Source organism: Eschscholzia californica, unplaced genomic scaffold, assembly GCF_041429995.1.
Source record: "Eschscholzia californica isolate CP2 unplaced genomic scaffold, dmEscCali1.0.p SCAF_3, whole genome shotgun sequence".
Classification (NCBI taxonomy): domain Eukaryota; kingdom Viridiplantae; phylum Streptophyta; class Magnoliopsida; order Ranunculales; family Papaveraceae; genus Eschscholzia; species Eschscholzia californica.
Genome location: NW_028238420.1, coordinates 20,107,377 through 20,179,465, shown reverse-complemented (window position 1 = coordinate 20,179,465; position 72,089 = coordinate 20,107,377). Strand labels below are relative to the sequence as shown.

General features: G+C 36.6%; 3 protein-coding genes, 1 long non-coding RNA gene and 1 pseudogene across 5 annotated transcripts; 4 read left to right on the top strand and 1 right to left on the bottom strand.

The window, feature by feature from the left end:
• The first annotated feature begins 11,237 nt into the window (after window positions 1–11,237).
• LOC147548936 (uncharacterized) lies at window positions 11,238–12,149 on the top strand. Its single transcript, XR_015236731.1, has 3 exons — window positions 11,238–11,310; window positions 11,390–11,458; window positions 12,069–12,149. It is a non-coding gene; the product is annotated as an uncharacterized LOC147548936 (long non-coding RNA).
• Window positions 12,150–22,287: 10,138 nt separating this feature from the next.
• Window positions 22,288–24,351, top strand: LOC147548935 (ras-related protein RABA1f). Its single transcript, XM_086670741.1, has 3 exons — window positions 22,288–22,679; window positions 23,602–24,043; window positions 24,079–24,351. The coding sequence occupies exons 1-2, from the start codon at window positions 22,459–22,461 to the stop codon at window positions 24,032–24,034; spliced, it is 654 nt and encodes a 217-aa protein (XP_086526867.1). The 5' UTR covers window positions 22,288–22,458; the 3' UTR covers window positions 24,035–24,043; window positions 24,079–24,351.
• Window positions 24,352–45,396: 21,045 nt separating this feature from the next.
• Window positions 45,397–47,956, top strand: LOC147548934 (anthocyanidin 3-O-glucoside 2''-O-glucosyltransferase-like). Of its 2 annotated transcripts, XM_086671180.1 has the most exons (3): window positions 45,403–46,051; window positions 46,781–47,000; window positions 47,454–47,956. In XM_086671180.1, the coding sequence occupies exons 1-3, from the start codon at window positions 45,590–45,592 to the stop codon at window positions 47,708–47,710; spliced, it is 939 nt and encodes a 312-aa protein (XP_086527306.1). In that variant the 5' UTR covers window positions 45,403–45,589; the 3' UTR covers window positions 47,711–47,956. The 2 variants fall into 2 exon arrangements, with proteins under 2 accessions (XP_086527305.1, XP_086527306.1); XM_086671179.1 differs by having other exon boundaries at window positions 45,397–46,051; window positions 46,781–47,956.
• Window positions 47,957–55,379: 7,423 nt separating this feature from the next.
• LOC147548933 (uncharacterized) lies at window positions 55,380–56,174 on the bottom strand. Its single transcript, XM_086668160.1, has one exon. The coding sequence runs from the start codon at window positions 56,172–56,174 to the stop codon at window positions 55,380–55,382; it is 795 nt and encodes a 264-aa protein (XP_086524286.1).
• A 6,763-nt stretch (window positions 56,175–62,937) lies between these two features.
• On the top strand, window positions 62,938–64,290 carry LOC147548932 (26S proteasome regulatory subunit 6B homolog pseudogene; annotated as a pseudogene).
• The last annotated feature ends 7,799 nt before the right edge of the window (window positions 64,291–72,089 follow it).

The following is a 72,089-nucleotide window of genomic DNA, read 5'->3' as shown; positions in this document are numbered from 1 at the left end:
GTTAGTTCCTTAACTTTTCTCAATTCTAGTATGTCTCACATACAGGACGTAAAATTGTCTTGTTTTGTTCCCACTTACCCTCTTGTTTTAACAAGAGTCTAACTATTCTTATCAGAAAATCAACCCTTGCGTTTCTTTACGAATGTTAGATACCAACTCTTACTTTTGTTCCTTTTTGGCTCTTAGCCAATTTTCAGAGTCCGGTTCTGCTATAGTTTTTGTGGGTCTTCTGAAGGCTCACTGGGGATTTGAACAATATCGTAGAACCTTCTTAACTATTTTAAGAAGTTACTTGGCGAGTTTTTTGTACTCCCATTCCGTGTTCTTTTGTTGCTCGCGCGGTTCGAATCTGATTCGAATATTTCTCCCACTTGTCTTCTTGCATTTCTCCTTTCAAGGAAGACACCATCGAGAACACCAATCTAATTTTGTTTCGATGTTGCTGGAAAAACCCCATTTTTCTTCTCTTGGAGAAGAAACTACGTCTGAAGTTTTCAGACTTAAATAAAAGATTTTTTAGAACTTCTTCTAAAAAATCCATACACGTATGGAATTCTTTTATTTTCTATAACAGTTTAAGGTTTAGTGAATATGCAGCTTGTATTAGACACTTATTATTTCGGAAGACTTGTTATGACTAAGACTATTGATCCCATCAAGATCTTCAAACATTTTGATTCACTACTTGATTCTGTTCAAGTTTCTAAAACTTTTCTAAATTTGAGTACTTAGTTGATTCTAGTCACATTAACCATAATCTTATGTCTAATATAAGTATTAGTGATTAATTGACCTCTGTTTTGTCATAAGAGATCTTGTCAGACCAGATAGTTTGAACCATGTTTATTCTTTCGAATCTCATGTTCATCCTAGTCGTCTGACTAGATTAGAATAACTAATTGAATCGATAGGTATTAATGTTTGTAAGTTGAAATAGGCACCTTTCTAAGAACATTATAAAATACTAAAACTAAATACTTTATTTTTCATAAATCCAATTCTAGAGAAGATGTTCAAAGAAATACTAAAATCTAATAAAAGTAATGCCTATAGGAGACTAAAAATCCTTCTTGAGCCTTTTCAGCAACCATTGCTTCTTCTGCTCTTTGACAGGTTCGTCTCCTATCAGTTAAATACTCAGCTCCCACATGCTCCTGTCATTCATAATGAAACGAGCATTAGGTATCCAATACCTTTTAAGGGATTTGTATTTAATTGAATCAACTTTTAACATTTTCACCTTTTGCGGAAACTAACGTTCCGTTTTTCTTGTGTTCCAGGAATTTGAGACAGTTTCTCTTCCAATGACCTATGCCATCACAGTAGAAACACTTGGAGTCAGAAGAAGAGTTTTTGATTTTGACAACTTGTTTGCCCTTTGCTTTGCCAAATTTCTTTTTGTTCTTCTATTTCCCTTCCCTTTTAAATCCTTTGTCCTTCTGAACAATAAGAACTTTTTTCTTTGGTTCAGCTACTACGATGTTCTCCTTCGCTGTATGGAGCATTGCGTGTAGTTCCTCCAAAGATTTATCCCATGCATTCATATTGTAGTGCATTCTGAATTGATTGAACCCATTATGAAGTGAATGCAGGATGATATCAGTGGCGAAATCTCGATCATGATCGACTCCAAGTCGTGCTAGTTTCTCAAAAAGACTGATCATTTTGAAAACATGTGGCCCTACATGCTTACCCTTTTCAAGGCGACAATCTAATATTGTCTTTGACGTCTCGTACTTCTCCATTCTGGACTTCTTTTTGAACAATTCCCTAAGTTGTCCTATCATGGTGTAAGCATCGATGTGTATGAACTTATCCTGAAGATTGGGTTCCATGGTTGCTAACATTAAGAACGTTACGGGCTCCGATTTTCTCCGAAGTATTTTTTTCTTGCTCCTTTTCCTTATTAGTGGATTCTTCAGTGATTATCGAAATAGGAATGTCTAAAACAGCTGCATTGTTTTCGGATCTGAGGACGAGCCCCAAATTCCGTTCCCATACTTTAAAGTTATCCCCGTTCAGCTGTTCTTTCTCAATAAGCCAACGGATCTTGAGAGTTTCTTTGTTTGTCATAATTAAACTACATATAAAGGATGCAAAATGATTTAAACTTTTTATCCTAGCAAAATCATAATTTTGCCATATGATTCAATAACCTTTTTCCCTTATTTGAATAATACGATTCCAGAATCCCAATTCTTCGAAGTTAAGCGTACTAGGGCACTGCCCTTAACTCCGTCGTTCCGGATGAGTAACATCTTTACTGATCATACTCCTATGACTCTTGGTTAATTAGTTTCACACTTGAGTGTCAATACTACACTACGCATTCACATATATATACATACAAAATATATGACATTCATAAAATAAAGTATGTATCCTAGATTCGTTTCTAGGTTTCGCTATGTTCCGTATAGCTAGCTAATCGTGAGATATTTTGACATTCCTATGTCTAATGGGCTTTCTAAGTCTATTTTCGTAAAATTCAGACTAATGACCCATTTAGTTTCTTCCATAATGATTTCTAAAATCAATTTTTGGAAAAACTCCATTTTGGGCATCTCGGATGGCCCAGGTCAATGTCAGAAAAAGTATGTTTTAGAATCGTAAGAAAATATCCCACTCGAGTCAAGGCACAATGGGCCCAAGTCAAACACGAAAAGACTCAAGTCAAACTTGGTCAAAAGTCCTTTCATTAGTCTCGGTCAAAGCTAGTCAATGGTCCGGACTTATAGGGACGGATCCTAGATTATCTCGGTTGGAACATACTGGACGCGTCCTAGACGCGTTTTAGCATAACACTTGGCCGTCTCGGACTCCAAGTCTGAGATGCCATGGACGCGTCCGAGACGAGTCCAGTGCTGTGGACGGTAAGCCGTCTCGAACTCCAAGCCTGAGACGTGCTTGGAAGTACCAAACGCATCCTAGGCGCGTCTGGACGTTCCCGTCGCACTCTAGGTGCGTCTGGAAGCTTCTACACGCATCCTAGATGCATCTGGTCGCTCCAGACACATGTGGACGTGCCTCTCTGGTCTCGGTCCTATACCAAGACCAATTGGGAATCCTAGACGCGTACGTCTCGAACCGTCCTAGTCTGAGATTCAATAATCTCGGAATCCCAGTCCGGTTGTGACTAGGAATTCTGGTCCTACTCGGACTGGGACTTCCAGTCCCGTGTTTCTCGGTCTCGGGACGCTGTCCCGAGACTAGCTGGCTGGTCCGGCCATTAAGTTTTTTGATTTTTCAAAAAACTTTCCAACCGATTGACTTCTTCCTACTGTTTTAATGAAAAAACTATTGTTTTCCATTGTTTTGCACCAAAACTTCATGATTTTGAAACCCGTTTTCAAAATTTATAATCCGTTTTCGAAAACTCTTTTTAATAACATCAAAATGTAATAATTCTATGCATTGAAACTCTTTCAAATTCATGTTTGATTATGTTTAAATCTAATTCAAAGTAAATAAAGTTTTGTCCGAATCTCTATTCAAACAATTCTATCAAGTTTGAATCTACTTCGTTCTAGCCAAAGATAGTTTCATGCAAATGGCTCGTGATGCCACTGTTGGAAATTACATGTATCTAATACATATCCTAATCATGTACTGGTGTTGTAAACGGAATCTCAATCATCATATGATTAACACTATGTTGTTCTGGATCATATACGTGAACTAATCAATGAACTAGAATAAAGAAGAATACCTGGATTCGCTTTCCCACGAACTAAATCCCGACCAGTATTCAGAAGATATAGAACTCATGCTAGTCTATTTAAGTCCTTGTTGTCCAATCAATGACCTGGACTAGGGATAGTATAATGGTGTGCTTCCATGTTCACTTAGTAGGGTCTCTTTCATTAGATCGCATATCTAATAAACCTACCTATTATTTTGGTCTGTCGTCTAAATTCTAAACCAAATTTTAGATGACGAAATAAACTAAGTTTAGTTACATTTTCACTTCGCTTATTATTATCGTGCTTAAGAACGTCTTCCTAAGCTATGATAATATCATCAGTACTTCCTAAGTTTTATTTTCTTATCTAGTAGAGTTAGCCACGATTCCCAGCATGAATACTCCTTTTCATCTGTTTGTCCTCCCTAAAAGATTCTTATCTTTATTTTCGGAAGATTGCTTTTTATGACTTTCTTCAATCTATGATTTCAGAGGCTTAATACTGGATGCTCTCATCATCCTCGGCTGTTCTCTGATATGATCTATGGGTGACGACATCTTTTATACTCCAAGTATTTCTCAGATGTACAGGTAAACTTCAATCATCTTCATGATCGTCCTTATGTTTTTATTCATAAGTATTTCTCTCATGTTTGCGTTCGCTCGTCAGAATTTCCAAATTCTGAATTTTGCTTGGCAGTTTATCATGCGAGGTGGGTAGAATCTCTCTCTAAGATTTCTTCTATTCAGATCTCTTCAAAACTACTTTCGAACGAGTCTTATCATGTCTCTGATCTATCAATATAGATTTCAATGCCCAAATTAATTTACCCTCGTCTATTGTCCTAATGAGTCAGTTCTCTAACTGTTTCGACAAATCTTATTGTCTTCTCAACCCCAGTATGTTTCCTACATACAGGACTTGAAACGAACTTGTTTCACTCCCACTTACCTTTTTGTCGAACAAGACTTAACCATTCTTACTCTTATCTCTTTGGACTCCCAGTCCAATTTCAGAGTGGTTCTTCTATAGTCTGTTTGGATTTTCTTAAAACTCATCTGGGGGTTTTGAGCAAATTTCGAGAAATCTCCTTAACTCCTTAAGGAATTTCACGACGAGTAATTCCTTACTCGCGAGTAACTTCTTTGCTCCTATTTGTTGCTCTTATTCGAAACCATTCGAATAATTATTTCCTACCACTTGTCTTCTTTGAAAGACCCCTTTCTTTCAAGTAAGACACCATCGAAAGCAACAATCCAATTGTGTTTCGATGATTTGTGAGAAAACCCCGTTATTCTTCTTTAGAAGAACCTATGTTTAAAATGTTGTAGACTTTGAATAAAAGACTGATTTTTGAACTCTTTCTAAAATCCATACTTGTATGGAATCATTTATTCACTATAGCTATTCTAGGTTGTGGTGGGTTGGCAGATTTGTATTAGACTTTTATGTGTTGGAAGATTTATGACTTATAGACATGTGATCTCATCATTTTCTTTAGTCAAATTGATCCTTTACTTGATTTAGGTTGAGTTTCCTGAACTTTTCCTATAATCTAGTTCTTACTCTATTCTAGTCACATTAATCATAGTTTCATGTCTACCATGATTTTCTATGTTTAATTGACATTTGTTTTGTCATAAGAGAACTTGTCAAATTTGTTTGTCTAGAACATGATTTACTATCGTTGAGAGATACGTGATCAAACAACTTTAGCTTCATCCATGTTGTTCCAAGTTTATTTGACTAGATTAGAATAACTAAGTTGAATCGTTAGGTGTAATTATTTAAAAGTTAAATAGGCTCTTTTAGGAACATCATAAAATACTAAATACTTTATTTACTCCCATAGTCCCATTACAGAGTCGATGTTCGAAAAAGAAAAGGAAAACTAAAACTGATTAATGTAATGCCTATGGAGTCTATGATCCTTCTTGAGATTTTCTAGCAACTTTTGCTTCCTTAGGTTTTGATAGGTTCATCTCCTCTTCAATAAATACTCAGCTCCCACTTGCTCCTGTCATTCATAATGAAATGAGCTTTTTAGGTATCCTATACCTCAAAAGGAAATAGGATTTAATTGAATCAACTTTTAATAATTTTTACCTTGAGCGAAAACCATGGTTCCGTTCTTTTTGTCTTCCAGGAATTTGGGACAGTTTCTCTTCCAATGGCCTGTACCATCGCAATAGAAACATTTGGAATCAGATTGGGCACTTTTGGTCTTGGCAACTTGTTTGCCTTTCCGTTTGCCCATTTTCTTCTTCTTTCTTAGGTTCAACTACTGTGATATTTTCTTCGGCTGTCTAGAGCATAGCATGTAGTTCCTCTAGAGATTTATCCCATCCATTCATATTGTAGTGTATTCTAAATTGATTGAACCCATTATGAAGTGAATGCAGGATAATATCAGTGGCGAAATCCCGGCCATTGTCGACTCCAAGTCTATTTAGTTTCTCAAAAAGACTAATCATTTTGAAAACGTGTGGCCCTACAGGCTTTCCCTTTTCAAGGCGCATATCCAATATTGCCCTTGAAGTCTGATACCTCTCCATTCTTGACTTCTTTTGGCACAAATTCCTAAGTTGTCGTATCAAGGTATAAGCATCCATTTCAATGAACCTATCCTGAAGGTTAGGTTCCATGGTTGCCAACATGAGGCATATTACCGGTTCAGACATCTTCCGGATATTTCTCTCCTGCTCCTTCTCTTGATCAGTCGATTCTTCAGTGATAATCGGAATAAGTGTGTCTAAGACGTTTGCCTTGTGTTCGGATCTGAGGACGAGTCCCAGATTCCATTCCCAAACAAAGAAGTTGTCTCCATTTAACTTTTCTTTCTCTAGAAGCCACCGTATGTTGGTGGAGTATTTTGACGTCATAATTAAACTACATGTAAAAATGCGAAAGTCACTTAAACTTGTTATCCTGGCATAATTCTTAATTTGCCTATATTATATATTTATTGTCCCCTAAGAATAATATAATTCCAAGATCCCATTCATTCGAGATTAAGCGTACTTTGGCACTGCCCTTAACTCGTTGTCATGGGTGAGTAACATTTTACTGATCAAACTCTTATGATTTTTGGTTGACAAATTTCACACTTGAGTATCAAATTGTCCTTAGCCCCGAAATCCAAAATCCTTTTGCTGACCCGTTGAGAATAACCATTTAGACATGTAGACCTCTTCATAGATCTACCCGTATTGTCCTAAGGTAAAAGATGGCACCCTACTTTGGCAGATCCACCATCGATGAACAAGGGCTCAACAGGTGTCTTAATCTGGTTAGGCTCTACTCAAAATTATTTTTGAGACTTATTACGTAATTTATCAAGTTGTGTTACTGTGAACTCTAGCATAACTAATATGATTTATTACGTAAAAGTTTATGTGGGTTTGCGTAATGATTTATTCAATCTTTGTATAGCCCCTAAAATTCTCATCTTTTAGGTTATTTCTTGTTCGCCTATGGTTCGTTTGGATTCATATCTTTGAACCTCCATTGACTACTCCTACTTGAACCATGATCTCATCGTTCGGTTCGTCAATAGATTCTAAGACCCTATACTCTAAGTATTATTCGGGCACATTCTCTTGTGCTTAGAAACAAGAAACAATTACTTATCTAAAGGTATACTGTTCTACGTAATCACACATTCATACATACAATAATATGACATTCATAATTAAAACAAAGTATGTATCCTAGATACGTTTCTAGGTTTGCTACGTTTCATATAGCTAATCGTGGGAAATAGTGACGTCTCTATGTTTAATGGGCTCTAAAGTTTATTTTCATAACATTCGGACTAAAAGCACATTATGTTTCTTCCTTAATGATTTCCAAAATCAATTCGAGGAAAAACTCTGTTTGGGCCCCCGATGACCCGGGTCAATATAGGAAAAAATATGTTCGGAACCGGGAGAAAAAGGTTTAAAAAAGTCCCACTTAGGTCAAGGCCCAAAAGCCCTTGAGTCAAACTTGAATAGACCTAAGTCAACCCTAGTCAAAGTCTCTTGACTGGTCTCAGATCAATCCTAGACTTTGTCTCGGATCAGCCTAGTCATAGGCCCGCCAGACTAAGAGACAACACGTTCCTGTCGTGCTGTGTCCCTCGGCCAGACGCGTTCTTACCCGGTCAGATGCGTCCTAGACGCGTCCAGACCATCGGGTCTATGGTATACCCTCTCGGATGCTAAGTCCGAGAGATGTTGGAACAGTGAGACGCGTCTCGGGTCGGGACAGTACACAGGCAATCTCGGATGCAAGGTCCGAGATGCCTTATTGTACCACAGTCGCGTCCTAGACGCTTCTGTGCATGGACGGCACGGGCATTCTGCATGGGATGTCTTCTGGACGCGTCCAGATGCGTCCTAGACGCTTCTGGTTGCTCCAGACACGTCCTAGACAGATCTGGATGCTCCAATCGCATCCTAGGTCCGTTTGGAAGCTTCCAGTCGCATCCTAGATGCGTCCAGGGTTTCCGTCCTAGACCGAGACCAACTAGGATTCCCTAGAGCTTGCCCTAGACACGTGAGGGACGTCCGAGACACGTCCTGGACGCGCTGGGATGTCCGAGACCTATGAGTCTCGGACTCCTAGTACGTGTTGGACTGGGATATCCCAGACGCGTCTTTCACGCGCTGAGAGGCCCGAGACCTATGACTCTCGGACTCCTAGTCCAGTCTAGACTAGAAATCCCGGTCCTTCACGGATTGGGATTTCCAGTCCGTGTCCTATCCGGTCTCGGACTCCCAGTCTGAGATGTGCTGGTCCGGCCTGGACGCGTCCTGGTCGGTCCGGCCAGCTGGGTTTTGTTCCAACTGCTTCTTTCATGTTTTCTTACTGTTCCAGGTGCTGTTTGGTCATGTTTTTGATGGATTCATCACCAAATTTTCTAGATTTTAATGATTTTTTATCAAAAACTCTTAACCCTAAAACTAGTTTATGAAAACCCTTTCCAAAAACTAATATTTTTAGTGTTTTAGGTCATCGAATCATATCCAAAAACCTTAATTGAACTGATCAAAACATGATTAAATCTCCATTCAAACACAATTAACACCATTATCTAGTTGTTCAAGTTTGAATCTAATTCGTCTAGTCAAAGATAGTTCATGCAAACGGCTCGTGATGCCACTGTTGGATTTTGAAAGTATCCAATACCACTAATTAACTAGTGTTCTAAGCGGAATCTCAAACATCTATATGTTTAACACTAGATTACCAGGATCTATACATGAACATATCAATGAACCAGAATAGAAAGAAGATTACCTTTAATCGCTTTCTCACGAACTAAATGCCGACCAGTATTCGGAAGATTAGAGCCCCAATTGTTGCCCCTCTCCTTGAGACACCGAGTGTATAACTTGAAATCCCTCCTTCGACTCAGCTAGGACCTTCTTGAAGGTTGAGATGAAGAACTCTTTCTTCTTGACTAGATAATTGAGAAAATTCCTTTCTCTCTTTCAGGCAGCTCTCTCTCTCTCTCTCTCTCTGAGAAGTAGACACTTACCTGTTATGTTAGGTCTTAACTTGTGTGTCTCTTTAGGTTGTCTAATTAGTCCTTATATAGAAATCCCTTGAGTAGGTGTTTGACCCAACCTAGGATTCATAAAGACCTAATTACACTACAAAAACAGGGACTTTTGGCGACGGTATTTAACGACGGTTTTCTAAAAAATTGTCGGTAAAAGTTACTAATTACTGCGGGCACTCGTTTTACTAAGGTGGGTCGTCTTTCCCGTTTGCCCTAGTTTCTCCTCGTCTGCCTAGTTCGAGAGAAGAGAGAGAGAGAAATCTCAGAGATTACGAGGAAAGAGAAATACGCAGAGGGAGGGAGGGAGAGAGAGAGAGATGAAGCTACTGAAGTGTAAACCCTAGAAAAGTCTAACGAAGCTGCTCATGCCGAGGTTTATTGTTTCTCACTCTAGATCATTTGTTCCTCTTTGTATTACTATGAAGTAAGATTAAACCGAAAGAAAAATTTGATGGAATTCATAGAAACTTGTTCATAAAAAGTGAAATCGATTTGATTGTGTCTGAACAAATTAGTTCTCCCTAATCAGACCAAACCTAGGTTTTCTTAGAACAGAAAGAATCCCTCTTCTGCTCAAACAAGAGAGGAATTTTAGGGATTAAAACCCTAAAAATAGGAGAGCAACAAGAGAGGAATTTTGAAATTTCAACTTCAAAATCAATGAAGGTGAGTGATATTTTAGTTTTTTGTTAACTTGAATCATCTTGTTTATTTGAAATCATCTTGTTTCTTAATTTTTTTACTTTTGAAATAATTGAAGTTCAATTAAATACAAATAAAACATACAATTTATGTACTTATATCTTTCTTTCTTAGAAGATGATAAAATTCTATATATGAATCCAAAGTCACTCAAATCTCATCTAGATTCCAATGCTTTCTCGATGTCTTTCTCGATTGTTAATGGGTTAGCTGTTGGCCGTATCGGCTAATAACATGACCCTGTTTATCAAGTGGATACTTAGTGGAGTTCCATTTGATGGTGGCTCCCATTCATCCTGGTTTACTTGATTCCAGAAACCTGTAAATGGGTTGACCACTTGGACAATGTTGCCAAATGATAAGAAAGGGTTTGTGATGTTCATGAAAGTATCTTCTATATTTAGTTCTTTTGATGTTCAATAATACAAAGTTTGAAACCCTAAATGTCAAAGTTTGATACCCTAAATTGTTGTTTAGGCACATTGATCATCATCTGTCTTAATTTATTTGATTTTGGTTTACTAATACAAAGTGCTTCGAATGAAACTTTTATTCGTATTAGTCTGAACTCTAAACTACATCTGGGCTTTGGTTATAATCTTCTCTGTGTTCCAATTTTCGCGGGGGCTCTTTTCCCAACCACTAGTTTCCGTTTACCACAATTGGTAGCTAAAGGAGAAAGGTAGATTCTTCTGTCAATGTTGTACTTGGTTCAGTCTTGTTGAAACTATAAGAGACCAAACAACTTGAAAACACTTGAGATAAGTGGGATTGAGGTTGTGTGAGAGTTTAATGAAAGATTGCTCTTTTTATGTGCATATAGATAGATTAGTTATTAGTTAATAAGAAGCTATTTGTAAAGAATAGCTTGATTTTTGTTAATGTAAAATATAGATATCGTGAAAAACGATATAGAGTTGCATATCTTCCTTTTCATTAGAAATTTCTAATGATTGTGATTTTTCACAAAGATGATTTTTATGGAAGGCTTTTGCTTTAATGAATCAGAATGGATGTTTCCTAGCTCTTCGTCGAAAGGAACTTGAGTTGACCAGGGTATATTCTGGAAGGGTTTCAGTACCAAGTAATTCGGGACTTTTTCGTGTATCTACTTGTGTGTGAACTTTAAATGATTTATGGCTCAAATTTATATGCAAATGATGAAATGAAGTCAGTATATCTGCTTGTGTGACTTTTAACAAAAAAAAAAGTATATCTGCTTGTGTGTGTGTTCATTTTAGTTTGTGAATTAGGACAGAATTCTACAGTATAAAGTGAAGAATCAACTCAAAACAACAAAATGATTTATTGAAGATGCTAGCTGAGAAGTTCGCACACATAGAAAATGACTGTTTTGTCGGCGAAAATGCTTTAAAGGTATGGATTTTTTACATCAAAATTACTAGTAACAACTACTTCGCTAATTTTACATTTTAACTATTGAATATCTTTGTAGGACTCTCGAGATTCATCACAAGCACCAACTTCACTCAACTGAAATGGAACAACAAATTGTCGGTTACAGGTAAACTCATTTCTCTTTCTCTCTCTCTCTCTCTCTCTCTCTCTCCACTTTCTTACTTGCCTTCTCAAACTGAAATGAAACAACAAAGGAACTATTTTTCATATTTAATGCCATTACCAGCATGTATATCTTTTAGAGTAGATAAATTAATAAATGGGCATCAACTATTGACAACCAGCATGTATAATATGAGCTACCTCTTTTCAGATTATGTTTATGGATATGGATGATTATCTCACTGAATTCTTTAAGCTACATATTATTATAGGACAATACTTGTTCATACTTGTTTATGGATACAAATCTATCACTTATATCAGCTTATGCCTGTTAGTCTCACTACGAAAAGAAAAACAAAAGAGTCAATAAGATCAAATTCATTTGTCTAATGGTTTAGATTCCTCCCTTTGTCCTTAATTTTTAAGAACATAAGGAGGTAACTTCATTTTAGCTTTGCTATCCTAGTTTTCTTAAGTTGTTTAGGCTTAATCCTTGACCTTCTTGTTTTTCCTCATCCGTAAACCTCCTGTTCCTATTTATTCAATTTCGTATAACAGTTCATATTCCAGTTATAGAGTGATAACTGGATTGTTTTTGTCTTATTTTCCAGTTATAGAGTGATAACTGCATTGCTTTCATGATGACATTCTTCATCGGGTTTGACGTACCCATCTTTTGGCCAATACTGCACATGATCAAATACAAACATGTTCCTTTTTCACTAGGCAAACAGGTAAGATCTTTGTCTTTCTAATATGATTAAAAATTGCTACAAGATTGTGCCTCTGTCGTTCAGATTGTAATCTTGTCTGCAGTGGTTCATTTAAACTCTATCTGATTTTGTGATTGAATCTGATACTCCATGCCTCGACCTATTACTCAATGCTGAGAACTATAATTATATTATTTCTCATAGTTAATAATGTTGTTGTGGCGAGTCATTTCATTACAGTTATTATATATCGTTAAATGTCAGAATCATAATAGGTTGTTACTGCTCACTCTTTTGTAATTGATTTTATTGTTCGAATACTGCAACTCCTTGCTGTTTCTACCTGTATAGGAACTAGAATTCTATGGATGATTCTAATGTTTATCTTGTTTTATCACATCTTAGGTATAAGCTTGACAACAGAACAATGTTCTTCCGGTAAAGATAAAGAAGATGGAGACAAGGTAAAGATAAAGATAAAGATATTGGACGTTGGTGGAATTCTATTATGATAAACCTTTTGTATCAATCTTAGGACTTCTTTCGTGTTTGTTTTCGCAATCGAAACTAGAAGAAATGTTGTAATGTTTTGTGGCTGATATTATAGTATTTTGACAGATTTGTAAATGTTTTAGATTCCAAATAGGAGGGTCAATTTATTGTTTCGAAATACAATTTTTTTTTTAGAAAATCAAAACTTATCACCGACGGTTTTCTGCCGTCGCAACTTTGTAGAAGCGACGGTTTTTCGGTAAACAAACCGTCGCTAATAATCACGTTTAGCGGCGGATTTACAAACCGTCGCTACCAACTGTCGCCAAAAGTATCCCCGACGGAGGCTTCCACGACGGTTTGTGTTTCGTCACTAAAGAGTTTCGGCGACGGTTTTCTTACATTACTGACGGTTTTAAGCCGTCGCTAAAAGTCTCCATTTTTGTAGTGTTAGAAGTATTTTCCCAAAATACCCTTTTAGGGGTCCCTCAGTGTGGCCGGCCAACATAGCCCCTTTATGGGCTTCCTTGGTCGGCCCACTTAGGGCCTAACCGGCCATAAGATGGCCGGCCCCTTGCTTAGGTCGACCATCACATGGCCGGCCCACCTAAAGCCTTCCCGGGTCTTCCTTTAAGACCCGGAAATTTGTATCTTTGTTCGGACTCCTCCGAACTTATTGGACTTACTAATAATGGATCCAATCCACTTATATGCCAGTCTATTACTAGTCAATTCTCTCCGTTCAAACCATCACTCTTATGTGTAACCCTTGTAGGATCCGGTCTATGTTACCCGCGGATTACCGAAGTTATCCGACGATCGTAGTTGGCTTCTAGCTAAGCGTTACGCCCCTAATTGGACCGGACTAATGATCTTCCGAGTAAGGTCATCATGATCCTATTCGCCAAATCGTACGCATTGACATCTTGGTCGAAGGACATTCCTTCGGAAGGATACCATTCCTTCAAACCGAGAGAATATATCCTTCAATTCCGAGTTCAGACGGGAAAGTTATAAAAGAAAGAAGTCCGATGGTATTTGAGTCCTTTGTGAGAATTTGAAGATGTAGAGACAAGGATGGAGGCACCCTCTTGGTCTCTAAATCAAAGCCCAAAACAAAGTCCGAGCCCAAGAGCCCAAAGAAGAATGACAAGGAAAGATTTTATGAGCACCCTCTCTTTATGGATCCAAGTCAACAAAGTCTAAAGAAATTGACTAAGTCTTGACCTAGGGTTTTAGTAGTAAAGGATCTACTATTCATCATCTTCTCCACGAAGATACCAAGGGAGAGAGAGAAAAGGAGGCTAGAGTTTCTCCATAAAAAATCTAGGGTTTAAGTTACTTGAGGGTTTGCCATAGAGAAGAAAGAGAGGGGAAGGAGACCGGCCAAAGCTTGGCAGGCCAAGCTAGGCAGGCCAAAGCTTTGGCCGGACACAAGAGTTCGGGAAGGGCGGCCGGGAGCAAGTCGCGACCACAAGAGCTCCGGCAGCAGCAACATAGAGCACGGAAGGAAGCTTCCACGAGAGCCGCAACAGCAACCCTGCAGCCCGGAACAGAGCTTCTGCAGCTCGGACGGCCAGCTGCTGCAATAGCAGCTCGGGCTGTGTTGCTCGTTCTCGAGCTCGGACTACGGCAGGCACATGGGACAGGAAGGATGCCTTCACGGGACGCATCTGCAGTTCGGATCAGCAAGGGACAGGATGCGCCGGATTTTCAAGCATTTTTGGCCGGAAACTTGGCCGAATTTTGTTGCTTTCCATACAACCTTCTTGGTCCGAAATCTTAGGGTTTTTACTCCCCATCATCTTGGCTTGCTTCCCAAGTGGTTTGATTTGATTTTGGTTGAACATTGCTACAGAGAGAAAGCTAGGGTTTAGCTTTAATGGAGGTTGAGTTCTAAATGGAGAAGATGATGACGGTCACTATGGGGAACCCATAAATTTTCTAAGAGGAGATCAGATGCACCTTAACTACTCATATTTTCCGACGATCTTAGCTTCTAACCACATCGAAAAAGGGGGATTCTCTTATCATCTTCTTGTCATTTGTTATTCATTCACCATGTTTAGCTAACTTTAGTGTGTCGATTATATGGGATGAAATGTGATAAATGTTATTATTATGTTTTATATGATTTGATGTTTTGATTATAAATTGATGTTCATTTGATTCGATTATCGTTTCGATCGTATTTTCATGTGTCTTGTCAAGCACTTCACATAGTTAATAGATGAAACGAAGTATTCGATATTGATCGTAGTCTAAGTCATAATTTAATGTGTCTTGTCATGCACTTCACATAGTTAGGCGACTAGATAACACTTTTGATGTCTCAGGATTAACCGATTAAGACATTTGTATGACTAAGTATGATCCTCGGATATACGTAGTACTTAGAGACATCTACTTTTAGGAGCCAATCATTGATAATACTTTGGAACATTAGATCGGACTACACATAGTCGTAGGTTTATCATATCGGATTCCCGAATCGGCACCTCTCTCACTTATTTGCCTCCCGACTCTTCTCTCGAATCTCTCTCGCCTTTTACTTAAATTATTTAGCTAGTTTTATTGGTTTTCTTTATTTCTTTTAAACCAATCAAAAACCCAAATTGACACCTTTTCTTTTTAATCTAAGATAGTGAGTGACTCGTAGACCAATGGGCTAGACTCTCCCGGTACCCGGACTACCACCTATCCTTGGATCGACTCCGGTTTTCCCAGTCACTACTTGATACCTCCGCTTGGGTGTGCAACTTTTTCGGGTGCATCAGGTATCAATTGATGGATTAATATCATTTGAATATCAACACAATCATAGGCAAACAAACATTAGTAGAGAATGCCAATGTGTTCGGGGAATCACTCAAAACAAACGTGTTAATAGGCATGGGTTAAGAACGACGTAGTACTACAACGTGATGACAATTCATGAGATGAACGTAATAACTTACCCCCATCGAGACAACTGAAGGAGTTGAAGGAGATGTCCTTCGACCAAGGTGACAATGCGAACAATTTTTTGGCTAGGAAAATTGATGAAGAAGATTAGCAAGTCCGGTTGATTTAGGGGTCGTGGAGTTTAAGCTAGAAACCAACCACGATCGTCGAATTACGAAGTAATTCGCGGCTAACTTCGACCGGATCCTACAACGGGTACACATAAGAGTGTCAATTTGATCTAGGATATGACTAGTGGGAGTGAGATATAATAATGGGAATGTCCCATAAATATATCTCATAGGCCTAAAGAGAAATTAGGCAAAGATAGTACAAAAAGCTCAAAAATGGGGTTTTGGGCCTAAACCGATGCGGGCTCTTTTAGGGCTCGGATTGGGCTGATTTTTGGAGGGACGTTTCCTGACAATTTTAGGGCTCGGATTGGGTTTTGGGCCTAAAGCTCAAAAATGGGGTTTTTGGGCCTAAATCTGACAATTTTTGCTGGGTTTGGACGTCATCTCCTCAGGGAATTGAGAAAATATCAACTAGTTGCTATTTTCGATAATTTCCCTAAATCTTATTCTAAAGGGTATTTTAGGAAACCTAAAAGGAGGTGGATTCTTATTAGGGTTCTATATAAACACTCTTAGGGTAGAAAATAAGGTGTGGAATTTCTCTCTAAGCTTTCTTACTCTACCACATCAAGTAGAGAGGAGAAAGTGAGCATTCCCATTACTATCTATCTATCTAGTCAAAGAAGAAAGGTGTTATTCTCCCAACCACCATTGTTGTGCTACCTAACAGAAGGTGGGAGATCAAGTCTATTGCTCGAGTCCCAAGTAGAGGAGCTACGTTTGAAGCTCTTGGTCTTCTCAAAAGCAATTGGAAAGGTTCGAGGGAAAAACTAGCTTATAAGGTATTCATCTTCTAGTTTTGCTTAGTATAATTATGGGCTTATGCATGTGATCCTGGGAATACTAATTTAGACATTAGATGTCTTATTTCCACCATTGACATTAGTATAAGGGTGTAAAACCCTACAACAACAACATATGTGATGAATGTAGAGTAAAAGCAGAGATACCATTATTCAAAGGATAATTATTTATTGAAGACTTTTTCAATTTGATTCGTGAAGTTGTGCGACAAAAGGAGATGATGTCACAAGTTCCAGATGAGAAGCTGGTTATAATCATCGCATGCATGCAGACTTAAGGGAAGTGCATCGTTTTGGTGAGATCACTTACAAAGAATAGGATACACCGATGAAAAAAGTTGTTCACCAAGGGATTTATCCAACCACACATGAGTCCATATGTAGTACTCACTTTACTAACACGAAGGAAAGAGGGTACATGGAGGATGTGCATTGATTGCGAAGCTATCGAGTAGATATCTGTTAAGTACAAATTTCTTGTACACTGTCTGGGCGACATGCTAGATAAGTTGGAGGAATCTAAGGTCTTTTTCGAAATTGACGTAAGAAATGGTTATCATTAGGGGTCTGTTTGATACGTGAGAAAAGTGGGTATACAAAAATCAGTTATCCACTGTTTGATTAGTACTCTGAGTAGGAAACTCGACTTCTTGTAAGAAAAAAAAGTGTGAAAAAAGGTCAAAAATTTTACCACCTTTGAGATGGGAAAATTGATTTCTTACTCACTCTCTAAAACTTGCGCTCTCTCTCTTCACATTAGGGCATTTACGTAATTGTCTCTCATCATCTATCTTCAATGTTGGATTGCTCGACTGCTTGGAGAAATTCCTACTCTTCAGTTCGATCAATCTTTTGATCTCATCATGTAAATAGTTTGATTCCTTTTGAATCTTTCGATCTCATCATGTAACAGCTTTAACGATTAAGATCCCATCATGTAAAATCTTCCGATAATCCAAACTTCAATGGTTCCTCAACATCAATAAGCTCCCAAAGTTTAATATCTTTTCATGATTCAGATCTATACCCTTCTTTAAGATTATGTTCTATCATCGACGTCGAATGTGATATGTTCGCCCGCCATTGATTAATGTAGAAAACACAAGAAAAAAAATCAATAATTTTAGATCAAGGTTAGGGTTCTTGTTGTTAACAATGGTTTCTGAAATCCTAACTACCAAATACCAACCCTTTACTCTTTATCTCCTTCACAATAATGCAACTTAAACCTCTAACTAGATCCATTTGATGAAGGGAGACCCTTTTAGATTTGGGAAATTTTTGTTTGAGTTGAGTTCTAATAATTCATCTATTTGTTTGAGATGAGTTATGAGATTTGGGCTTTTTAGCTCTAAGATGGTAATTTTAGAGAGAGGATCAGGAAGATGTGAATATTAGGAAGAGATAGTAGATGAATTTTAGAGATAAAACAAGGAAGATGATGGCTATTATAGAGAGAATCAGGAAGATGATGAATTTAAGAGATAGAGTCGGGAAGATGATGAATATTAGAGATAAAAATGGGAAGTTGATGAATTATTTAGAAATAGAACCAGGAAGAAGGACCAAGAAAATTTTAAAGGCACCACAGAAAATAATTGTATATAACTTTCTAAAGGCACCCCACGATTTCCTGCTCCCGTACCAAATTCTTAAAAAGTCAATTCACATATGAAAATAATTGTTTTCTTTCCCATCACGTATCAAACTGACGCAGCGGAAAATTCCAGAAAGAATTAGAACTTCGTCTAAAACTTTAAAACCTAGAAAAGAGTCTTAGAACTTCGTCTAAAGACTATAGAACCAAAATAAAGAACAAGTAATACTAAAATACTGAAGTTTTATTGATTTTTTTGAATGACAAACAACTCTTAGATCCCCCTTTATATAAACTTAGGGTTTCCTTAACCTAATCAAACTCAAATAATAATTTCTAATAAATAAAATACTACTTTCCTAAACCAAATCAAATTCTAATAACAATATCTAAATAAATAAAATACTAGAATCTAAAAGCTAAAAGGTTTCCTAAAAATATAAAACTGTTAAAAATAATAATTCTCTACGAACAAAAATATTATACTACTAAAATAACAAGATTTTAAGATATCCAATATACTTGGAATATCTCATGAAAATCTCCCTGCATCAGTCTCCTCCACTTCAAAGAAACTCGCCTCGAGTTTACTGATTGATTGGAAGGTTGTCTTGAATGGTACACCCATGAGAAAACTTTGTCGTGAATTGTGCATGGGAATCACCAAACTATCAGATTGGACGGGAGACTTTATTAAGTCACAAAAAATTTTCTGACTATAATTGTGATGTGATTCATACTCCCTTTTCACTCCAAATATAAACTTGTATAGATCATGAGTATAGTGATTGAAAATTACGAACTTCGATGAAGACTTTCTAATAAAATTACTTATCAATCCATGTGAAACAATTTGAGATTCGCAAAATTCTAAGAACGGATCTTCGTATAAAGGAACTTCAATTGGACTAATGTCTGACTTCCGAAGTTTTTCACCTTCCTTTGATTCAACTTCTTGAACAACATCCTTTGTCTCAATTTCCTGAACAACGCCCGTTGTCTCAATTTCCTGAACAACTTCCTTTGAATCAATTGGTTGAACCACTTCCTTTAACTCAATTTCTTGAATAATTTCTTTAGAAATAAATTCCTTACCGTGTAAATTAGTATCAGGAGACTTATTTGTGAACACAATAATGTTAGATTTTGATTTGTGAGTAATATTACTTGAATTTTCTATGCTCACAATTTGTGGTGGTTCAACATTCTCTAAGGGAGCTGTTTTTACCTTTTTAATGTTTAAGTGAGGTTGTTCTTCCCTCCGAAATCCAAACTTCCTATATTCCCGTTCCTGAGCTTCAATTTTTAGGGCTAAGTTGTACGCCTCCTGAATTGTCCATATTGTAGCTATCCCCACTTTTTCTCGCAAACTAAATTTTAATCCGCTTAAAAATCGATTTGCTACAACATCTTCATATTCTATAATGTTCTCCATATTGTTTCTTTGAGCCAATTTTGAAAACTCCTCATAGTACTCACTCACTGAACGCAACCCTTGTCTACAGTTTTGGTATATCCTTAACAAGTGTTGTTGATAATCAGGAGGTAAGAACCACTCCTTCAAGTTCTCTTTCATAGACGGCCAACTCTGAATTGGAATCCTTCCTTGTCTCTTCCTTAGAAGTTGTAATTGATCCCACCAATCTGCAGCACTCCCTCTAAGTCTATAAACAATGATTTTAACTATCTGCTCATTGAGAATAGTAGCACACTTATTAATGACATGTCGTTCGACCTTATCTAGCCAACCGAAAAACTCTTCAATAGTTGAATACCCATCGAAAATTGGTATTTCTTCGTTGATCTTATACTCATTATACTCTCTACGTGGGTACACTTGAACTGAAAAACTGTTACCATGATAGTAATTCTCCATATTGAGTGATTGATAACAAACTAGAAAATACTAATAATAATCTGATTCTTCTTTCTTTCTTTTTTTATTTTTTTTATTTTTTTTTATTTTAAACCAACTTTAGATGCATCTTTGGCAAATCCATCGATGTGTTCTAAAGTGATCTTCGCGTAGATGATATCGAACCAGGCAAATCCTCGCTCTTGATGCCAACTGACGCAGCGGAAAATTCCAGAAAGAATTAGAACTTCGTCTAAAACTTTAAAACCTAGAAAAGAGTCTTAGAACTTCGTCTAAAGACTATAGAACCAAAATAAAGAACAAGTAATACTAAAATACTGAAGTTTTATTGATTTTTTTGAATGACAAACAACTCTTAGATCCCCCTTTATATAGACTTAGGGTTTCCTTAACCTAATCAAACTCAAATAATAATTTCTAATAAATAAAATACTACTTTCCTAAACCAAATCAAATTCTAATAACAATATCTAAATAAATAAAATACTAGAATCTAAAAGCTAAAAGGTTTCCTAAAAATATAAAACTGTTAAAAATAATAATTCTCTACGAACAAAAATATTATACTACTAAAATAACAAGATTTTAAGATATCCAATATACTTGGAATATCTCATGAAAATCTCCCTGCATCACAAACGGACCCTATAACCACATCAAGCCGGGAGACGAGTGAAAGACCTTCAAAACTGAAGATGGACTATACAGATAATTGGGCACAACATTTGAACTTAGTAATGCACTCAACAATTTCATGCGAGTGTACTTGAATCATGTATTACTAAAAAATATATTATTGTTTACTGATGACATTTTTTCTTGCAATAAAACATAGAAAAAATATATGGTAGACCTCAGAGAAATATTAGTAATCCTGAAATAGAATGAGTTGCACACACAATTTTATATTTTTGGGCTTCTTATAAGTTCAGAAGAAATTCATGTGGATGGTGAGAAGGTGCGTTTAATTATGGTATGACTTACTCATAAGATAATAACTAAAATTTAGAGTTTTCATAGATTAACAACTTTTTAATTGACCAATCATTTGTGGTTTTAGTACTATAATGACCCCAATTACAAAATGCATGAAGAAGAAAAATTTAGTTGAGGATCACGAGTTAAAGAAGGGTTCGCATTTTGGTAGTGGGCGCATAATAAAAGACAATGATGCTGGTGAATGAGAGAGAAAGAAACTGCCTAGAAACATAGGTTTTGTCAACCATTCATCTTTTTCTATTTCTTATGCTTTTTATTTGTTGGCAAAAAGGTTCCAACTATAAACCAGTATTGCAAAATGTGGGAAGAGGAGGAGATTGAAACAAGTAGTCACTTATTTGGGATCTGTTCCAAGTTTAAGAATCTATTAGCTTGTTCAAATGAACAAGATTTGTCAAATCTAACTACAGATCCGACATCAAACTTAAAAGAATTACTACAGAAAGGTGAAGAATCAAAAGAAACTTGGTTCAAATATACTTATTTCCTTTGGACTTGGTGGAAATATCGGAACGAAGTTCACTTCTGATCGGTTAACGTGGATCTTCATCGAATTTGGCAGATGACTAAGATCGAATCAGGAAAAAATTCATATATGTTGGAAGGATAAAGATTAACGTGGATGGAGCATTTACATCGAACAGAGCAGCAACAACAGCAGCGGCGGCTAGAGATTGGAGGGAAGAGATCATCGACTCAGTTACTTCGACATTCCATCCGGTTTCGGCGATACATAATGAAATAAAGGGATTCGAGTTAGGATTTCTTCTGGGAGATAAGACGAATTTATATAGTTTTGACCTAGAGGGAGATTCTAAAACGATTATTACCCTACTATTGGACGGACATGCTGAAGCCCCGTGGAGAATTACCCCATGATCTGGAGTGGTTAGGCTTCTTCTTTAGGAGGCGGCACCGCCCACGAAATGCTAATTTGGTCACCCACGATTTAGTAGTTCACTCTTTAAACCTTTTAAGTTTGGTTTAAGTCCTTTATAAAGTCTGTTGTACACTTTTGATCCAATGTTGTTAGGTAGGTTATGTTTTATGAAGCTTTTCTCAAAAAAAGAAAAAGACTACTAGCCATGTGCGTCGGGTTCCAAAGCTTCTGAGTTTGGGTAGTGGGCCCAATAAAAATGTTGTGGGCCATAACAATTTCCAAATGGCAAAGGAGAGCTTAAAAGCACCCCCTATGATTTTTAAAGGCGCCTCCCTCAAGTCTAATTTATGGGAGACACGTTTTAGATGTGGATCCAATCTCTCTCTCTCTCTCTCTCTCTCTCTTTAGAATGACGAAGAACGAATGAGTATAATTCTGGTAAAGAAAAACCGCGTATTTCGAGCTGCGGAAAACTTCGACATTTGTTTTGATCTAGAGAGAGGAGAGAGAGAGAGAGAGAGAGAGAGAGAGAGAGAGAGGAGAATTTCATTTCAATCTTATTAAATGGGGGCATACAGAGGCGACGACGATTATGATTATCTATTCAAAGTAGTTCTAATCGGTGATTCAGGTGTTGGAAAATCTAATTTACTTTCAAGATTCACAAGAAATGAATTCAGTCTTGAATCAAAATCTACTATTGGTGTTGAATTCGCTACAAGGAGCATTCACGTTGATGATAAGGTTGTCAAAGCTCAAATTTGGGATACCGCTGGCCAAGAGAGGTTAGTTTTCTTTTCTCCATTTGTTGGCATTTCAATCCTAATCTGTCTTGATTGCCACAGATAATGATGGTTCTAGGGTTTGATGGAATTGAAAATTCTCCTCTGTAATTACATGAATTGAGGATACAACTCGTGGTTTTTGTGTGGGTTGTGGTGGATAATATGCTTGAGAGATGATCAATCTTTGGCCTCGAACAATAGAGTTGTTTTGAATGTCGAAAAATATAATAGGAAACAAGAAAAATCAGGTAGCCTTGTAATGCTAGATTACAAGAAAAACTAGACCAACTCCTGGCAGGTGGATTGCTGTCATTCGTGTTTTCGATGGTTCTGATGGTTCTGATGAACTAAACAACGAATCATGGCAAGAGACAGAGGATTTCTTCCCAGAGTCTGCCGAGTATTTCTTGGTCTCTAGCATTACTGATGAATGTCAATCTCTATGCCTTCGACTGCAATCTAAGCTCTTGAGAAATAGTGAGAGAGAGTGTTGTTACCATTATCTCATTATGTCCATTGGTCTGCCACAATTCCTTTACTTGACTTTATAAAAATTGCTAGAGTTGTAAGCTGTTGGATTTCTCATGTTTCCTTTTCAACATATATATGCACCCATTAATGTAACAGCTAGCATGGTCGATACCTTTTACCATGATGAAAACATAACTTCTTATCATTCTCATTAGTGAAGTTGGAAGATACATTGTTTTGTTTTTCAACCTTCAATTGTGTGTAATCAAACAATGATATTGAGAGTTTAACAAAGTTGATTGAATGTGTTCTCTATGCTGATGGAGCAGAGATTCATTTTTCACACAGGTTATCTAAACCTTCAATATATAGCTATAACTAGTTAATGTTTTTGTTCCCGTTTGGTTAAATGGTGAGCAAAGTCTAATTTCATATCCTTTTGTGCAAAAAGGTACCGAGCAATCACAAGTGCATACTATCGAGGAGCTGTTGGTGCATTGCTAGTCTATGATGTTACGCGTCACGTTACATTTGAAAATGTTGAGAGATGGTTAAAAGAACTCCGAGATCACACCGATGCCAATATTGTAATAATGCTGGTGGGAAATAAAGCAGATCTTCGTCATTTACGGGCAGTTTCTGTGGAAGATGCAAAAGCTTTTGCAGAAAGAGAGAACAACTTCTTCATGGAGACATCTGCATTGGAATCAATGAATGTCGAAAATGCTTTCACAGAAGTCCTTAGCCAGATTTATCGTGTCGTTAGCAGAAAAGCTCTTGATATTGGAGATGATCCAGCAGCATTACCCAAAGGACAGACTATTAATGTGGGATCAAGGGATGATGTGTCGGCCGTTAAGAAGGCTGGATGTTGCTCTTCTTGATCTAACGAGGTGACTATTTTTTTTTTGAAAGCAATATTAACGAGGTGACTATTGAACCCCAACTGATACTCTGTTTCTACATAATTGTTGATTCTCGGCTAGACTTAATTGTTCATTCTTAAAAATCCATTGAGAACACAATGAACTAAATTGTAGAGGGTTCTTATGTTACCTTACCTATTCCTGGTCAAGCTGTTTATTCGATCAATCAAATATTGATTAGGTAAGTCTTGTTTCTATACAGGGTACTGTTGTATTTGTTTGGATCATATTTGAATGTGTTGAATTGAATTATAAAGTTTCTCTTTGATTACCAATGCGGGAAAATGTATTCTGTCCTCAGTGCCTACTCAACATGTTAATGCCATGTCTGATTTAAACTCCACCTTCAACAAAAAATTCTCTTCAAAAATATAAATGTTGGTTGATGGTATTCAAATATATCTTCGAGTTCTGATCATTGACCAAAAATATTGGAACTTTCAACTCCATAAGCCATGCTCACTTTTCTTATACTGGATCTCAATGTTTATGTCACTCCTCCAATTAACTATACTAGTATATATCCCGTGCCCTAAGGCACGGACACTTGTATCAATCAAATGTTACGAAATTTATTGTTATACTTTATTGAAAGAGAGAGAGGGAGATTTTTATTAGTTATTATTTTTTTTTTGTTTCTTTTCTCTTAAATTAGTTATTATTTTATTGAAATAAAGAGAGAGATTTTAATTTATTTTTTTAGCCCTTGAAATTTATTTTTTTCCTTTTTTTTTCTTAAATTAATTATTTTATTTCTAAGAAGGAAACAATTATTGTTTTTTAGATAGGTAACTTTATTTCTACGAAAGACTATATTTTAAATTTTGAGAAGGACTTCTAGACAATATCATTTGTTAAAAAAAGATGTTTGTCCCAGTCATCGTTTTCCCTTTTGTTTTGTTATATAGATAATAGTCTGATGGGGATTTGTACAATGACCGTAATGAATCTGCCGGCTTCTTTTGGTGGGGGCTTTGGGGTGAAGACTTTGTCAACTAACATTGACTAAGGGGTGTATATTTGGATTTTCGTCCCAATATTGACTTGATTGAAATGCCCCCTAATCTTCATCTTCTCCCTCTCTCCCGTTTTCTATTACACCCTCTTCTTCTCTCTATTTCTTTCTCTCGGTCTTTGGTAAAGGGACCCGTATCTAGTGTATTGGGACACATTAGTAAAGGAACATTAGTCCGTTTAGTAAAGAGACATTTTTCTCAAAAAAACTAAATAAATCGTCATTATACACTTTAATATGACAATATTGAAAATAATTTAACATTTAAAATTAACCACAAATAAAAAAAAATATTTTAATAATTAAGATTTCTTTCTCTGCCTAAAAATATGGAACAAATGACGAAGTAAAATTTGACAGAAAAATTTCGGACAAAGTAATCGAAATATGCCCAAAATTTCGACCATATTGGTCGAAATATGCGTAAAATTTCGACCATTATGGTCGGAATATGACTATTGGTCGAAATATTCAACATATTTCGACATTAGTTGTTGAAATATGTCCAAAATTTCAACCACAGTGGTTGAAATTCTAGCGACAAAAAAAATAAAGCAACCATGGTAACCGAAATATTTACATTTCGAGAGAAATCTTCACCAACATTTTACACTTATAGGATTAAATAATAAATGTGTTACATAAGAAAGAAAGAGATGAGACCAACTTAGTAAATAAGAATGTACTAGTGTTTATAGGTGATGGTTGTTTTATAAAATAGGTTAAAAATTGGATTTTGTGCTAGGATCTGTGGATCTAAAGAAGGACATGAAAATAAAAGAAAACTTCCATACTTGTATTATTTTAATCTAAGTTTTTATCCAAATAAAAATTAATTTATTCGACTTAAATCGTAAAGGGTCTTCAAATATAAAAATAGGATATTTTGATCATGTCCCTATAGTATTTATCCAGGTCCCTATACTAAACACCCTTTATCTCCCTCTCACACTGTCTCTCTCTCTAATTCTTTGTTTCACCCTCGTTCCTTCTTTAGATACATATATATAATCTTTCTCTCTCTCTCTCTATCGCGTTCTCCATCTTTGTCACTATCTCTCTAGCACTCTCTCGTGATCTCTCTCCCTCTCTTACTGAATCTCTTTCCTCTTCTCCCTCTTTCTTTCACAAGCACAGTTTCGGCGAAAGGACACGCCCCTTTTGCAGGAACCAGACCTTGAGGAAAGTTTCTAGCGAAACCCTCCTTGAGTGTTTTCTAGCGAAACACTCGAGTGTTTTCTAGCGAAACCCTCCTTGAGTATTTTGTAGCGAAACACTTAAGGAGGGTTTCGCGGGTCAACCTGGCCACAAAACAATTCGTGGTCGACCGAGAAATTTGAAACCATTGGGAAGGGTTTTGGAACCCTGCTCAAGGTTGATGGTGCATAAAATGGTCACCCGTTGACTGTCGTCAGTAAGTCACGAAAATACCAGAAGTCCAACGAATCAACCCATCTCAAGGCAACAAGACCGCTGAGCCCGAAGAGGGGTTCCACCTACGCCCATGGGAGGTCGGCAAGAGATATCTAAAGAGGTTTAACCCTGTCCTGCCTCAAACACAACCAGGTCTGCACTGGGATTCGTAAGGAGAGCTGGGGGTCCGCGTAAATAAGACCGATGTCTTAAACCCTGAACATGGGAAGGCATAAGCACGCCGCATGTTTACCGATTTAATCTTAAATCTTCCTAAGATCTCTGTCGGTTACGATCTTAAGTGTTTGATTAACTTAGGCTTCAAGAGTCTCAAAGGAGGAAACATCTCCTAGAAGATCTATCATCTCTGCAGGATATCTACGAAGGATCCTTGAACATAGGAAATTCTAATTAACCTAAAGACAAGATGAACTCAAAAGGGAAACCCTAACTACAAAATAGTGATTTTAGTTCAACACGGTGGATCCAAACTGTCAGAATCTCACCGTCTATCATAGTCGGTCCAAAGAAGCCTATACAAGGGCATCACTTCACCCAGTGACGTGGCCGAGTATTTGGGGTCCCGATGCAAAATTTTAATTATGGGCCCTTCAACTATAATAGAGAAATGAAAAAAATCTCAACAAAACAACAAGAGTTATTACATCTAATGAGATTAAAATCATATAAAATAAATATTTTAACACAAAATTACCATATTAGAAAAAATTATTATTTAACTATCTAATAAGACAATAAAACATATATATATATATATATATAATATTATAGGTATTCCTTGATAGAATTATACAGGTGAGTTGTAGAGAGAAACAAACTACACCCATGACATATATCACATGACTGAACATTAACACATTACAATAAGACCAATTAATGTCACATATTAAAAATGCTTTAAGGATTGAGCCAAGTTAAAGAACGTTGGAGTGTAAGAGTCTTGAAGAGAATAAGAGAGAGGAAGTACAACAATACTTATTACATTAAAGAGAGAAAAGAAAAGTAGAGAGAGAATAGAAGCAGAGAGAACAAAAATTAGAGAGAGAACAATACTATGACGGTATTATATATTCGCTTCTTGTTACTCTGTAAATCTTTTGCAGTTATAACTATTCTCCAGTAGATAATATTTGAGGTCTGGTTAAAATGGGGGCCCGGTGCCACCGCACTGGACACACCGACCCCTGATTCCACCCATTGTCACTAGTTAGGAATTCAATGTGACCATGGAAACAATGTAATCACTTTTAGTCTGTCTACGTATTGTGTTTCTGGTAAATTAGTTCCTGAAATTGGTAGGCTTAGATTCATCCAACTTATTGATCTTAGCTCTAAGAATCTCTCTAGAGAGATTTCACAAAAGTTGGGAAACTGTACTGATCTTCAATACTTGGATTTCATTGAAAATAGGTTTATAGGTAACTTACCAGATAATTAAAATCCTAGAGAAGTGGTATAACTTATCAATTTTCATTAATTTATTGTGTGGAGAAATACCCAATTCTTTATTTGAGATGCCAAACTTGAAAATTATGTATCTACATGTGAATCAGTTAAATAGGTCAATCCCATCTAGCATAGGAAACATGACATTGAAAAGTCCTTTATTGCATTTGGACTTCACTAACAATAGTTTTTCTGGTGAAAACCCACTAAATCTTTGCTTTAGAAAGCGATTAAGTGTTCTAACTTTGGGTCTGAATCAATTTAATGGTACTATTCCTTCTGATATTGGTAAATGTTCGACATTGAAAATATTGATTCTTAAACTGAACAAACTCACTTCCCTTCCTAACTTCGTAGAAAAAACCGAACTTTTCGTTCATGGATTTCACTGGAAATAATTTGAGTGGAATGATTCATTCAAGCTTGGGAAACTGTCTAAATATTTCTACAATTCTCTTGTTTCAAAATAAACTTTCAGGATCTATACCTAAAGAGATAGGAAACCTTATTCAGTTGAGAACATTAAACCTATCCAGTAACCATTTGGAAGGTCCCTTTCCTCATGAAATGTCAAGCTGTAACAGATTAGATTCGGTCGATCTAGGATTCAACTCACGTCAAGTCTAGGGGATCTTGACATATTTAACTGTCTTAATACTGAAGGAAAATCAGTTCAGTGGGCCAATTCCTGATTTCTTTTTGGAGTATTCGCTGCAACCGGAGTTACAATTTGGGGTAAATTCAGTTGGAGGTTCTATAACGTCATCATTGCTGAAGTTGCAGAGCCTGGCTACTACATTGAATCTGAGAGGTAATGGATTTCAGTTGAAATACCCTCAAATTTCGATCAGTTGAAATAACTATTTTAACATAAAATTACCATATGAAAAAAGTAATTTTAACTATCTAATAAGATAATAAAACATATGTATATATATATATATATTATTATTATAGGTATTCATTAATAGAATTGTACAGGTCAATTAGAGAGAAAAACAAACTACATACAAGACATATAACACATTAACACATGACACATAACATATTACAATTAGGCCAATTAATATCAAATATTTAAAATTCTTCTAGTATTGAACCAAGTTAAAGAACGTTGGAGTGTAAGAGTCTTGGAGAAAAAAAGAAAGGAAGTACAACAATACCTATTGCATTAAAGAGAGACAGTAGAAAAGTAGAGAGAACTAAAAGTTAGAGAGAGAAAGCACCAGTCTCCACTTCTCCGAAACCACCAGTCTCCACTTCCTTGAAACCACCAGTCTCCACTTTTTTTAAATTTGAACAACAATGGCCACCAAACTCCATTCGAAAGCTTTCAAATCAATTATTGCCGCACTCATTATGCAATGGCTTTATTTTCATTGGCGTAGCTTATACCATACTAGGTCAACACAACTTAGCCAACGAAGCTAAATGCGATGTTGGGCTAGAGACTGTCAGTATTTTGTTCTTTTATGAAGTCGTTTCTTTCTCTCTAATTTTATTTTCTATTCTGGTAGCGAAAAGTATGATTCATATTATTAAACTTCAAAATGACAAAGAAGTGAAGGAATGAGCTCGAGCTCGCATCAAATATCAACATATTACATACAGGATGTATTTATCGGCCGCGGTACCGGCGATAGGATGCTTCTTCGTAATTCTATCATTAGTTTATCTCATAGAGCTTAAGGTAGGCACCTTAGGGTGTGAGAATACCACTTTACATAATAAAGTGTTTTTTATGCTTATGATGTTAATAAACCCAGGTCTTCTTATGTATTATGCTTCACTTATTTATGGTTTTAGCCAGTGAGATAGTAATTTGATTAAGTAAGATATTTCGTGGTCCATTTAATGGGCATAATGTAAGTGTTCATTCGTGAAACTCTTACCACTACAACCGTGTTAGCGTCTTAGTAACAAGTTATAAATTTGTCTCCTGAAAGCATTTCATTAATAAGAATTTAAATTAATTAAAAAAAGTACCATATAAAAAAGTAAGTTACCCAATGCGCTTTATACCAATGTCCCTCATGTATGAGTTGTGTTTGGATTGAGGTAACGGTTTAGTTAACGGATCAGCTACGTTGTCATCCGTATGGACTTTGCAAATGACCACATCTTTTCTTTCTGTGATTTCCCGGATCACGTGGCACTTCCTTTGAATATGTTTGGATTTCTGACGTGCTCTGGGTTACTTGACTTGGGCGATTGCTCCATTGTTGTCACAATAGAGAGTTATTCCTTCCTCTATGCTAGGTACGACACCAAGTTCCATTATAAACTTCTTGATCCAAATTCCTTCCTTTGATGCTTTCGAACTGTTACGTATTTTGCTTCAGTGGTAGAGTCTGCAACAGTACTCTGTTTGGAACTCTTCCAGCTTACGCTCCTCCATTCAGACAGGAGATGTAACCAGACTGTGATATGAAATCGTCTCTATCCGTCTAAAAACTTACATCCATATGGCCTACAACCTTGAGTGTCTCATCCCCACCATACACCAAGAAGTGATCCTTAGTCCTTTCAAGTACTTTAGAATATTCTTGGTGGCGGTCCAGTGTGCTTTGCTTGGATTCGATTGGTAATGACTATACATGCTCAAGGCATACGAGACGTCTGGGCGAGTGAAGATCATGGCGTACATGGTTGATCCTATTGCTGACGCGTAAGGAACATCGTTCATGTATAGCTCATCAAGATTCTTACGACACCGACTCTTGCTTAGCGTGATGCCATGTGACATGGGAAGAAATCCTCTTTTAGAGTCTTCTATTTTGAACCTGTACAGAATCTTATCTATATAAGTTACTTGGCTGAGTCCAATCATCCTCTTTAATTTATCTCTATAGATCTTGATGCCCAACATGTATTCTGCATCCCATGATCCTTTATTGAGAAACATTTCTGAAGCCAGTCCTTGACTGATTCTAACATCTGAATGTCGTTTCCAATGATTAATATGTCATCGACATAAAGGACCAAGAAAACTAGGTCGCTCCCACTAACCTTCTTGTAAACACAAGTTTCTTCTGCATTCTTAAGAAAACCAATCTCTTTAATTGCCTCATCGAATCGAAGATTCTAACTCCTGCTTGTTTGGTTTAGTCCATAAATGAATCTCTTAAGCTTGCAACCTTTTCCAGCATTACTGGAATCTTCAAAACCTTCAGGTTGTGTCATGTACACATCCATCTGCCAAATCTCATATTCATAATGAGCTGCAATTGCTAGAATGATCTGAATGGATTTAAGCATCGCGACAGAGGAAAATGTTTCGTCATAGTCAATACCATGAGTCTGCTTGTAACCTTTTCTCACAAGTCTATCCTTGAAAACGCTAACGTTTCCATCCTTGACAATTTTCATCTTGAAAACCCATTTGCATCTGATCGGTTTCGCTCCATCGGGTAAATAGATCAAGTCCCATACTGATTTTCTGATATGGAATCCATTTCCGATCTCATGGCCTTCAGCCATTTTTCAGAGTCGGGGCTCGTCATAGCTTGATTGTAGGTACTCGGCTCATTATCTTCTAACAGTAGGACGTTTGTTTTCTGAGATAACTCCTTGAGCCTTTGAGACCTACGAGGGCTTGAGCAACTTTTGGAGTGTTTTCAATTGCTTGAGATTTCTCATGCGAATTTAATTCGGCTTGTGCGGGAGGTTCCTCGAGTTCCTCTAACTCTACCTCATTATCCTCATCCATTTGTTGTGGATAGATAGGAGCCTCTAAACTTCTTTATATCTCCATATCATTGTTTATTTGTTGCTCATATCGAATTTCATCGATATCTACATTTCCCCCACTTGTCTTCTTGGAAATAAATTATTTTTCAAGGAAGACACCTTTACGAGCAACAAACACTTTGTTTTCTGATTCGTTGTAGAAGTAGTAACCCCTTGTCTCTTTTGGATAACCCACAAAGAGACATTTGTCTGACTTGGGTGCAAGTTTATCTCCTTATAAACGCTTTACATAAACTTCACATCCTTAGACTTTGGAAAAAGACAACTTTAGAACCTTTCCATACCATAACAAATATGGTGTATTTTCTACAGCTTTTGACGGAGATCGGTTAAGTGTGAAAGCAGTCGTTTCCAGGTCATATCCTCAGAACGTGTTTGGAAGGTTGGCTAAACTCATCATAGATCGTACCATGTCTAACAAGGTGCGATTTATCCTTTCGAAACTCCATGCATCTGGGGTGTTCCACGTGGAGTGAGTTGGGATATTATTCCACAACTCTTAAGATGATCATCAAATTCTTGACTCAAATATTTACCACCGCGATCGGATCAGATGGCTTTTATTTTCTTGCCAAGTTGATTCTCTACTTCGTTCTGAAATTGTTTGAACATTTCAAATGATTCGGACTCATGCCTCATCAAGTATATGTAACCATATCGAGTGAAGTCATCCGTGAAGATTATGAAGTAGCTATAGTTACCTCTTACTGGTGTACTCATTGGTACGCATACATCCGTATGTATGATTTCCAATGGTTCTTTGGCATGTTCTCCCTTTCTCTTAAAGGAAGACCTTGTCATTTTACCCATTCAACATGATTCGCACGTGTCGAACGATTCTAAGCCATGCTCCATTTGCATAAAGCTTCTCCATGTGTTTTAGGTTAATGTGACCCAAACAACAATGCCAGAGATAACTTGGTTTCGAATCATCTGATCGTAACCTCTTGGTTTCTATGTTAAAGACCTCGTTCTCTATACTTGTCATATAGAGATCATTGTATAACTTAGCACTGGTATAAAACATTTCACCTTTATATAAAGAACAACAATGGTTTTTAATTATAAGGTGATATCCCTCTTTGTCTAACACTGAGATGGAGATAATGTTTCTAGAAATAGAAGGTACATAATAACAATTATGTAGTTCTAAAACTAGACCAGTTTCTAAAGGCAGACTATAGGTTCCCACAACTTTCGCAGCAACCGTTGCTCTATTCGCTACCCGTAGAACCAGGCTCCCTTCTAGTCAAATATTTGATTCACTTAAGCTCCTACACATCAGAGATGATATGAGCACCACATCCGGTATCAAATATCCATGAGGGGAAATCAACTATATTTGCTAAGTTAACTTCTATAACATAATCACCTTGGTTGGAATCGTGAATTCCTTCCACCTTTCCTCTGTTCATCTGAATCAATGAAAGTTCCTTCATTGATTCAGACATTCCAATTCCTTTCCGGATTGCCTTGGAACTCTCGTACTTCCTCAACCATGATCTGTTTCGTGACATGTCCCTCAATCGTCGGATGAATGCGTGCGCATCCATTTTCCTAAATCTCTTTTGGAGATTAGGTTCCATGGTGGCCAACATAAGGCATGTTACTGAAACAGATTTCATCCAGATACTTTTGGCCTGTTTTTGCTCCTCAACTGTTGAGGTCACAGTAATCTTTGGAATTGGGGTATCTAGTACGCTTTCTTTGTTTGTGGATCTGAGAACACTTCTCAAATTCACCTCCCAATCGTGGAAGGTATTCATGTTCAGTTTGTCCTCATCGAGGATTGAACACAGGTTGAAAAGACTATCTTTTGCCATTGTAAAACTACATGAAAGAGAAAAAGGATTTGGCTAAGTATTACATTCGATGTTTTGCAAAAACACTTTAATTTTTGCCACATTATCCAATAAATCAACGCTGATTGAATAATGTGATTTCGAGATCCCATTTCTCAAGGATTAAGCAGACTAGGGCCCTGCCCTTAACCCCATCGATTTGGGTGACTGAACTACTTCACTGATCATACCCTATGACTCTTGCTTGATGGATTACATGTTATATGTGAAATCCATCATTTGGCCTCGAGTATCTAAATTCTTTTGCTGATCTCGTTGAGTGGAACCATTTGGACGTGTAGGCCTTTGCCATAGGCCTACCCGCATTGCCCCAAGGTAGACATGGTACCCTGCTAAGGCAGGGCCACCATCACGAACAAGGGATCAACGAGTGTCTTAATATGGATAGACACTACACTCAAAATTACTTTTAGGGACTTTTACATTTTGTCTAACGTGCTTTATAGTGAACTATTTAACCTAACCATCTACGACATAAAACGTCAATAAATAAGTAAATGCGCGCGAGAAAGTAAATCAAGCACATATGGATCCTAGTATGGCCCCTAACCTTGAAGATCTATTCTCCTTTGGTTGCTTCTTGTTTCGCATTTTGATTCGCCTAGATCACCATCTTTGAACCTCCATTGATTTCTCCCACTCGAATCAGGATTCCTTCCTTGAGCTTCATCAACGGACACATAGACCCTAAACTCTAACTACAAGACTCAAACGATTCGCAAATCGTATAAACTTGAAATTAAAATTATTACAAATTTGCACCCATCCGTGCTTGAAATAAGAATAGAATAAAATAAATTCTATGGTCATACTAGTTTTCGCATTCACATCACATGCATTCATATAATATTCAAGGCTAACAATTATATATGCATGATAATCCGGGAGATACTTTTGTCGACATCTCTATGTCACATACAGATCTTAAGTCTCTATTCGAAGAATTAGACCAGTGGTGCGTCTTGGTTTTATCTTTATGATTTCCAAAATCAAGTTTGAAAAGAACTTTCATTCGGGCTTCAGATGACCCAGGTCAATATCGGAAAGTTTTGGGTGGGATTGGGAGAAAAAATCGATTTTAGACAAAAAAACTCCCACTTAAATCAAGACCCATTAAGAAGACCCAAGATGGTCGGGGACAAGTCTTGTTCCAAGACCAAGAACTTGTCTCGGCCTAGGCCTAGAAAGGCCTTCGGCACGGGTCGGGCATGGCATGGCCCTTGGCCGGCATGTCCCAACTCGTGGTGTCCTCGGCTGGGATGTGTCCTGGTCAAGGATTGGGTCTTATGGGATGTCTCGGTTGGGACCGAGAGACCATAGGACATCCTAGACACGTCCAAGACGAGTCTGGTTGAGTCCAAGACTCATGTGTCTCGGTGTCTAAGACCGAGACCTCTCGATTGTCCCTGGACGCGTCCAGGAAGCTTCCTGGATGTCTCGGGCTCTACGAGACGCTCTCGGTCTCGGTCAGAGACCGAGATGCATCCTCAGCTGGCCTAGGACGCGTCCTAGATGCATCCGGGCCAGATTTTAGAAGTTTCCAAAATTGAAACTTCCCCTTTTTTTTCTTCTACTTCTAAAAGCTTGTGTCCCATGTTTTTAACAACTTTCGAAAACTCCCAAATTTTGTTTTAACCAACTTTTAAAATTGTTAAAACAACTCATTTCAAAAACCAAAATAGATCAAAATTGATGTTTTTGAAGAACTTTTCAATGATGCACTTTGAAAATCAATTTGAATAATCTTTACATCACATTCAAAATTATCAAATTGACATATCCAAAACACTTTTTGACATGACCATCTATCTAAACTAGCATAGATTGGTTCGAAACTTAGCCAAAATTAGCTATGTATAAGAGGCTCTGACGCCACTTTTGGGTTATGGTGTCTCTACTATTCTAAGCAGAATCTTAGACATCTAATGTCTAACGCTAGTATTCCCAGGATCTCATGCATAAGCTAATAATGATAACTAAGTTAAACTAGTTGCATAATTACCTTTATCGCTGGTTTTCCCTTAAACCTTTCCAATCGCTTTTGAGAAGACCATGAACTCTAATTGTAGCTCCTTTACTTGGGACACCGGGCAATCACCTTGATCTCCCAGCTTGTTGCTAGCTAGAACATCAATGGTGGTTAGACAAAGAACACCTTCTTCTTTGACTAGATAGATAGTTGGGAATTTTCTCTCTTTCTTTCTCTACTTGATGTTGTAGAGGTTGAAAGCTTCTTGAGATTTTTCCACACCTTATTCAAGTCCCAAAGATACATGATATAGAACCCTAAGTTAGAGTCCCACCCTAATTAGGTTTCCTAAAAGTCCCTCTTGAATAAGATTAAGGAAATAGTCGAACGTGGAAAGTAGTTTCTATTTTCTTATTTCCTCTCTTGTGGTTGCCCCATGCAAGCCTTCCATGGGAAAATCTGGCCAGGCCCTTAAGGGCACCCAGCCAAGCATGGTCGACCTCTCTTTTGGGCCCAAAACATCCCTTTGTTTTAGGCCCTTTGGACATATCTTATAGGTATCACCCATGTATATATGTCTCATCCATCTATTCATATCTTCTGATCAAGTTGACACTCTTTGTGTAACCCGCTGTAGGATCCGGATGAAGTTAGCCGCGAATCTCTTTGCGATTCGATGATCGTAGTTGTATTCTAGCTAAACAATGCGATCCCTAAATCATCCGGACTTGATGATCTTCTTCATCAATTGTCCTATCTGACAAAATGCTAGCATTGCATCCTTGGTCGAAGGGCATCTTCTTCATCCACCTCCTCGAAACCACTAGTCTCCACTTTCTCAAATTTGAACAACAATGCCCATCATTCGAAAGATCTCATATCAAATATTTCCACAAAATCATTATAAAGTGACTTTATTTTCATTGGCCTAACTTATACGATACTAGGTCAATACAGCTTAGCCATCGATGCTGAATGCGATGTTGAGTTAGAGACTGTCAGTATTTTGTTCTTTTATAAAGTTGTTTCCTTGTCTCTGTTTTTATTTTCTATTCTTCTAGCGAAAAATATGATACATTAAACTTCAAAACGACGAAGAAGTGAAGGAAGGAGCTCGAGCTCGCATCAAATATCAACATGTTACATACGGGATGTATTTATCAGTCGGGGTACCGGCGATAATATGCCTCTTCATTATTTTTTCATTAGTTTATCTCATAGAGCTTAAGGTACGCACCTTAGGATGTGAGAAGACCACTTTACTTAATAAAGCATTTTTACTCTTATGATGTTAACCACCCCAGGTCTTCTTATGTACTATGCTTCACCTACTTATGGTTTTATCCAGTGAGAGTAATTTGATTAAGTAAGATATTTCGTGGTCTATTTCAAGGGCATCATGTAAGTGTTCATTCGTGAAACTATTAACACTATAGCCTTGTTAGCTTCTTAGTAACAAGTTATAAATTTGTGTCGTGAAAGCATTACATTCATAAGAATTTAAATTATTTTAAAAAATTACCGTATGAAAAAAATAATAATTTTAACTATCTAATAAGACAATAAAACACACATATATATATAATAGTATTCATTGGTATAATTATATAGGTGAGTTAGAGAGATAAACAAACTACACACAGGACACATACCACATTAATACATGACACATAGCACATTACAATTAAGCCAATTAATGTCAAATATTATAAATGGTTTTAGGATATAAATTGACCCAAGTTAAAAAACGTTGGAGTGTAAAAGTGTTGGAGAGAAAAAGAGAGAGAAAGTACAACAATACCTATTGCATTAAAGAGAGACAGAAGAAAAGTAGAGAGAGAACAATAGTTAGAGAGAGACAACACCAGTCTCTACTTATCTGAAACCACCAGTTCCACTTTTTCGAAACCACAAGTCTCCACTTTCTCAAATTTGAACAACAATTTCCATCAAGCTCCATTCGAAACCTCTCAAATCAATTATTACCACAAACTATTAATGTGGGATCAAAGGATGATGTATCAGTCGTGAAGAAGGCTGGATTCCTCTCTTCTTTATCTTACAAGGTGACTATTAAACCCTAGCTGATACTCTATTTCAACATAATTGTCGATTCTCGGTTAGACTTAATTGTTCATTCTCCACTACACTTTTTCATTTCAAAAAATCCATCGTGAACAGAATGAACTAAAGTATAAAGGGCTCTTATGTACCTAACCTATTTGTAGTTAAGTTGTTTATTCGATCAAATATTGATTAGGTAATTGTTGCTTCAAATATAGGGTTCTGTTATATTTGTTTAAATCATATTCTGAATGTATGCAAACAATTGTTTTATCATGTGTCAAATTGAACTATATAGGTTTTCTTTGATTACCGATGCAGGAAAATGTATTCTCTCAAAAGTGCCTCTTCAATATTTTAATGCCATGTCTGGACTAATTTCCACGTTCAACAAAACATTTCAAAAATATCAATCTTTCTCTATAGTAGTAAAATATCTTGGAGTTCTGATCATCGAAAAAAATATCATAACTTTAAACTACATAACCTATGCTCACGTTTCTCGTACAGGATCTCAATGTTTATGTCACTCCGGCTATTAACTATATAATAGTCAGAAGGGGCTATGTACCATGACCATAATGCATCTGGCAACTTATTTCTTTTCATTTTGGGATGTTTTGAGCCTGTTGGTAACATAAGAATGAAATATGCACTGGGTCTACACCAGAATGCGAGAGAATTATGTGTCAACGTTAATTATGTATGAAGTTGACAAAAAAATTACCACAATTGAAAAGGCAGAAGTTATATTTAAAGCCCAAACATCAAAGAATTATTATAAAGAATGACCAACCACAACAACTGGCAACCCAGCTGATAGTACATAACAACAATAGTATATTATATAAACCATGACAAAAGAATTTAACCACGGATTACTCATAAAAGAATTGCACAACAACCTCAAAACTAGCCTCGTAAGAAAGATTTTACCATGGGCAACAGGACATATTTTCTTTGTACAACAAATGAATTGGGAAAGAAAAATAAAAAAAACGACTTTAAAAGGTGATAATCTAAATGAAAATGCTACAGTGTTTTATATTTGAATGCATGCATGAAAAAAGATGTACTGGGGGAGCCGTATGGTGAAGTCTTAAGTTTTACTCAAAGTCTTATAATGTGGATTAAAAAATATTTACCCTATGTTATTCAGCCATGAGTATTGTATACAATAGATCACTGATTTGGAGAAATAAGAAAAGTGTTCGGGGTGCAAAGATTTTGGCAATAATTGGCCAACTTTAATTGACTAATATATTATCTAATTGTTATGGGGGACAAAATTTAAATAGCTTAACTTTGTCATATCATCCATTCCTCCATGATCGGCATCCGGATTCATCGGAAATTATCCCCCATATACCAAAAGCTGAACCAAAAGAAGAGAGAGAAAGAGGTGAGGTATTTATAAACTACACTTTCAATTCCAAAACAAAATGAAAAATTATGAATCAAAATCAATATTAAATGAAAGAGACTAACCTTCTTTCTCGAATTAGTAATAACGACTTGAACTTGCTTTCCATTAACCTAAAAAACATCAAGACGTAACCAAGCAAGATCCTTGTCTTCAATCCAAAGATTATACCCCTTTCGAAAACTCATTTTCAGTTCCTACAAAATGAAATTAAACAAGTAAAACCCCAAACCTCTACAAAAATGATAAATGATCAAAGTCCTAGATAAAACAGTAGAAGAGGAAGAAGAAACTATTTGAAACCTTAGAAAGATAAAGATGAGAAGGTAGAAGTTAAGTTACAGTCATCTTTGATCATTCAACTTCCCGCCTAACAATCAGTCATCAGGAAGTTCTTCAAATAGACGAAATCTTCTGTTAATTTGAGATCTTCGATTCGTAAATCTTCAACTTCCCGCCATCCAGCCACGAAACCCAGGAGGAGGTACACCCAACTTGAGGTTCTGTGTTTCGGCGAAGGAAACACTTCCCTTCACCAGAACTGTGTATGCTAAAGAGAGAGAAAGACTGTGAGATAAAGACTGTGAGGGAGAGACTGTGAGAGAAAGACAGAGGAGATAGAGACAGATATAATATGTCAAAGGAAGAGATAGATCGTGAGAGAGAGAAAGAGAGTAATTAAGAGAAAGGAGAGGAGGAAGAAAAAAAGAGAAAAATGGTGTCTGGAGTTGGTGGCTGGAGTTGACGAAGAAGTAATTTTTTGTTTCCCTTGAAAATTTGTTTCCCCAGAGTATCTTCTAAATCTCACATCTTCCCTTTAAAATTTTCCACCCATGATGGTATTCTTATTTCCCCAAATCACCCACCATACAATATTATGAGTCACCATTAGCAAGAAAACTGTCATGACTGACAAATGTTGTCAACATTCTTATTCTACAAAGTTCTCCTCTGGTTTGTTTGTTTGTTTAAATGAGAACAATAGTATGTGAGAGCGTCCACCAGCCTTTGGCGTAACGGTTGGACACCCCTCTTAAGCCCACGAGGCCGTAGGATCGAGTCTCGGTGGAAGCAGTTTTTCATCTAGATTTATCCCATATAATTTAGGCTATATATAAAGTAAATATTGTAATAAATTTGTCGTTTTTTAGGGCTCTTTCATGTTGTTGGGCTTTAGGCCTCTTTCATTCATGGTTTAAATTAGGCGATTATCGTGCTTATCACATCTTCTAATGTATCAATGCCTTGTAACGACTAACGTAGTTCGTAGTCGAATTCTAAAAATAAAATAGTATGTGAGAGCGTGTTTATATAAGGTTCAGATTTGAAAGCAAAGTCATCAGTATGCTAGTATGACAAAATGAATATTGCCTAGAGACTGACTACCTCTCCCACCAAATGAAACAATGTCTTCAAGTTGGAGAATTCATTGTAAAAACTAAATGGCATAACATCCCACAACATCAACCGTTCCCAATCTTGAACAAGGAACTTCTTCTGGTACTCAATGTAATGGTTTGCATTCACAAATTACAAAGTAATGGTCACACTTAAATGGGCGAGTAGGAATAATCCCACATAGACCTGGAGGGTGTTTGATGTTTGCATTTATTAAGTGATTTTCACTTAATATGTGCGGGCCGTCAAATTTTAGGCTGTTTGTTTTTGGAAAAATGAGTTAAAAATCCAAAAACACCCTCCCTAATGGGCCAACAATCCAAATATTTACTAATACCCTAAACACCTTTAGCTTGTTTATCTACTCACTTCTAATCCTTTAATTTTTTATTGATCTCTCTACGCCTTTTCCCTCTGCTTCCTATTCTCTCTACTTTAACTTTCCAGATCCAAGAGAGCAACTCTTTAGATTTAGATATTTGGAGTGTTGGGTTTTCTTCAAAAACACAAAAGCAACCATCCAAACTACCTTAAGTTACAGATTCAAGAGAGCAACTCTTTAGATTTAAATTTTTGGAGCGTTGGGTTATTCTTCAAGAGCACAATAGCAACCATCAGAAATTTCTTCGAAAACCAGACCTGTTTACAATTAGTTTCGTTTTTTATAAGGATTGATCACCAACCAATTTAGATTATGATTTTAGAGAGGAATTCATTAGTTTTAGAGGAGATTCATTACCAGGTTTAGATCTGATATTTTTCTGCGGGTGAAGATCAAAGAGGTTTAGATCAGAAAATTAAGATCTAAATTCAAGACCCTAATTTTGTTCTTATTAAGTGATTTGTAGGATTGAAATTCTTTACATGTGTAAATCAAAATTTGTTTCATATATGTAAATGGAATTTTCTGATACATTTGATTATGATATTGACAAAGCTTATATTTATTTTATGTACAATGTTGTTTCTTGATGATGATAAATGAGGATGACTATGTAATTTATTTGTTGATGTTAACAAATTAGATTATAATCTTCTTAAAATGTGTAAGAAACTTGAAAGCTTAAAATATTATGTGTATAGTTCATTACAAAATGTAAAGTACACTCTTTAGTTTTTGTTATATTTAGGGTCATAGATATATGTTTACGTGTTGAAGTGTATTGTACACTCTTCATTTCCCGCTATACTACCAAGTTCCTGTTACCTGTGCCTGTTACATGTTCACTGTACACACTACATATTTCCAAATGTACCGCCAATTTCAAAACATACTACACATTTCCAAATGTACTGTACATTTTGAAATTAACACTTTGACCGTTTTTTAAACTAAGCCAAGAGAGGTATCTTATTTCAAATTTTTCACAGGAACCTACGGTTGAAGTTTCACTTTGTACAATTTTTTTTATCAATTACATCTTAGAAGTTTCACATATTATGTTTTCTAAAGTTCAAGAAAATCCATGTAATGTAGAGTGCATAATTCTATATACAACACATTTCCAAATGTACAGTTGGAATGCATTGTAAACAAAATAAGAAGAAGGCTTGTAATGTAGGGTAATCATATACTTCTATGTACAATAAATTAATAAATGTACAAATAAAATGTTTTGTTGATAAAGTCTGGGGTGGGTACCTAATGTGTGGTGCAAACTTCTGTGTGGAGTACATTTGAAAATGTATTGTATATTTCAGAATGTACTGTACATTCCAAAATGTGGAGTACATTAGAAAACGCCACATTTCTAAATATGAGTTGCAAACTTCTATGTGGAGTACATATGAAAATGTGATGCACACTTCAGAATGTACTGTACATTTGCGAATGTATATTTTAAACGCTTTCTATACTAAGTCAGGCGATGTATCTTATTTCAAATTTTGCACAAGAACCTACTGTTGAAGTTTCACCAAAACATAATTGTTCCAAAAGATACATTCGCGTCCAATGCAATACAAGTGTTTTAGTGCATGAGCAAAAGTACAGTAAATATTACAAAAAGTGGTACTAAGCGAATGTATAAACTTAGTACAACAACAACAACATTTAAGACGCTTCATCTTCAATTCTCTTTGTCCATCCCTCTTGAGACTCAGTCATATCATGTTAGTCATACTGTTGTCGTGTTCTTTGGCTTAGTCACAATATAAGTAGTGGACTCCACAACTGCTTACTGTAAAAGATGAACATTTAATGGTAAGTACATCTCTAATAGCACCATCCAATGAATTATGTACAAGGAATACAATAAAGACTAACACACTTTCATTCACATTTCAAATATAGCATACACAGAAATATTTCATAGGAACAAACATGTGTACAGGATACTAAATCTTGTTAAGCGATCAAACTATCTACGGGGAACAAAAATATGTAAAGAAAACTTCCTAAAACCCAATAATTAGGCACAAATTGTCTTGATCACAATAGCATACTCAGAAATATTATACCCGGGAACAAATATGTGTACAGGGAACAAATAGCAAACAAACATGTGTACAGGGAACAAAATTGTGTAAACATTATAGCATTTATGAAAATATGTACGGGAACATAATGTGTAAACAATATAATAGCACATTTAGTACGTGTCGTAATGTTCTCCGTACACTTGGGTGGATAGAAAAAAAAAATCAATGATAAACTATTAACCAAATCGAGTGCTAGAATGTCCTAGTACATTCTTTTATGTACTGTAAATTTATTTATTATAGCTAAACGATATTATGTACTGTAATCAAAATATAATCTTAGTCAATGGGTATGTATACAGGAAACTATTTACCGGGAATAAAACAGTTTACAGGACAGGAAATTAGGTATTAAAAAGATCATACCGAAAAGTTTTGTCGGATTTAGGTTTCTCTAATCAAAATGAAACACAAAATTTTGTCAGATTTAGGGTTCTTAAACAAAATGAAAGAGGAAAGCTTTTTCAGATTTTGGATTCTTAAAAAACCAAACTGAAAATTTTCTATGTTTTAGGGTTCTTTAATAATAATTAAACGCAAAGTTTCTTCGATTTAGGATTATGAAATAAAAATCAACCGGGAAAGATTCTCAAATCAAACAAGAAAGTTAAGAAGAGACGTGAGAAGAAGAAACACTTTTGGAGAGAGAAGGATGAAAGATGTCCAGATTTAGGGTTTTTTTGTGTAATATTGAAGAGAGTAGGAAAAAGTTACTGTTTCGTATCAGATTGTTTGTTTGTAAATGGCTTTGTTAAAGAGACTTGAAGCTTTTTGATGTAGTTTTGGTGGAGTCGAAATGAAGAAGACGAATGAGAAGATCTGGTTTTCAAGTGATTTGTAGAGAAAAAAGAATGAAATTTTTAGTAAATGAACGCTGGAGATGGACGGTTGCCTTAATGGGTCTTTTCAGAACTGAGTGACATTCCAGTAAATACGAAAATAAACAAGGTGGTTCTCATCTTTTAATTAAGAAACTTGACGCAATGGACCTGCCTCACATTCTTTTTCTGACGCGGACTGGGTTCTTATTAATGGACCTATTTTGGGCATTTTGCCCAATCCCTCTTTGTTTTTTCAGTTAATAAGTGAATATCACTTTTAAGTGGTGCCAAACTAAGTGCAAAAAAGTAAGCTCCAACTTGAAGCTTATTTTTTGCACTTACTTTTTAAGTGTTAACAAGACAAAAAAGACTTAAACAAGATTTAGAATTACAAATATGTAGTACTACCTAGAACCCTATATATCTAAATTCATGACAAAATCGTGTGATGCAAAACTAGTAGGAATCCCGTAGAAGTGAATTTTGGAGAGAAAAAAGTTTTTTAGGACATTAAAACATTAAAAAAAGACCTACATATTAATAACCTAAAATCCTAAAGTTTTTTTTTTTGAATAATCCTAAAGCTTTATTCATTAAGAGGAATTTAAAGATACGCCCTGCCCACCGTGCAAGACATTCTAAAGAGACTAAAAAGTTTCAGAGAGAGAAAAAACTTTTAAGGTAAGGTCCATAAGTTTTTCTTATAATTCATTGTTTAATTAGTTTATTGTTTGATGGTAATTGGTTAGTATGCATTATAATTTTGTTTACACTAAATAAATTGTGTCATTGGTTAATATAATATTGTTTTTATTTTTTTTGTTATACATTCATTATTATTTTGCCTTATTCATTAATTAATACACAAATAAGTTTGGTTCATCAAAAAATAATATGGGTTTTTGATATTCGTTCTAAATTATTTATTTATTTTTGCATTGTTCGTTGACTGATGTAATCTCTTATGGCACAAAAAAATTAAACTCATTACAAACTTTAATAAACAAAATATATGTTTTCGCCAGTACTACTTCAGTATAATCCATCTCAAACTTGTTTATCAACTATTAGTTATATGTCTTTTAACAAAAAAAAAACTATTAGTTATATGCAAGGATAATCTAGACAATTTACATTTTTTATGACGCTTATGAGTGATGAAAAATAACGACGTTACACTTACACTTATAAATGATTGAAAACAAACGACATTGCACTTACTAAGTGAATATCACTTACTAAGTGCTAAAAAATCAAACACTCTCTTAGGAACTTATAAATTTAGTTCGACCAAACAAAATTTGGTTAGACTAAACAAAAATTTGGTCAAAAGATGTTATAAATTAGTAAGAACTTACTAATATTTTGGGACATGTTATAAAATTTTGAGAGCCAAAAATGAGATAGCAGCAAGAATTTCAGTACCATCCCAAAGTAGTCTGAGATCTGATTCCTTTTTGGAAGTTAAGTCTCCCAACCACCAATTATCTTAATATGAGCAAGTTACATATCTTCCAACGTTTGATGTTGTGACCTTATTTCCCCGTTTGTTTTGTACCTTTCTCCCTCGCTCATCAACAACCACAGTTGCTACTGTAACAAGCATGTGACATGTGATCGGCCCCTATATGTGCATTCCTCACATGAAAAGTGAATCTCTCGCGGGTCGGGCTAGAACTAGCCGTCACGGTCCACCAACTTCTCACATTGGTGTAACTGTATCGGGTCACCGTCTGTACACTATGAGTTTATCGCTTTCGGAATTTATTCCAATATTTCACTATAAAATCTTACTTTGTTTCACTAACTTACCATGAGACAATTCTCCCTCTCTCAAGATTCAAAGAAAGATGAAAGATAAACAAAATTACTTACACATAGCAATGTACCCATGGTTTGCATTTGGTCATCTAAACCCATTCCTCAATATCTCAAACAAATTGGCAGAGAGAGGTCATAGAATTTCCTTCTTTGTACCTGGTAAAACTCAAGTCAAGCTAGAAAATTTTAATTTTCACCCAAATCTCATCACCTTTATTCCACTTACAGTTCCAACAGTTGAAGGTCTTCCACCTGGTTCTGAGACTACTTCCGATGTGCCTGTCACTTTACATCATCTCATAATGACTGCCATGGATTCCACTAAGCCTCAAATTGAATCATCTCTACATCAGCTTAAACCAGACTTCATCTTCTTCGATTTTACTCATTGGGTTCCTCCATTAGCCAAAGAACTTGGCATCAAATCCATCGAATACTGCACATCTAGTATGGCCACAATTGCTTTTCTCTTAACCCCAGCTTGCAACAAGGTCTGATGAGTAACAATGACTTTTCTTTTCGTCTTCTCTAATTAGTTTTTATGGTGTGAACCGAAAACTGTTTACGCAAGGAACTTAGTCCAATATTCCTTTGCAGATCTTCCAACTCCGGGTTATAATATGGCACGTTCCCTTACATGTTAGCTAGACTTTTTGCATAAAATTTGATGGCTAAACAGTTTATATAGCCGGGCTTTGCGCACCCCGGCCTTCCCCCAGGTCGGGCCAGACTAGCCAATCGGGCTCAGATCAAGGCCGAGCCCGGGTTTGGAATAAAACCCGGGCTGGCCTGGTCCATATTCTGTAAGGGCCACACTGGGCCTCTCTATTAAAATGATTCTGGTCTGGGTCCGACCGCGCTGGCCTGGCCCATATTCTGTAAGGGCCATGCGCCTGGGCCTCTCTATACAGAACGATTCTGGTCTGGGTCCGAACCTCGCTGAACTGATAAGCACCACTAGCTAAACTAGTCAGATAAGAAGCCTAGGATGGTATAGGGGAAACAGGTACAAAGAGAAATTGTGTACCAAGTAAACGAGAGTAGTGGACTGGGTGGCGCTTGAACCAGAGAAATATGGCTGGTATTAACGCTGGTGTTTCGTCAAATTAAAAATAAAATTTTGGCAGTACCCCAAATATTGAATTTCAAGTAAGAACACAAAATTGTTAGGTTGACAGAATTAGTAAGAATAAATGTAGTTTTCGCTGATATATTGTCAGGTTGGACAAGGTTGTGATGCTCAACTCTCAGAAGATGAATGGATGGAACAACCACCAGCTGATTTCCCACCTTCCAAAATCAAACTTCACCGACACGAAGCAAAAGCAATGAGTTTCATTACTTACCGTGAATACGGAAGTATCTCGTTCCATGAACGTATCAAATTGGCTCTAACTGGTGCAGATGCTATTGGTTTCAGATCATGTAGAGAACTTGAAGGTGCTTTTATTGATTTCATTGAAAAAAAATATGGAAAACAAGTATTACTATCTGGTCTAGTTTTGCCAACACCAACATCTTCTTCATTAGAAGAGAAATGGGATGAATGGTTAAACAACTTCAGACCAAGATCAGTAATCTTTTGTGCTTTTGGGAGTGAATGTCTCATGAAAAAGGATCAATTTCAAGAACTTGTTTTAGGTTTTGAATTAACAAAGATGCCATTTTTTGTTGCATTAAAACCACCATTAGGAGTTGAAACAATTGATGAAGCTTTGCCAAAAGGTTTTAAACAGAGAAATGAAGGAAGAGGAATAGTTGAAGGTTGTTGGGTTCAACAACAATTGATAATGAGTCATCCTTCTATTGGTTGTTTTGTTAGTCATTGTGGATTTTCTTCAATAATGGAAACTTTAGTTAACAACCCACAACTGGTTTTGTTACCAAATGCAGGTGATCAATATGTGAATTCAAGATTGATGTGTGGAGATTTGAAAGTTGGGGTGGAAGTAGAGAGGAGAGAAGATGATGGGTGGTTTTCAAAAGAAGATGTTTGTAAAGCAATTGAGATTGTTATGGAAGAAGATAATGAGATTGGGAAGGTACTGAGAAAGAACAAGTTGAAATTGAAGGGAAGGTTGTTGAAGGAAGGGCGTGAATCTGATTATATTACTACTTTTATAGAGAAGCTAAGAGCTATTTTAGTTTAAGTATTATTACTAGTTGATGTATCAGGACCTCTGAAAATTTATAATTTGCTTTTTCTTGATGATGATCACATAAATGGTTTACAAAATGATTCGAGAAATGTTAATCAAACACTCATGTAGTCTAATGGTGTGTGCTCCTAGCCTCCTCTACAAGAGTCTTAGGTTCAAGTCTAGGACACTGTGGTTCCCTCAAGATTTACCCTTGTAATTTGAATGTGCTTACAAAATAAAGTAGAGGTAGTTTTAGTTTGAAGGTGCTTACATTTCATCTTGTTTTATGACAGTTATATGCTTAAAGTAAGCATCTCATTTGCAGAAGCGTACACAAATTGTACGTGCACAATTTATGTGGGGGATTGTAGAAACCGGATCCGTTTTCGGTCAATTTGGGCAACCAAACGTTGTCCAAATCAGGATCAAGACGGACCATCGGATTTGTCTAATTCTTGAATTTAGACATAAATTCTATGACAAGGTCGTTTTAGGAAGAATTCTCTAGTAACACAAAAGAATTCGAAATCGCTCATGGCCGAAAAGAACAAAACCGAGAACTTACGTAAGTAAGAAACTAACTGTGTGATAGCTATATTGGTTTACAATAACAAGGACTCAGTTCAAGACTTACAGTTCACTATAGTCCTTGTAAACCATGTAGTTATTGACTAGGAAAGGTTCAAAGCCAAAAGCTACCTCTTCCGATGCTGGAAATTCCGCATATAAACGTTTGTCTGTCTGCATTAGAATAGTGTCAGTCAGTTTGTGTTGAAGTTTTGGATAAAATCATAATAACCATTCATGTGGAGGATTGTAGAAACCGGATGTGTTTTTGGCCAATTTGGGCCACCAAACGTTGTCCAAATCAGGATCAAGGCGACCATTGGATTCGTCTCGTCGAGCTCTTGAATTTAGACATAAAGTTTGTCAAAATCCAATTTCATATGAATGGTTATCATTGATTTGCTTGGGGAATAATATGAAGATAACTACAACGTGTAATTTTATTATTAGTACCGTATTGGCTAAATAAGAAAGTTCTACATCTTTATATAGACTTTTTCACATACTAACAGTAGATTCCTTGAAATGATGGGGTGCTTTGCACCACGCAAACCGCGTACGCGTGTGGCGTGGGGCGTATAGGGCTCATTAAGCACGTTAGAGGTGCCTACACACACTTCGCACGTGTGCATCGTTGCTAGGAGCGATTGGAGCCATTCATTTTTAAGATCAAAGAGTTTGATCTGATAGGGGAGATGTAATCAACGGATCTTGGCGATCTGATGGCTGAGATCCTGGACGTCTTCTATGATAGATCTGTTGGGAACCACTCTCGAGAAACAACAATCTTAAGGCTAATTTAGTAGTTTTCTAGTTCTTAAAATATTAACTTACTTTGTTTATGTGATGAGAGAAAAAGAAATGGCCACAAACGTTGAAACTGTTTGTGTTAATGCTTCATCCTGAACCATGCTGAGAAACCATAAAAGTTTAAGGGGATCGACTTCAAACTTTGGCAGTAGAAGATGTAGTTTTATTTGACCACTCTCGGGTTGGTTAAATATCTTTCTGAAGAAAAACCTATCCTAAATGAGGATGGTGACATTCAGAATGTGTCTGTCGTGGAGACATGGAAACATAATGATTTCCTCTATAAGAATTATATACTGAATTCTCTTGATGACAGACTTTATAGTATTTATTATATTATAGGAACCTCTAAGGAATCATGGAGTACCCTCATCAAAGAATATAAGACAGGGACAGGGGGTATGAAAATTCATTGTTGGTAGGTTCTTGGACTATAAAATGACTGACTCTAAACCAGTTATGTTACAAGTACAAGAACTCCAAATGTTGTTACAGGATTTAACGGTGGAAAATATGATTACTAATGAGGCCTTTCAAGTTCGTGCTATGATAGAAAAATTCCCTTCAGGTTGGAAGGATTTCAAAAACTATCTTAGACACAAAAACAAAGATGTCTTGAAGACCTATTCCTTAAACTAAAGATTGAGGAACACAGTCGAAGTGCGGAAAGGAGAAATGAAAAAATCTCCAATGTGAATGTGGTTGAAACAAACCCAGACTAATAAAAGAAAACGGTCAACCAAATCAAATGGTAAGATCAAAAAGAAAATATATTAATGGTTGTTTTACTTGTGGAAAATGAGGGCACGTTGCAAAGGATTGTCGGTTTTTTAAACCAGGCAGTAAACCAAACAAAGTGAAGAATCAAACTTCACTTATTGAAGATTCAAAACTTCATAATTTATGTGTTCTAGTTACTGAAAATGAATTCATGGTTGATGATGTGGTTCAGAAATTTGAAAATTTGAACCTATGTGTTGTTGTTTCTAAAGTTAATCTCATTGGTAACATAAGAGAATGTTGGATAGATATAGGGTCTACTCGCCACATTTGTGTTGATCGAAGCATGTTCTCTACTTACAAAGAAGCAGAGAATGAAGAGAACATGTTTATGGGTAATGACTCAACTGCTAAAGTCCAAGGTAAAGGAAAAGTGGTGTTGAAGTTTACTTCTGCCAAAGAAGTAACCTTAAATGATGTGTACCATGCTCCAGATGTAAGGAGGAATCTAGTATCCGGATCTCTCCTTAGTAAGAATAGGTTTAAACTTGTATTTGTGACAGATAAATTTGTACCGTCAAAAAATAATATGTATGTGGGGAAGGGATACATGTCAGGGTGTTTATGTAAACTAAATGTAACCATTGTAATGCCTAAGGCATAAAAAATTATTAATAATAAAGTTATGAGTTCCGCTTATATTGTTGAATCTTCTTCTAATATTTGGCATTAGAGATCAGGACATGTGAATTTAAATTCAATTAAGAAATAAATGAATATGGACGCAATATTTAAATTTGAGATTGAATCTAGAAAGAAGTGCCCCGCATGCATAGAGTGAAAAATGAGTAAACCTTCTTTCAAATCAACTGAAAGAAACACAAAACCTTTAAATTTAGTTCACATTGATATTTGTGATTTAAAAATGGTTCAAACAAGAGGAAGAAAGAAATATTTCATCACTTTCATAGATGATTCCACATGATTTTGTTATCTTTACTTATTAAGAAGTAAAGATGAAGCAATTGAAAATTTTAAGCTTCATAAAACAGAATTGGAAAATCAACTTATTAAAAAAAATTAAGGCAATTAGAAGTGATAGAGGAGGAGAATATGAATCTCCTTTTGCTGAAACATGTGCAAAGAATGGAATCATTCATCAAACAACCCTTCCATAAACCCCTCAACAAAATAGGATTGTTGAGCGTAAAAATAGAAATTTGAAAGAAATGATGAATGTTTTGTTGTTGAGTTCTGGTTTACCTTAGAACTTGTGGGGAGGGGGTTATCTTATTAGCCAACCACTTATTAAATAAGTTACCCCACAGGAAAACAGAAAACATTCCTTATGAGTTGTGGAAAGGAAGAAAATCATCCTTTAAATACACAAAAGTGTGGGGGTTGCCTTGCTAAGGTACTAGTTCCCCCTCCTAAGAAGGTTAAGATAGGACCTAAAACTGTAGATTGTATTTACATAGGACGGGCAATTAATAAAGGTGCCTATCGTTTTGTAGTTCACAAATAGGATATAACATATACCCATGTAAACACCATTATTGAATCCAGAGATGCAGAGTTCTTTGAGCATATTTTTCCATATAAACAAAATGTGGAAATACAATCTGAAACTAAAAACAGAAACAGAGTAATAAATTGAAGAAGACACAATAATCAAAGGTGATTTCATTGATAGACTTGGTTACATATTTATAGAGATTACAATAGGGTTTGTAGAGAAATAATAAATAAGGAAATATTACAAAGAGGAAACAATTAAAATTACAATTGCTATATTATGTATTTCTTTCTATCTTGGGGAGATATCTTCTAGATATCTTCCTTTTCTTCAATATACTTCAATACCCCCCCGCAAGTTGGAGCAGGGGAAGGAATCTGAATCAAGCCCAACTTGGAGAGTAACCGATGAAATGGATCTGAACCAAGGGGTTTCGTAAAGATGTCAGCCAGCTGATCGGCAGAGCGAAGGTGAGTCGTCTTAATAAGACCAGATTCAATTTTCTCCCGAACAAAATGGCAATCGATCTCGATATGCTTTGTTCGTTCGTGAAAGACAGGATTGGCGGCAATGTGCATAGCCGCCATATTGTCACAGAAGACCTGAAAGGGTTCTGGAATTGAGACACGAAGGTCTTGAAACAAATATTTCAGCCACTGCAGTTCCGCAGTGAGTGTAGCTAGAGCCCGATATTCTGCCTCAGCCGAGGATCGGGAAACAGTCGGTTGTTTCTTGGACTTCCAAGACAACGGACTTGAACCAAGCATAGTGAAGTAGCCGGTGGTCGAGCGACGGGTGATGGGACAACTAGCCCAATCAGAGTCGGTAAAACCAGAAATAGTTAGAGTGTTGGACGAAGAGAGAAGGAGGCCATGATTCATGGTGCCTTTCAAGTAACGAACAACTCGAGTAGCCGCATCCATATGATTGGAGTGGGGATTTTGCATGAATTGACTAAGGTAATTCACAGAAAATGAAATGTCAGGACGAGTCACCGTGACATATAAAAGTCGACCAATAAGACGCCGAAACGAAGTTGGATCGTCTAATGGCGTACCATCAGTAGGTAATAACTTTAAGTGTTGTTCCATAGGAAAGAGACTTGGTTTAGCTCCTAGGAGACCCGAGTCGCGAAGAATGTCCAACGTGTATTTGCGTTGACAAAGGAAAATGCCTTTTGGGGAACGAGATACTTCGATTCCAAGAAAGTATTGAAGTCGTCCAAGGTTTTTAAGAGAAAAACGTTTCTCGAGACGTAATTGAAGAGATGAAATTTCCGAGGCATTATTGCCGGTGATAATGATGTCATCTACGTAAACTAAGACGTAAATGGCAGTCGGACCATCAAAAAAACAAAACAGTGAATGATCGGAAGATGACTGTTTAAAACCTTCAGCTTGTAAGCCGGTAGAAAATTTGGCAAACCATTGTCGAGAAGCTTGTTTTAATCCGTAAAGGGATTTGTGCAAGCGACATACTTTGTGGTCACCAGTCCTGGAAAATCCAGGTGGAATAGTCATGTAGACTTCTTCATCCAAGTCAACCTTGGAGAAAAGCATTATTCACATCCAACTGATGGAGGGGCCAATCTTTAATGGCAGCAACGGAAAGAAGTGCACGAACAGTGACCAATTTGGCGACTGGGGCGAAAGTATCATGATAATCGATGCCTTCTACTTGGGTATAACCCTTGGCAACGAGTCGCGCTTTATGACGTTCAATTGATCCGTCAGAGCGGTATTTGATTTTGTACACCCATTTACAACCAATTGGTTTCTTTCCCGGGGGTAAGGGAGTTAATGACCAAGTTTGATTTTGTTCAAGAGCTTGAATTTCCTTATCCATTGCAGCACGCCATTCTGGAAAAGCCTTGGCGGCGGAATAGGATGTGGGTTCTTCCGTATTGACAACGGAAGTAAGAAATGCTCGATGGGAAGGGGTGAATTTTTCAAAACTGACATAGTCAGTTAAGGGATATTTGGTGGAAGTCGTAGGTGCAGTAGTACAAGAACAAAGATAGTCAGCCAGATGGGCAGGACGTCTCGTTGTACGGACTGGTCGAGAAGAAGGTAAAAGTTCTTCGGGAGAAGTAGCTGAAACCGGGGTAGTGTCAGAATTCGAAGGTGAAGGTTCTTTCGAAGGAGAAGCACCTTGCAGAGGAGAAATACCTTGCGAGGGAATAACAGAGTCAGAAGGAAGCTCGGGAGATTCCTCGGAGGAAGAAGCAGCGGAAGAGGAGGAGTCTAACACAATAGGTGGGATGGGGGTCGCGTCAGCGGAAGAGGAGGAGTCCAACACAATAGGTGGGATGGGGGTCGCGTCAGTGGAAGAGTGTGAATGGTCGTCGACCAAAGACGGGAGAGTATACAAGTCCGGATGAGGCGAGTGGGTATCGTCGATGGGACTGAAGTAATAGGCGTCCGATGAAAGCGGAGTGAAGGAGGTAGGTTCAGAGAAAGTCGATTGACGTTCAGCGAAAGGGAACTTACCCTCAAAAAAACGCACGTGCCGGGAATCATAGAGATTGTGTGTCTCTAAATCGTAAATAGTGTATCCTTTCTTCCCAGGCGGATAACCAACAAATATTCCAGGTTTAGCTCGATGATCGAACTTATTTTGGATGTTGGTATTGGTTGCAAAACATAAACAACCGAAAACTCGGAGAGCTAAGTAGTCCGGTGGAGAATCATATAACATTTCATAAGGAGATTTGTATGAAAGTATTGGAGTCGGCATTCTATTGATTAAATAGGTTGCCGTTTTTAAACATTCCCCCCAAAATTTTAAAGGGAGATGTGCTTGAAAACGCAAAGCGCGAGCAACATCGAGTAAATGACGATGTTTACGTTCGACGACACCATTTTGTTCAGGTGTGGAGACGCAACTGCGTTGATGGAGAATTCCATGAGAATGGAACCAAGTTTGGAGATCATTGGATAAGAACTCGGCTCCATTATCAGAACGAAATGTTTCAATCGGGTTTGAAAATGTATTTTCAGGACTCGAGGATATAGATTTAATCTTCTTATGATATTGTTTAGAAACAAACTGAAAAAAGAAGTTTAAATGTATTTTAGTCTCAGACTTGGTTTGCATAAGGAATGTCCAAGTAAATCTGGAGAAGTCATCAACAAGTGTGAGGAAATAACGCTTGTTGGTTAAAGATGGAACCGGAAAGGGTCCCCAAATATCAGCATGAATAAGTTGAAAAGCAAAAGTACTAAAACTACTACTTTTATTAAAAACCAACTTAGATTGTTTTGCCATAGGGCATACAACGCATTCATGCGACTTATTAAACGAAATAAACGGGAAACGTTCTGATAAAGTACGTAAACGGCCTAAATTAGGATGTCCAAGTCGACGGTGCCAGACGTCGATTGACTTATTCAAAGCAAGTGCAGTAAAATTCCTACGGAGAATGTAGAGTCCATCAATAGCATCAGCCCGACCAATCTCCTGATGATTTGAGATCGTCTGAAAAAGGCAATGAGTGGAATCAAAATAAACACCAGATTTCAAAGATTTACAAGTCTGATTTACAGACATCAAATTAAATTTGAAATTAGGAATGTAATAAACTTGGTCAATAGAGAGAGAGTCAGAAAAAGTGACTCTGCCAATATATTTGACTAAGTAAGACGCTCCATCGGGAATTTGAACATAACAAGATGGTGGTGCTAAAGCATAAGAGCTAAAAGCATCTAATGAAAAACAAACATGGTTTGAAGCACCACTATCAACAATCCAAACAGAAGGATGAGATAGGGAATTACCTGACATCATAGCAGAACTGGAAGGAGTCTGTGCATTGACAACTGCCATAATGCGGTCATAGTCTTCTCTGGTAAAAGTTGGAGCTGGAGAAGAGCTGGAACCCTGTGAAGTGCTACGGGCACCACCTTGACGAGGGGGGCGACCATGGAGAAGATAACATCGATCAACAGGGTGACCGAGACGTTTGCAATGAGTGCACATTACATCTCTGTTACAAGTGTCAGCAGTGTGTCCATGAAGGTTGCACTTAGTACAATAAGGACGAATTCGCTTATTTCTCGGGGGAGGTCAATCACTTTCTTTCAGCTTGTTAGCGGCCGTGATCTTGGCGTTGAAAGCGTGAAAGTCAAAAGGAGCATTGATCTTGTTTTTCTGCTCTTCTTGAATGACCAAATTATATACCTTAGCCAGAGAAGGTAACGGCTCCATTAGAAGGATGTTATTGCAAGTTGCAGAATAACGTGCATGAAGACCCATGAGAAACTCTATTGTACGCGAGGTAAGATGATACTCAATGGTTGTTTTGCCAACAGGGCAAGCACATGAAGTGGGTGGAATGATAGCATCCAATTCGTCCCAATAAGACTTCAACTGAGAGTAATAAGCTGAAATAGTCTGGTGCTCCTGAGTAAGGGCAGAAATCTTTTTCTTCAGTTGATAAATGTAGGTAGCGTTAGACGTAGCAAAACGCTCCTTCAAATTCTTCCAAAGATCAAAAGCAGAAGCCGAACGTCTCGTGCTACGTCGGATTTCCTCGCTGACAGAATTGGATATCCAAGCCGCCACCATGGTGTCACAACGGATCCATGCATGAAGTTGCGCAGGATCCGTCGGTTTAGGGAGTGACCCATCGATAAAACCTTGCTTATTTTTGATGATAAGAGCATCATGCATACTGTGAGCCCATTCAGCATAGTCTGGCCCGGTAAGCACGGGGTTAACACCAACAGAAGTTGCATTGTCCGAAGGATGCACATAATAAGCCTCACATATTTGTTGGAGAGGAGTTGAGTCTGTCATTGGTGGAGTGTCATCTGAATTCGAGTTCAGATCACTGATGTTGGCAGATTGTCCAGAAGTCATTGTTCTGTAAAGAATAGAAGAAGATAATCTATTGTAAAATCAACGTCACAATAATATATAAGGGACGGTTTAGAATTTGCACAACTAACAGAAGTGTTGGCTAGGAATAAAAGGGACAGTATATGTTTGTCTCAAATAAATAGTCCAAACAGAAGTGTTGGGAAGTAAAGGAGACAGTTACAAATAAATGGACTGTCACAAATAGTCCAAACAGTTATGTACTGTTGGAAAAAAAGAAAAACGTCACAAACGTGAGGTGTCACAAAAGGGGTCAGATGTTTGGGTCGGTCAAGGACAGAATCTGGGTCAAAGTTGACTGACTTTTAGTCAAGTCAATAGGTGAAAGTTAAGGGTCAAAGCAACAGAGTCGGGGTCAATTAGGTTTGACTCTGTTGCGTGAGTAGTCGCCGGCCAATAATTAGGGTTCCGGTCAAAATTGTCGCCGGCCTTATTAGGGTTCCGATCAAAGGAACAGGGTGTCGATTTCCGGCCAAAATTAGGGTCCCGATTAAGGGGACACAGGGTAATAACAAACCGAGATGGTGGGTCGTAATGAAACCGATCAAAAGCTAGGATTTTCGATCAAGTTGAATGGTGTAGCGAGAGAAACGCCGGAGTGAAACGCCGGAGTGAAATATCTCGGTTTTAGAGAGGAAATCGTGTGAGTTGTATGGTCCTGTCGTCGGAAGTGATATTCCGGTGGTTTAGAAGGGGCGAATGCTTCCGGTATCACCCCTTGCCGGCGGAAGTTCTGAAACCCTAGAGGGCCAGTTCGTCGGAGAAGAAGCCTAGAAATCGGGAACCAAATTAGGGTTCCGATCTCGGACTTGTTTTAGTTCTGTTCTGGTTTTATGTCTATTCTGGTATTGGAACAGACCAGATTAGATTAAAACTGTTCTGGAACGGAACAGAACAGATTTATTCTGGGATGGAATAAACCGGTTATGTCTATTCTGGTATTGGAATAGACCAGATGAGGTTAAATCTGTTCTGGAACGGAACAGACCCGACCAGATTAGGTTAAATCTGTTCTGGAACGGAACAGAATTTGTTTCTAACCTAAAAAATAATAAAAAATATCGCAAAAAATTCGAAAAAAAATTTCGAAAAAATTGGAAAAAAAAAACAGAAAAATATGTTGATAATAACTGACCTTTGAAGATGGAGTAGAGTATTAAAATAATAAGAATCCTTAGAGCTCCTTGAGTTGAATAAAAGCCGAAGAAACCAATAATCTTAAAAACTCCAGGAAATATTAATTGTGCTCTAATACCATAATAAATTGAAGAAGACACAATAATCAAAGGTGATTTCATTGATAGACTTGGTTACATATTTATAGAGATTACAATAGGGTTTGTAGAGAAATAATAAATAAGGAAATATTACAAAGAGGAAACAATTAAAATTACAATTGCTATATTATGTATTTCTTTCTATCTTGGGGAGATATCTTCTAGATATCTTCCTTTTCTTCAATATACTTCAATACAGAGATCAAAGTGATTAAAGTTTAGAACCATCTAAACAAGATGACATGGAAATCAAGGAACAAGAAATTGAACCTCGAAAAAGTAAAGGATAAAGGTACAAAAGGTCTTTGGTCCTGATTTTGTCACCTTCGTGATTGAAGGAGAGCCTCAAATATTCACAGAAGCTATGACTACTCCAGAAGCTCCATTTTGGAAAGAAGCTGTGAACAATGAGATCGAATTCATCATGCAAAACCATACTTGGGAGGTAGTGGATCTTCCACCTAGTTGTAAGCCTTTAGGATGTAACCTTCTATGTCCAAAACTAAGACGGAGATCATGTTTCTAGAAATAAAAGGTACATAATAACAATTATGAAGTTCTATAACTAGACCAGATTCTAAAGACAGACTATAAGTCCCTACAACTACTGCAGTAACCCTTGCTTTGTTTGCTACTCGCAGGACCACCTCTCTTTTAGACAAATATCTGATTTCCTTTAGCTCTTGCACATCAGAAATGATATGAGCTCCACCTCCGTATCAAATACCCATGAGGGGGAATCAATCGTATTTGCTAAGTTAATCTCAATAACATAGATACCTTGGTCGGAATTCCCAACTGCTTCCTTTTTGTCCTCCAGATACATAGGGCCGTTTCTCTTCCAATGGTCGAGACCATTGCAGTAGGGACACCTTGAATTAGAAGAAGAGCCTGTAGCGATGGTCTTGACAACTGACCGTTCATTCTTTTTGGCTAATCGCTTCTTTCCTCCTTCTTTAAGCCCTTTGTCCTTCTAAATGAAAAGAAGGAATCTTGGTTAATCGCTTCTTTCCTCCTTCTTTAAGACTTTTGTCCTTCTGAATGAAAAGAATTTCCTTCTTTTGTTTAGATTTTCCAATGCCTTTGTGGCTTTCTTTGGAAGTCCCATACTTCTTTATTCACGATTTCTGTCGGGACATATCCCTTAATCGTCGAATGATTGTCCGCGCATCCATCTTCCAAAATCTCTTTTGAATATTTGTTTTCATGGTTGCCAATATAAGGCATGTTACTGAAACCGATTTCATCCGGATAATTTTGGCTTACTCTTATTCCTCGACCGTCGAGGTTGCAGTTATCTTTGAAATTGGGGTATCCATGACACTTTTACTACAAAAAAAATATAACTATTAGAGATGGCAAAAAACTGCCCCGAAAACATAAAAGCGGTCCCAATAGAGTATTGGGGACGGTTCGATCCGTCCCAGAAAGTGGCGTCTGAAACGGTATTTGGGACAGTTATAGCGACGTATAGCTTCTGTCCCCAATATTGTGTTGGGACGGTTTTTAACTGTCCCCATATAAACGGTCGTTAGGGACAGTCCTTAACTGTCCCTAAATGTTTGACAAAATTGTATCTCCTTCGGATTTAGGGCAGTCAACATCTGTCCCTATAAAATTAACGAAAATTGGCAAAATTTGTCGAAGATCAAATAAATTTGACGGTTCCACTTAAAATGAATTCAAACATATATAATCAAAATATTCTTACTCGTAAAAAAAATATATGTATTTCGTTTGCTGATTTTCAACATTTACCAAGTAGAGTACTTAACAGATATTGACCCAACAAAACATTCAACATCTATGTTACCGAAGTGGTCGAACAAAGCAAGTCGCATTTGTTACCAACAAGAAGCTTGCGCACGCTATTATTTGTATGTATATCGATCTCATTGAGCCATTGTTTAACATTGTTGAAACTCATCATCTAGTGACATCGTAGACAAATAAATGAAAATAATTATTTCAAACTTACAATTGGAAACCCCCCTCCATTAGCTAACTGAATGGTTTGAATGGTGAACCTAGTCTGAAGCTAATATTCAACTCATCAAGATCCTTGAGATCGAAGGAAAATGGTGCATGATGATAGGGATAAAAACTTGTAGTAAAGAATGTTTAAGCATAGGTCGAACAAATATTAAAAATAGTCTAGTGTCCATGCTTTCTGGAAGTTAAAACCAAAAAGATGGAGAATCTAATAAAAAAAATAGTTATGGTCGCGTTCACTGCGTATATGGTAGATTTTTGCTCATTCTTACTCTTTGTCTTTCGGCTTCTTCCTAAGAAGTAAAAGAAAAATGAAGCTTCGAGTTTGTGCACCATATCAAAAGGTAATGCAAAATGGAAGTCTTTCACATAAGGAAACATGGTGTACAAAGAAAGTTAATATTGACTGTTACTTCCAGGAGAATGACGACATCAGAAGTACTTAGCTGAAAAATTATTTCTCAGATTTGAAGGGTATTTACCATTGCCTGGAGCAAACTCCTTCATAGTAATAGTGCATGTGCATGTCCCAGCACAGACTCTTTTTAGAACCTTAAAGAGCAAAAAAACAGTCAACTTTCAGTTAATCTTCATAGAAAATGTCTACCAACAAAGTTTCAAAAAATCACTAAATAGTAATTATTGAGAAGATAGCAACAAAATGTTCAGCATGGGAAGATAGCAACAAAACGTTTACCAACTAATTGAGAAGATAACAACAAAACTTTCATTTTACCTTCTTTTAAAACCTTAAAGAGCAAATTAGAAGCACACTTACCCGCTTACCAACTAAAGTTTACCAACTAACTTTCAGCATGAGACGATAACAACAGAAAACTAATTGAGATAAAATCACTAAATACAGAAAAGACTGAAAGATGTAAATTTTAGTCAACAACCACCAAAACCTTTAAAGATTGACTACATAGAAAGAATATTCATTTATTTTGCAAGATTAGTCGACAAGAAGTCGAGGTGATACTTTTTACATTTTTGAAACAAAGGTCCTTTTACAACAAGCAAAAGAACTTATACTTTGGTTGCCAAATGACACCTAAGTCTCCACTTCTAGACTCACCTCCCTATACACCTCCATACCCATCTCTGTATCCACCACTTCCATATATACCAATTTGATGTCCACCGCCTTCATACTCACCACTTTCGTATCAACCACCTCCATACTCTCTTTCATATCCCCTACCTCCGTACCAACTTCCATATTGGGTAAAATTGATAAAGACCATCCTGCTTCAGTATTTTTTCCTCATAATTACTGGTTTTTGTTTCCGAAAATGCTCACGTTCTTCTGGGTCTATTATAGAACTTCAACCTTTCTCCATAATGTTGTTATCTAGTTGTGTACGATTATAATCTATTTTAATATGTTCCACCTCTATTTTGTTACATTTGTACCAACTTGAAACATCATAAGTTGATGATGCTCCTCAGTTTTTTCAAGAAGGGTTGCATGTTTTTGCACACCCTCTATTTGTACCTGCTATAATGTGTAACAAATTTATGTTCATTCCTGAGACACTTTATCTAGGTATACCCTTTTCGAGTCTTCCATACTCTTTCTCATCTTCACTTTCTTTCCCTTGACACGACTAGAGTGATTTTATTTTATTCCTACTAGAGATTCTTTGGTAGTTTCCTCAAGATTTACTGAGAATTGAATTCCAGGAGATTCCAGTCTAGGAGTGTTTAGTTCAACGAAAGCCTTTTTTTTCATCTAGACCTTGTCCATACAATGCTTTCGCTTCATTAAGCTACAATATTTGAAAATATAAATCGATTAGATATATGTGGATAGATTCTTCGACACTTTAACAAAATCAAGTAAATACTTACAATGTCTAACTCACTAGCACCACTTTGATTTTGATTTTCTATTTGGTGAAAACACATCCTTTCAATTTGTTTATTGCCATTGAATTCACGTTCCATTGGTGATGCAAGCGCATAACGGGACGGACCCCCGATCCCGCGCGCCCGAGGCCTAGTCGGCCAATCTAGTTAGTTTAGGAAGTTTTAATTTAAGAAGGGTTCATAATGAATCTAGGTTTAGGAAGTTTTAGGTATTTCTATTATTTAAGAATCCTAGTTTATGTCTATCTAGGAAAGTTTAGTAATCTATAAAAGGAGGTCCAGTCTTGTTTATTATTCATATTGAAGAGAAAAAACCCCTTGAAGTTTAATAAAGTTTAGATTATTTACAGTTATTCACCGTTCTTCGTTTATTTACATCGTTCTTCTTTTAATTCCGCTGCGTCTACATCAAGTGGTACTCAGAGCCATCAAAATTCTGGATTTTTTTTACAAAAAAAAATAAAAATATCTATGGATACATCTCCTCTTGAATGTTGGAAATTTTTTCCATGTTTATGTTGGAATCCTATTCGAGATACAGCTCAATTTTATATTGATAGAGAAGATGAAAGAAAAATTCATCAAGTTTCTAAAATTCCACTCTTCGAAGGTCAATTTCATATAAATTCCTGGATTCAACACATGGGAGATTGGTTCAGAAATCAAGACGTTCCCGACGAAGATAAGGTTTTTTTGGTTGAGCAACATATGTCCGAAAGAATCTATGAACAATTCAATGCCCTGCAATGGAGACTTATTGATCAAGGAAAATCGATCATTGATGATTGGGATACATTGAAAAGTATTTTCAGGTATGGTTTTCTTCCTCTCGATGAATGTTTGTCATGTGTATAAACAAAAATTGAATTGAGAAGACAGTTCTCCGAAGTTACTCCAGTCACTAAGATCGATGATATTGAAGGAGAAGTTCAGGGAAAAAAGAACAAAATTCAGTCAATGGCGGAGGAGGAAGAAGGAAGTAATTTTCCTTCATTAAATCTAAATCCTAGTCGAGATATGAAACATCAATGTCTGACCAAATTTTATGCTTCATATGACATTCCGGGAGACGACATCCTTGTTTCGAATCATAAAATTTTACCGCATCAACTATGTCTCACATCACCTCTGTACTCTTATACACCACCACCGTACTCACCACCGTATTCACCACCTCCTTCAATGGCACCACCACTGATGGATCAACAACCACCAAACCCACAACAACAACAATGGGCTATGCTGCAACCTTACCAAAATCAAGCTACACCTCCTGCTTGGAACCAGCAACAACCACCACAACAAGCTCAACCTTACATGCTGACTAAACAACAACAACAACAACAACAACAACAACAACAACATTCATATCAAGCCTCTCAACCAACTAGTGCCGATGAGATTCGAACTCTTTGGATCGGTAATCTGCAATCTTGGATGGAAGAGAGTTACATTCATGGTTATTTTGCTCATACAAGAGAGGTTGTTAATGTGAAAGTAATTCGTAATAAGCAAACGGGTCAGTCTGATTGTTATGGTTTTGTTGAGTTTGTAAGTCATGCGCAGCAGCAGAAAGGATTTTACAGTCTTATGATGGGTCATTGATGCCTAATGTTGAGCATAATTTTAGAATGAATTGGGCTTCTTTTGGTTCGGGAGAGAGACGTCAAGATAGTAGTGCTGATTTCACAATTTTTGTAGGGGATTTGGCTTCTGATGTTACTGATTATACTTTACAAAAAACTTTTAAGAGTCATTATACTTCTGTTAAGGGTGCAACAGTTGTTACTGATAGGACAACTAGACAATCGAAAGAATATGATAATTCTGACTATAAGTTCACTGAAGCAAATCGTCAACCATTAAACCTAGAAAGACAACTTGAATTCATCGATATTCAAGAAGAACACGTTAAAGATGAACAAAAGAATCTCAAACGAGAACTTATTCGAGCACAGGAAGAAGTTAAGAGAATCCAATCTGTTCCTCTTGTTATTGGACAGTTCACGGAGATGGTTGATCATAACAATGGAATCGTTGGATCTACAACTTGTTCGAGTTACTATCTAAGCACCATTAATAAAGAACCCCCTGAAGCTGATTCGAATGCTCTTGTTGATGGCTTGCCTCCTGAGGCTGATTCAAGTATCTCTTTGTTGGGTCAGTCAGAGAAGCCAGAAGTTACCTATAATGAAAGTGGTGGTTACCACATTCAAAAACAAGAAATTTGTGGGGATGTTGAGCTATCACTGATTCATGATGATTTTTACAAACAGATTGGTATGTACCCACCTCGAGGTGTTGTGCTTTTTGGTCCTCCTGGCACTTATAAAACTATGCTTGCCAAAGCAATGGAAAATCATACAACTGCAGCCTTCATAAGGATGGTTAATTCGGAATTTGTTCAGAAGTATTTGGCTGGGGAGCCAAAGATGGTTCGTGATGTTTTCCGCCTTGCTAAAGAGAGTGCTCCAACAATCATCTTTAATAATGAAGTGGACGCCATTGCTACTGCTAGGTGTCATGCGCAAACTGGTGTTGATAGGGAAGTTCAGCGTATCCTCGTGGAATTCTTGAATCTTTATATGAATAGCTTTAAAGATGAGGGAGCTGAAAGAATTACATATGCTTTAAAAGGGAACCGTTCAATATCTGGCGTAGATGTGGAAGGATTTTGTGATCCTGATGCTTATAACCTAGATGAGGGTAAGTTTGTAATGGGATTACAATTCCATCTTGCGAAAATAAGACATTCTGCTTCAGCTGAGTTTGTTGATCCTAGTTACCTTGATGCTCATCATGAGTTTGTGATGGTTGTCATTGCTTTTAGTAAGAGATCGAAAGCTACAACAGATCTGCACCAAGTTTATTATTCTTTACTTGGCAAAGAAAATAGGTTTTTTTGCAACTTCGTTTGGAAACCAGGTGATTTGTTTGTTTTTATTCATTATCTTTAGTTCGTTTTTTCTCATGATGGTCGGAACTTCGATTTGGTATTTCAAGTTGTTCGTCAAAGAAACAAGGTCGAATACATATTGGATTGGAAGATGACATTCTTCATTGTTTTTACGAGAACGAAGAAGTTATTATTTGAAATCTTCGTCATCCACTTAAAAGATGATGGGAGATGTCGAAATTTATTGGATGATTATTCACTATTATTGATTTGGAGTGAATCTTCCTATCATAGGATTCAGATTATAGTTGGTCCTTTCGTCTATCATTGTCAAGTACGAAACAGGACTAGTCATCTATATCCGGGAAACAGCAACGGTTTAAGTGAATGTTGCAATTTGTGTTTGTCTCTTGATGCCGATTTTTGGGGATTAGCTACAATTGTTCTGACTTCACACTTGCTCAAATTCCTTCACACGTTCTTGAAGATTGTCAAGTGGTTGAGTCTATTGTGCGAAGATGGCGAGATGAACGTTGATTATTCACTTATGTTAGTTTGGCGACACTCATTGCAATATGAGAATAATGTTGGTGATTTCTTGCAATTTGGTATCCTTCACATTCTTCGCAAAATTCGTTCGAAGTGGGAATTACGGATCGTCGTGACAGAGTTCATCCTATGCGGGTGCATTACATTATTTTGTTCATCGAAACGGTTCGGGACGAACCTTCTGGGGAACGGGTAGCTGATGCAGGCGCATAACGGGACGGACCCGCGATCCCGCGCGCCCGAGGCCTAGTCAGCCAATCTAGTTAGTTTAGGAAGTTTTAATTTAAGAAGGAATCATAATGAATCTCGGTTTAGGAAGTTTTAGGTATTTCTATTATTTAGGAATCCTAGTTTATGTCTATCTAGGAAAGTTTAGTAATCTATAAAAGGAGGTCCAGTCTTGTTTATTATTCATATTGAAGAGAAAAAAACCTCTTGAAGTTTAATAAAGTTTAGTTTATTTAGTTATTTACTGTTTTTTGTTTATTTACATAGTTTTTCTTTTAATTCCGCTGCGTCTACATCAATTGGCATGCCAGAGACTTAGATTATATATAGCTCACCACTCTCGATCACATGACTGAGAAAAAATTCAATAATAAAAGTCCATAGACAGTGGATTTTTTTAGGTTTTTAGTATAGGGACTTGGATAAATGGTATACGAACATTTTTTAAAATAACATACTTTTAGATTTGCATTCCCTTTACCATTTTAGAAAATAAATTAATTTTTATTTGGAGAAAACTAAGATTACATTAATACAAGTATCAAAGTTTTCTTTAATTTTCATGTCCTTCCTTAGATCCATATATCCTACCACAAAATCATATTTTAACTTATTTTATAAAACAACCATCACCTATAAACACTGCATTCTTATTTGCTTTTAAGTTGTTCTCATATCTTTCTCTCCTATTTAACACATTTATTATTTAATCCTATTAGCGTAAAATGTCGGTGAAGATTTCTCTAAAAAAGTAAATACTTCGACTACCTTGGTTACTTTCTTTTTTTTTGTCGCCAGAATTTCGGCCACTGTGGTCGAAAAAAGTCCAAAATTTCAACCATTGTGGTCGAAATTTTTCGCATATTTCGACAATATTGATCAAAATTGTGGACATATTTCGATTACATTGACCGAAATTGTACTGTCAAATTTTATTTCAATATCTGGTCCGTGTTTTTAGATAGAGAAATGGATATTGACTACGAAAGTATTTTATTTTTGTTGTGATTAATTTTAAATATTAAAGTACTTCTAATATTGTCATTTAAAGTTAAAATACATTATGATTTATTTAGTTTTCTTTTTGGGAAAATGTCTACTTACTAAAAGGACTAATGTCCTTTTATTAATTGTGTCCCAATACACTAGAGACAGGTCCCTTTTACAAAAGACCTTTTTTTTATTGTTACCTTTAATAGGATCTTGATATATCTCAAGCTAAGCATTAACTAAAACTACATCTTTTCCCAATGGGAATGCTTTTCCACGAGGTACCTAATTAGTCTTTGGGTTATTTTTCAGATGCCCCTAATTTATAACCAGCTTCACTCCTGCCTCCTTAATTTATCGAAAATACGTAGATGACCTCCCTTTTGCGGTTACCGCACAAATCTCTGAGCTTTAGATTTTCTATTCCCATCCTTCCATCCTTTTCCTTCTCAAGGGAATCTTCCCAAGGTACAATTACCATCTTCAGTATTACCTTTCTCTCACTCCTAAACTCTCTTTCTCCGTCTAAAAACTCTCTCTCTCTAGAATTTCTTCAGCATCCCTTCTCTCATCTCTCTAAAATATTTATCTATCCCAAGGAATCAACCTCCATCTCCACTTACGTCCCACTTTGTGTTTCTTTCTCTAAAAGGCAGGGCCAGACATCAACACAATAGCGTGTGGTGGGGGCGTCGGCAGTGCACTCGCACTGGGCCCCTCCACCACATGGCTCCAAACTTTTTGTTAGTTTGTCACTAATGTTACTACAATTTTTTAACTAAAGGCCCAATGTTCTCTCTACCCACATTTATTCACTCCCTTTTTTTTGTGAATTCTTTTTATCTTTCTTACTTCCCTAACACATCAACACCCTAATTCATTTTCTCTCTACCCACATTTATTCACTCCGTTTTGTTTCTCTTTCGACCCAAGTTAGTTCTCTAATAGGTTCTATGTTTAGACAATCTCTGTTGGTACTCTATTACTTAATCAATAGAAGTTTGAGCTTAATTCACTCAATTCACATGATAAAGTACTATATCCAAATTTAAAGTGAGCAAAAATTTCAATCAATTATATGATTGCATTATAATGCTCTGATGTTAAGAGGTAATCTCCAATTAAAGTTTATTATTGATACTTCACGCTTTTAAAAATCTTAGTTCACTCAATCCTATAAGGTTTGGAGATTAATTTTCAGTTGCTTAATATAATTTACGTCTGAGTTGTTTAGAAGTTCTTAAGTAATATTTCTTTTACTTTTTTAAATCAATTTTTACTTATTAGAATAAGAAGGCCCACTAGAAATTTTGCACCGGGCCTCTAAACTTTCAGCCACGCCACTGCATCAACAAATCTATTCACTCTTCCCCAATTCCATATCATGGAAAAAAACTAATAGTAAGCATCTCCATCAATCGACGTGGATTGAAAAAAAAAGGGATAAACAAGAAGATTGGATCTGAAAAAAAAAGGAAATGATCTTATAAAACTATGATTAGATACAAAGATCAATACAAATCTAGAGAGAGAACGAAGATCAAAATAATAGTTCTAGAGCGAGAAAGAAGATAATCAATTTTTATTTGTTTTGAAACTTCTCCCATAGTCCCACTCTAAACTATATAACTCGTATTCTTCTTTATTGATTGCTTACTATTGAGAACGACTTCCTTCCAGAGAAATTCTAAAAACACCTATTCCTTGATGCTTAGACGGAAATACATCCTGCCTTTAAGGGAATCTGATCAGAATCAAATTATCAATGTGCAATGTATAAAAACAAGTTATCTACATAAGGATCATATGTGAACAAAACTCGATACTCATGCAAGTACAACGATGGCATCTATAATATGTTCTGATCATACCATATTTGTCTAATTGTCTCACATGTATTATTTTAACATTTCTTCAGGCATCAAAAACATATAAATAGCAATAAACACAACTTGAACTCTCTCGGAGAAATTGGCGGCCATTTCCTCAACTGTATCATTCTTATAAGCAACAAATCATGTGTTCAGTGAAGAAAAGCCACTAAACTTGGTTGGTACCTACAATAATCAAAATTTCAGAATTGGTGCTCCATATTAGCTTATCAAAATCTTACCAAACACCAAACTCTCAAGACCCATGGCCCTGTTTGCACAAATGTTCATAAAATCCTAACTTGGGGAGTTTTCTCCCGGATGCAACTTATCCAACAACATATAAGCAAAGCTTGAATGATGAAACTTTTAAAGAAAACTAACGTATCTACCCATTTTTAATACAAATTTGAGAGTAGATGAAGAAGGAAAAGTAAATGGAGAGGTTCATATTTTGTTAGGTGTTGGAAATGACAACAACAAAATCAAAAGATTGAGAGATTTGAAGTGACCGCTTGAAAAGTCGTGCAAAGGGTAACTTTGGAATAAGTTTTGATTTTAACGGTCATATGATGGTAACAACAAAACGGAGGTCATCTGGATATTTTTTTATAAACTATGAGAGCAGGAAGTTTGTCATAAACTAAAGGGGCCATTTGTTGGAGATCAAGAGAAAATAACACACTAACATAAACAATATACGGGGTTTTTGGGTGACTAACAAAAATCAAGTGGGGTTTTTTTGAGGTGAGAGAAAATCCCAAAACTTCTCCCCCTTTCCACCCTACCCGATTCACTATCAATCTCTAATCTTCCACTCTTAAATCTTTTAACTACTTTCACCAAATCCATGAAGATTTGAAGACCCAAACCAACAATTGATAACATGCACCTTGTTAGAGTATAAGGATCGAGATGAATCGAGATCCGAAGATATCCAAGATCAACCGTCCAAGATATATGAAGATGAGACGGATCGACATCAAGAGATCAGACGATCAAGATGAGTCTAAGATATTGGAAGATATGAAAGATATCGAAGATACATTTAGGATATCTCTTGTAACTATTTAATAGTAATATTGAGTAGAGATTATATTGTTTCCTAGTTTAGTTAGGAGAAACTAGAAAACCCTGAACCCTATAAATAAGAGATGGGTTCTAGGAGTTTAAGCATTCGATTACTAATAAATCATTGTAACGAATCACCACAATTGTGGATAATAAAGTATGTAGCCGTTCTGGCTTTCTCCGAGGATGTAGGTTGTGATCCTCCGACCGAACCTCGTTAAATATTGTGTTCTTTATTTTAGTTTATGTCTTATAGTCTATCAACTAACATAAAGTTTCACATGGTATCAAGAGCAGGTTAATCAATCCTGATCAGAATTCCGCAAGTTCTCGATTTTTTTTATTGGTTAAATTCTTCTCCGCAGGTTCATCAACCCTGTTTCATCGATTTTTTGCTTCCGCTATTATCGATGATATTTTCGTCGTGATTCAATATCTTTCTAATCACTTTTTGTCGATTTAATATCCATTCACATCTTCCATTGCAAGAAGTATATCATCTCCATTCAACCGATTCATAAATAAGGTTTCTGCAAATTTCCAACGTTTTTTTTTTTTATCGTTGTAATCAATAACCGATCAATCTTTGTCGATTATTTTCGAATATCCAAGATTCTCTAGTGTTTGTTAATCCTGTGTTCTTTTTTTGCTTCCGCTATCCCCGACTATTTTCTCACGTCGTGATTCTACTTTTCTCGTCCTTGGTCAAAAATTTTTCAGGTTAGTTATGAACAAAATATTCTTAATCGTTTCTCTCTCTTGAAACCCTAATTTTGCTTCAATGGATTCCAATTCATATCAGCTTCAACAATCACATATTGCTATTATTCTAGGTCCTGATCCAACTCAGTTTGAAACCCTAGTTTCTCATCTATTCTCATTCAGTATTTACTAATACTAATAAAGAGATTTATATTCCATCTCCTTTGGGTTGTTTAAATTCTCTGTGACAGCGTGTGTGAGGGTTTTCATATGGTTTCGTCCCGTCTTTCTGTCATCATCACAACAGGCAGTGGGAAATTCCACGATGCCTTCTAATTTCTATAAGGGTTCTCCATCATCACATATTCACATCAGTACAGTTGGAACCGTGTATTATAAATACAATCACATGTTGTGATAAAATCTATCCGCGCACATGAAACACAATCTTATTTTTTTCTATGTTGGTTCAATTTTCTTCTCCCAATGATTTTGATCTCACAGATGTTTTCCACATCTCCACATTCGATGTGCTTCAAGCAATCCGTATTCCAGCTTCCACAACTTGCCGATATCTTTACTCGCCTTAATATTGCCATTCTATCGGCTGCGATGAGTTCACCTTAATCCATCATTCACTCTCTTCTCATAACGATCTTTGCCGAATCGTTTCCTTTGCATCCGGATTAAGCTTCCGCAAGTTCCAACAATTTTTTTTGTTGTATTATCGTTCAATCATCACTGTCGTGGATTTGTTAATGAGGAGTCGCAAATTTCCACACATCATTGATGGTCTCTCTCTAATCTCATCAATTACACCACCATCAAATCATATTTAGTAGGATACACTACTATAATTTTTGTTTCATCTCGATATTCCTCGCATTAAATCTCTCGCCTCCAACGTTGTTTGATGTATTCAATGTTGTGAATTGTTTTTTTTTCAAAACCAATTGAATTTTTGGTTTTTCGAACTTCGTCTCTCCAGCTCACCAGAAATTGGATTGAGAACTTTCTTTTTTTTGTCGATCGACTTTTCCGGCCTTTCCTTAGACCAATTGAAATCCTTCATCGATTCGGACATCACCTTATTAGCCACCACCAATTTCTTTTCAATTTGTGAGTAATCGTCCCTCTTCCTCTCGGTTTGTAGTCCAACGAGCTTATCTCTCTCTCCCGATTATTCAAGATCGATAATTCACATGGTGTAATCTCTCTCTTTGTCATCTCTCTCTCTCTCTCGACCATAACCCTCTCTCTCGGCTATATCTCTCTCCCTCACGATATCGCTCGTGGATTGTAATCTCTCCCTCGTGGTTTCTCTCACGTGAGTGTAAAATTTCACATGGTTTCGAGACGCTATCTTTCTGTTACCTCTCTTCTTTTTGTGACACTATGTCTTCATCATCCTCTTCATGGATCCACCGGTTACTATCTTCCATCATCAACTACATATGGAATCGTTTCCTCCTTCGTTTGTTGATAAATTTGAAGTTGACCTCCCTCTCACCAAATGTTATTCAAGCTCGAGAAAGAAAGAAAACAAAGAAGAAAAGAATGAGATTCAAGCTTACGAAAGACAAAAATATTATATCAAGTTTATGTGCGATTACAAGTTCAAGTTGCAGACAAAGAATTCAGCATCATTGGTAATTGTTTGACATTAAACAAAAGTTAAAATTCAAGTTCAAGTTCAAGTTTGAATCCGATCATATGCGAGCAAAAATCATCTTTTCCAAGTTCAATCTTCAAGTTGGAAACTTCACAAGCTCCGTATTCCAACTTGAGGGGGAGTGTTAGAGTATAAGAATCGAGATGAATCGAGATCCGAAGATATCCAAGATCAACCGTCCAAGATATATGAAGATGAGACGGATCGACATCAAGAGATCAGACGATCAAGATGACTCTAAGATATTGGAAGATATGAAAGATATCGAAGATATATTTAGGATATCTCTTGTAACTATTTAATAGTAATATTGAGTAGAGATTATATTGTTTCCTAGTTTAGTTAGGAGAAACTAGAAAACCCTGAACCCTATAAATAAGAGATGGGTTCTAGGAGTTTAAGCATTCGATTACTAATAAATCATTGTAACGAATCACCACAATTGTGGATAATAAAGTATGTAGCCGTTCTGGCTTTCTCCGAGGATGTAGGTCGTGATCCTCCGACCGAACCTCGTTAAATATTGTGTTCTTTATTTTAGTTTATGTCTTATAGTCTATCAACTAACATAAACTTTCACACACTTCATTAGTTGAATGAAGCTCCTCTAACACCCAATTGTAGAAACCCTAGTTTAGATACTCAACCACCCTAGCCGACATTCAACTTCACCCAAATTTCCTTATAGGCAATCATCCTCTTACATGGCCACCATCTATTGATATTTGTTTCAACAAATCAACTCTAGGAAGCATATAGATCTAAAAGAGGGTTTGC

Coding starts and splice junctions, on each gene's coding strand:
- LOC147548935 (XM_086670741.1), top strand. CDS start 22,459: ATGGGGGCATACAGAGGCGACGACGATTATGATTATCTATTCAAAGTA. Junction 22,680..23,601: donor GATACCGCTGGCCAAGAGAG/GTTAGTTTTCTT, acceptor TTGTGCAAAAAG/GTACCGAGCAATCACAAGTG.
- LOC147548934 (XM_086671179.1), top strand. CDS start 45,590: ATGAAAGATAAACAAAATTACTTACACATAGCAATGTACCCATGGTTT. Junction 46,052..46,780: donor TAACCCCAGCTTGCAACAAG/GTCTGATGAGTA, acceptor ATATATTGTCAG/GTTGGACAAGGTTGTGATGC.
- LOC147548933 (XM_086668160.1), bottom strand. CDS start 56,174: ATGACTTCTGGACAATCTGCCAACATCAGTGATCTGAACTCGAATTCA.